The sequence below is a fragment of the Pipistrellus hanaki genome (assembly GCF_964339955.1).
Source record: "Pipistrellus hanaki genome assembly, chromosome: 13".
In the NCBI taxonomy this organism is placed as follows: domain Eukaryota; kingdom Metazoa; phylum Chordata; class Mammalia; order Chiroptera; family Vespertilionidae; genus Pipistrellus; species Pipistrellus hanaki.
Genome location: NC_140515.1, coordinates 55,589,342 through 55,644,446, shown reverse-complemented (window position 1 = coordinate 55,644,446; position 55,105 = coordinate 55,589,342). Strand labels below are relative to the sequence as shown.

Below are 55,105 nucleotides of genomic sequence, written 5' to 3'. Positions count from 1 at the left end.
TGAGTGTCTAGAGGACGAGGTCCAAGTCACTGATTTTGTTCACAAGCAGTTCTCGGTCATGGCCATGTACCAGCCTCAGTCAAGGGGTGCTAGAAACCAAATCAGTTTCAGCTGGGAAAGAGATGTTGACAGGAAGCCAGGAAGGCTGGTCAACAACCTCAATTGCTTTAACCTTTAGTTGAGATTATGTTAAGTTGAAGCAGCTGTTAAGCCTCAATAAAAGGGGATGGCAGGGCCAGAGCAGTTGTAGTTCTCCCACTAGAGTTGGACTACCGCCTGGCCCCCCAAATCGCCAAATTGAGTTTCTTCAAGTCTCTTTTCATTTGTGTGCGGCCCTTCTCCAGAACCTGAACCCTGAATTGGAACTCTTTCTACGCGGGCCGTGAAAGAGACTCCAATAAAGGGGCTTAACAGCAATGCAGATGTCCAGGCCTCTCCCTATTCCTGCTGAATCAGATTCCAGCAGCAAAGTGTGTGGCACATCTCGGGGAGAGTGAAGGACCAACCTCAGGTATTGGTGGGTTTATGTAGGAAAATGGGAGATAAGCCAGGAAATGAGAAGGTTGGCACCATGGCAGGATCTGGTCCAGAGGAGTGCCACATGAAATGCGCATTCTAAGAAGGCGAGGTTATATGAATTGGGAGGAGAAGAGGCTGTGGGCAGAGGGTTGAGTGAGGGTTGTAAGAGCTGTTTCATATTTGCATTGCTGGTGCCTACTGTGGTGCCTGGTACAAATAGATACTCCGTAAATGAATAAGTGCATCAACGAACTAGGTAGCAGAAATAGAGCGGAAAACTTTGTCCTGGATTTCAGCTGAACCGCAGACGGTGAGCTCAAGGATCAGTGCACAATTTTTCTTTGGCATCTTTTAGAATTTTAACGTGTGTTGTTTTGTTCCTAACATCTGAGACCGCACTCATTACACTCTGGCCCCGGGGCGCTGGCAGGAGCGGAACATGGACTAGTACACAGACATGCACACACCCTGAACAGTGATTGTAACTGAGCTCAGCAGATTGCTGCCCCACTTCCCTAGTTTCTCTGAGTCATGCCTTTTCCTGGACACACACAGATTTTCTGTAGGTCAGAGAGGACTTGGCGTTTCAAGGTTAGGGGTGTCGAAACCAGTGCTTCTCAATCTTCGATGTGCACACGAGTCCTCTGGAGACCTTGCTAGGATGTGGATTCTGCTTCCGCGGGCCTGGGGAGGGCCTGCGGTTGGCATTTATAAAAGCTCTTGGTTGATGCTGAAGCGGCCGGGCCCCAGACCACTGGGTGAGGATCAAGTTTCTGCACAGCATTCCCAGTGGTGTTGCCTCTGAATGAAAGGATCTCAGGTGGGCCAACAGGTTGAGCCCCCAACTGCCATGTTCTTGTTTAGGCCAATATACTGAATGTGGCATTATCTATGATGGTAGAACAGGAGAATGATTGAGACGTACTGCACAAAAGCATTGATTCTCTGGTCTGGGAAGTTATCAGAATCACCTAGGAAACTTAGTAAATCTACAAAGGGCCACACCCCATCCTACATCAAAAACCCCGGTCTTCCAGATGATTCTGATACATACCAAGGTTTGAAAACCACTGCACTAATAGATAACTTTAGATGCCCTAGGTAGTAAAGTCTAGGCTGCAGGAGAAGAGCAAAGCAACTGATCTACTGATCAGAAATAGGGAGAGTTGCTCTGCCCTCCCCCAGTTATATTGAGGTATGACTGACAAAAATTAGGGAGGCTCATTTTTATTCATACATTCACTTATGTATCCAGTCACTCAACAAATGTGTGGAGTTAGGCATGGTTTGAACGCAGGGATCGTGGGAGCTCAGAGATAAGTCAGACATGAATTCTGCCTTCAAGAAGTTTGCAGATTAGTGGGGAGACAGATGCTAAATAAGTCACTGGAATACAGCTATCAGTACCTGGAGTTCATACTCCAGAAGAAACAGAGTAAAACATGCATTCATGACCCATAAAACGGCTATTCTGGGCCAGTTGCTAGGTTACAAAGATAAATAAAACAGAGTTATGTCCACTAGAAACTCTTAGGCTAGCCACAAAGAAGGAATCTGAAAAGGTTAGTGTGTTGGGGTTCCTTGGAATCTTAGATAATAGAGAAGACAAGGCCTCTTCTGACTCACAGATTCCCAAAATTGATGCCTGGTGGGTCACCATGGAAATCGGGTGAGTTCTCTTTTGAGGAAGCTAGCGCTCACAAATATTTTTAAGTGCCTGATTGATAATATTTTCTTCTGCTCCATCCCAATTACGTTCCATCCGTGATTATAATCCATATCACAGGAAACTGGAGGAAGGTAGGGTTCTTGACATTTAATCTTTACAGGGTTCCATCCTTGTTTGACATTCCATGGCCAATGACACCACCATTGTTGTCTACAAACAGCTCCAATGCTTGATATTCGAAGCCCCATAGGAGACATACATAGGCTTTGCACACAAGAGAAGGGAGATGTGCCTCTTGCTTTTCCTCATTAGAAGCCTGCAACTCACTTCAATAGAAATGAGTCACTTCCTCTGGCCCCTCTCTGCTTTGATGTTAAGGTTCAGAACTACGTAGCTCAGGTCAGGATTGGGGGAAAGGTTCGGCTGGTAGGACTCGTGTGTCCACAGCTGCAATTGTTCTTGTAACAAGCTCAGTAGTAAGGTCACGGACCTGAAATAAAAGTTCACTATAAACTTTCAAACATTAACTATTATCACCATTTGACATTTTTAAGATGTATTTTTATGCATATAAAGATAAGACTATATTTATTTCTATTGGATTTTATCCTCTTAGTTTTAACTAGTTATTTTAGGCTGTCAAGATGATTTTTAAATCTGATTCTGTTACTAACCTTATTAGCTGTCATTCTCAATTTTTTGCCTGTTCACATAACAGTGAGGCATAGCTTTAGTCCTCATTTAAATTAGGGATAGAAAAGAGTTCAGCCAAAACCGGTTTGGCTCAGTGGTAGAGCGTCGGTCTGCGGACTGAAAGGTCCCAGGTTCGATTCCGGTCAAGGGCATGTACATTGGTTGCAGGCACATCCCCGGTAGGGGGTGTGCAAGAGGCAGCTGGTCGATGTTCTCTCTCATCGACGTTTCTAGCTCTCTATCTCTCTCCCTTCCTCTCTGTAAAAATCAATAAAATATATTTAAAAAAAAAAAAAAAGAAAGAAAGAAAAAAGTTCAATGTGGTACATGTTAGCTTTCTTCTAAAATGAACCCATGAATCAATTATTTTTAGTGCCATTGTTGAACCAGTCTTCATTCTCCTTTAACTATCATGCAATCCAATGCAACATGCTTATTTCTCATTATTTGAGTTCCAAATGCCAAGATATATACTAGTCAGCAGAGAGTCTTCCAATTTCTTGTTGTTAATGAGCTTCATCAGGCATTCCCGGATTTACCAATTGGGTAACTTTGTTAAAAAAAGGGGAAATGTGGTTGGTATGGTAGACATTGTCATGAGTGGATATATGTTGTCCGATAGTGGAAGAGTTAGGGGGAATTGGGTGGCACAAGGCCAAGGGATTAAGCAACAACAAAACCGGGGGTGGACAAGTGAGGTGGAACTAAGAAGTTGCTTAAGCAGCAGGAGAAGGGATAAACCAGAAGTTCCTAAGCGTAGTCAACTAATTGCAGAGAAATTTAGGTCAGAGATTGGGGGGAGGGGAGAATAAAAGAGTGATATTCAATAAGTTCATGAACTTTAGACATTGAATATACCAGGATGAATAAGCATTTGTTTCATAAATCCCCCTCCACTTTCTATCCCTACCCTCCAACCTTATCATGTCTGAGGCCCACCTTACTACTTGCCCCTGGGCAGGGCTGACCCTTTATGATTATGTCTTTTTAAACAATATATATAATTATTTCAGAGAAGAAGGGAGAGGGAGAAAGAGATAGAAACATCAATGAGAGAGAATCACTGATTAGCTGCCTCCTGCATGTCCCCCCATTAGGGATCAAGCCCAAAACCCGGGTATGTGCCCTGACTGGGAATTGAACCTTGACCTCCTGGTTCATAGGTTGATGTTCAACCACTGAGCCATGCTGGGTGAGCTATGATTATGTCTTTTAATATTCATAAGTTAGCATTTCATTATTCTGTCCAGCCTTTGTGAAAGCTCAGTGCCAATTTCTAGCATAAGTTAATATGCCAGAACTGAATAAAGGTATTTTTACCCAATTCCAGTCTTTTGCCTTCTCTCTTATTCTCCAAATATTATTGGCAACAATTTTCCAGTAATACCTGCAAATTCTTCTATAACTCTAATATGATTTATTTGAATAAAGCTCTTTTGGGCCCAAGCCAGTTTTGCTCAGTGGATAGAGCATAGGCCTGCAGATTGACAGTTTGGGGGTTCAATTCTAGTCAAGGGCACATGCCAAGTTGCAGGCTTGTTCTCCAGTAGGGCGTGCGCAGGAGGCAGCTGATCAATAATTATTAGTGTTTTAATCTCTCTCTCCCTCTCCCTCTCTGAAATCAATAAAAATATATTTAAATAAATAAATAATAATAATAAAGCGCATTTTGAGGGGAAAATGGGTGCTTTCAATATATTTCTATCTTGGGCTTTAATTTCTTCTATTAAAAAGTTTATTTCTTTCATTGTAAAGGTGATACATTTTGGAAAAATTGATTACCATCTATAGAGGAGAGTATATCTATAGTTCTACCATCAAAAGTCTATGTGCACCATAGAGATTTAGTTTTATTCCTTTTCAGTATTTTTTTTCTTCATGTGTTTATTACTGAATGCCTGCAATCACCTGGGCATTGGACTAGTTCCTGAAAGTGTTGTAATAAACAAATCAGTTATGGCTCTTATATTCTAGCTGTAAAAAAAAAGGGGGGGCATAAAAATAAACAAATAGAAACTTTCAGGAAGATGGAGTAAACGTAATGTTTTTTATTCCTCCCTCTGGCATGATTAAAACCCCTGGCCATCATATGTAAAACAAACAAAAAAATTACATATGCTGATGAAAGAAATCAAAGATCTTTGCAATTGAAGAGCTTATTGTGCTCATGGATTAGAAAGCTCAACATAGTAATGATATCATTTATCCCCCAACTGATATATAGGTCTAATTCAATTCCTTTAAAAAATCCCAGCAAGGGACTATATATATCAATAAACTTGTAGATATAAACAAGATTATTGTATAATTTCTATGAGAAGATAAAGAAACTAGATAGCTATAACAAATTTTGGAAATGAAGAATAAAGTGAGAGAAACTAGTCTACTCTATTTCAAGACTTATTATATAGCTATAGTAATTAATATTGTATGAAATTAGTGGAAATATACTCACATAGATAAATAGAACAGAACAGAGAATCCAGAAACAGACCCACACAAAGAGGGCCAACTGATTATTGACAAAGGCACAAAGCTATTCAATGGAGGAAGAATAAGCTTTTCAATAAATAGAAAGCAAAGCACTAACATGTTTGGCTCAGTGGATAGAGCATCAGCCTGCGGACTCAAGGGTCCCAGGTTTGATTCTGGTCAAGGGCGCGTATCTTGGTTGCAGGCACATCCCCAGTAGGGGTTGTGCAGGTGGCAGCTGATCGATGTTAATCTCTCATCAATGTTTCTAACTCTCTATCCCTCTCTCTTCCTCTCTGTAGAAAATCAATAACATCTATAAAAATTAAAAAAAAAAAAAAAGAGATGCCTCCTTGCTGGGTTTAGCTCATTAGTACAGACACAAGGGCTGGATGCAGATCGGGTGGTCGCTGCCTATGGGGGATACCAGGTGAGCTTCCTGAGTGAGGGGCCGCCCTCTAGGAGCAAAGTTGAGCTTGCTCATGAGAAGGCCCTGCCAGGCCCAGCTGACCTGAGGGCTGAACAAATCAACGTGTTCACCTAAGTGCACTGATGGCTCACCCGCCAACTGAGAAATTCTGAAACCAAAAATAGACAGAGACCTTTGATAAAAGCTGACTGTGTCCAAGTTCATCATAGAGTTATTAGCAAATATGAATGAAATGGTATCACCCAGACCACAGGCTTTGACCATCAGTTGTCAAATTAAAGATAATTTTTATTTCCATTAGAGAAAAAAAAGTGGTTTTGAGACTGAAAAGTAGATTTCTAAATGCCTTATGAGTTAAAGGGAAAGCAGAACAAACATCACAAAGCAATTGGAGCGAATGAAAGTGAAAACCGAGATCCATCACCATCATCCACAGTTCTGAAACCTCAAAGGCCCTGAAGACGGAAACCTTTGTCCATAAGGCCTTCGGTGGCAAAGCCTGCGGGGAGGCTGCGTATGGTCTTCATTATTCCCCCTCTAGCCAGACGGAGGCTCAGCAGAACCATTATGCCTTGTTGCAGTTTAGGTTCTTACAAGGGTATTTCTTGGATCACATGATCTCACACATCTAGAGGAAATAATGAACAACATAAACAGACCCAGAAAAAGAGAACCAGCAATCAGACTCTCAAACCTCAGAGGGAAAATAAGGGGAATGGGGGTAAGGGGAAGAGATCAACCAAAGGACTTGTGTGCATACATATGGGCCAAGCCAGTGGCCATGGACAACGGGGATTGGGGGGGGGCGGCATATCTAGGGAGGGGTTTGGGATGGGAATGGGGGAATAAGGACAATTATGTGAGACCATAATCAATAAAAATAAATAAATAAATAAAAAATTGCCAAGATCGGTTTGGCTCAATGGATAGAGCGTCGGCTTGGGGACTGAAGGGACCCGGGTTCGATTCCGGTCAAGGGCATGTACCTTGGTTGCGGGCATATCCCCAGTAGGGGGTGTGCAAGAGGCAGCTGATTGATGACTCTCTCTCATCAATGTTTCTAACTCTCTATCTTTCTCCTTTCCTCTCTGTACAAAATCAATAAAATATATTTAAAAATATATATATGTTTAAAAAAGAAATTAAAAAAGAAAAAGAGGAAAGGCACAAATTAGCACTACTAGCAAACCAGCTGTGTGACCCTGCCCTTGGCCTTGTGAGGGGAGGAGCAGGCCCACCTGGCTGGGCTGAGCAGGGCTGTGTGAGCTGCACCATGCGGATTGCAGTCATCAAAGGTCACCTGCCCCGTGGGTGACCTTTGTTCACCCACGTTCAGGGGCACGACCTGCATAACTGTCCTTGCCCACCTTCCTCCAATCCGCATGTTGGTAAAACCCAGCGCTAGGAGCAAAGATGGCTTTGTTTTGGTTCGCTCTGGTTCCTCTTTTTAAAATAAATCCATATTAACTTTTTTTTTTTTCTGTTCACCTCTTTTTGCATCCCCCACAGGCTGCATCCATCCACCCAGCCCAGCCTGGACTCGCCACTTCCTTTTCTTAAGGCTGACACATTAACCGCCATGAGCATCCTTCTTTTGGCAGTTCCACAAAGCTCAGGCTCTTAGCGTTCATGCTTTCCGTAATTCTCTGTGCAATGTTTTAGCCATCTCCCCTGTTGGACACTTCCCAGATCCATTTAAATATGAGAACTTACGGGCTGTGGCTCTATAAAATGTCCTGTCTTCTTCCTCTCCTCTTTCTCCTTCCCCTTTTTAGTAGACCCTATGAATATGCTAATTGTAAAGTAGCAGTAGTTTTAGGCCAGGGGTCGGCAAACTCATTAGTCCACAGAGCCAAACAGTACAACGATTGACATTTCTTTGGAGAGCCAAAAACAGACTTCTGCGCATGGGCCATGAAGTTTCAATCGCACTGTACGTGCGCGTCCGCACGTGGTGTTTTGTGGAAGAGCCACACTCAAGGGGCCAAAAAGCCGCATGTGGCTCGTGAGCCGTAGTTTGCCGACCACTGTTTTAGGCTTACCTGGTTTGGTGCACGTGAACAGCTCTTACTAACGATAATGGTGGGATGTCGGATTTGATGATTTGACTGGGGATTTAACAAAAAGGCATTGTCAATGCAACTCTTACGTTCCCTGACTCCACTGGCTGGTTCCGAGTTGGTCTTGATTACTCACACAGCTGTCACATGACTTCATTTTGCTGTACGTCCTCAGTTACTTTTCTCTTTGACCTACGAAAGTTCCACTTAAAAATATATGTTTTTATTGATTTTTTAAGAGAGAGGAAGGGAGAGGAAGAGAGATAGAAACATCGATCGGCTGCCTCTTGCATGCCCCCCGTGGGGGATTGAGCATGTGCCCTGAGTGGAAAGCTCATGGCCACACCAGCCAGGCGTAAGTTCCATTTTTATCATGATAGCTTGACACTGAGCGGCCTCAGCTTCAATCCTGACTCTTCTAACGAATGGGAGGCAATGGCCGTGGCTTGTTACCCTGCAGGGCCTCAGTTTCCCCAAAAGCGAAGAGGGAGGATCAGACTCTCTCCCAGCTCCAGCAGCCCATGGAATTGAGGAGTTGTCACTTGCTATGCACCCCGCGTTAAAGAAAGAAAAGCAGACAGGAGCCACCACCCTGCTGCTTTTTCTTCTGACGTCTCTTTTGCCTATTTCATTATGACTCGACGGAAGTGGAGTGAAAGACGGGCAGGGTTACAAAAATGATTGTCTCCCTCGTTAAATGGGGGGGGGGGGTTGCACTGCTTCTGAGCCCTCCCTAAGGGTGGTCCCCAACTGGTCCTGGCTGACGCCCAGATTGACAAGCCTACCGGGAGAGCTTCAGTAGGCCTGGGAGGGTGGGCCCCAAGATGGCATTTCTATTCACATGTCGCTGGTACTGCTGCTCTGGGCACCACACTTTGAGAACCAAGGCTCCATGGGACCAGGCTCAAAGCTTGTGACTCCTGAAGGTCAGAGTCTCACCATGACCTCTTTCCCATGTGCCTGACTGGCTTTCCCATTCAATCAGCACCTCACTTCCATCCACTTGGGATAGGGGAAGGGCACCTGTGATCGGACTGCGAGCCTCAGCCTCCAAAGCACAATTAGTGGGTGCAGGTGTGGGCGCCTGAAACTTAGCAGGGCCAATGAGCCTCTTCCAGGGGGACCTGGAATTGAAACTGGAGAGCTCAGCGTCTGGGTCTGGCAGCTCTCTGGGGCGGACACCCTCAGCCTGTGGAAGTGGGAACAAAGAAAGCTCCTTTGCAGCCCAGGAAGAGAAAGGCAGAGGTGAGAGAGGAGAGGTGAGTGAAGGAGCACGCACACTCCCATTTCCCCGGCGCCCATCTCTGTCGGCTGCCCATCTGCCAGGCCCTGCGGCACCTCTGTCTTTCAGATTCCCCGAAGAGCCTTGTGTCCTTGAAATAAAGTCCTCCCTCTCTTGGCTTCCACCGGCAGCTTCCCCGGGAGGGGTTTGTGAAAATACATGGCTGGGTGTCGTCAGAATTTCTGATTCGGCAGGTCTGCCTTTTTATCCAATTCCCAGTTAACTGGGTGCCGCCGGGAACCTAACTTTGAGAACCACTGGCTCACCCACGTCTCTGTTTGTGTGCTGACAGCTAGAGAGCATCAGTTTGGCCTCGTGCTCTTCCAAGTTTAACTGTCGTGGCCTACGGAGTTTAGCTCCTCAATCCCCACATGCCCCTTGGGGAGAGGGAGGTACAATGGCCAGTTTAAAGATGAGAAAGCCTTGGTTGTGGGACGTTACATGCCCGATGTCCCTCACAGGGGCCAGCGCTGGGGCGTTGAGCCAGGCCCGTCTGACTTGGAAGCACATGTTCTTAACTTGTACTTCAATTTCACTTCCCATTCTGGCCAAACTGGTCTGTTGCCACCTTCTGGGCATGGCCCACACCACAGACTTCTGTGCCTTTGCTTATGCCGGCCCTGTATGGTGTGCTTCTCTGCCACGGGCTCTGCTCCGTCATCCTCAGAGGCCATTTCAAAGGCTCCCTCTCCTGGGAAGCCCCTCTGGGTTTCCTGCTGTCTCCCTATGCCCAGTCCAGGCTGTTGATAACGCCTTCCTCCTTAGAGCGTTCTCTGCACTTTGTCTTGCATCTTAACCGCTTGTTTCCCCAGCTGCATTGCATGAGGCTGTGAGCTCCTGGAAGGCTGGGACTGGTGTTGGTTTGGGTTTGCATTCACTCACCCCTCCCCCCAGCACCTGCCCAGGGCTCAGGCACACAGGCATTCAGCAGAAGTCTGTTAGGTTAAACGTGGTGTGGGCTGTGCCCCTGAGAAAGGAATCTACCGTGACTATGGGGCGTGTTTAGGGAGAATGTCGGTGGGAAGGATGGACAGGAAGTAGGACCAGGAGGTGGGAGGAGCTGGGCAGCTTTGCAGTTTCAACAAAGCCCATGGGAAGCAATGGATGAAGGCTGTCCTGGAAAGCAGATGTGACTTGGGGCAAAGTGATTGTTTTTAGTCAAAGCGCTGCCAAAAATAAAGGCTGGCAGCTGAGGCTGTGTTGGCAGCACTCCCTGACCCAAGGGGAATGGACCCATCAGCTCTGAAGGAGACCTTGGGTGCAGTATAATGGCCACTGCACCCTCTGAGATGCCGCCGTCCTGGAGCTTCCCTTCCAGGCCCTGCTGCTTGCTTTCTGCATCTTGTACTCAACTCAGGCATTTGGGGTGGTCCTGCCTGGCAGATCACACCAGCCAGTCGCCCACACCCACACCCCTGCCTTTGTCATTAACTGTGATTATGTTGAGGACAGCCTCCCTTGCAGCTAGAGGTGGCCATGGGGCACCGTACTGGCCAATGAGACCGAAGTCAAAATGTACTGGAGATTCCTGGGAAATTTTTCTTTCCTCGTATTGTCACTGCTCCTTCCTTCTCCTCTTAGTTGATTTCTTCTTCTTCTTTTTTTTTTTCTTCCTTCTTAGAATGCAAATAAGAAGCTGGTGGTGGACCAGCCATCTGGAGCTCGTGTGGCAACCAGAGGGACGAAAGCCTTACTCGAGGATGGCAGAAAGAGAGCCGGATGAAGCAGCTGGGGCATCAGTGTGGGTAAGACAAGGCCATAATTAGTCAAGCCCCTCACCCCCTGGGGCTGAGTTTCCGTTGTGTGCAGGTGGGGGAGACTCAGCCAGAAGGCACTGGAGTGCCCACTCCTGGTACTATGGCTGCTGTCTGTGCTGACGCCTCAGTGCATTGTTTTGGTACATATGGTCATCTAGAAATACACGGGCTGGAGCTGGCTTTTTCTCTGCTGTGAAGCCTCCTCATTATGGCTTTCTGCCTGGTAAAGCAGAGCTGTGCCCTGGGTTGGATCATCCCAGGGGAGTTTGATGGACAGAGGGCAGGCGGGACGGCTGTGTGCTCCTGACTTCCTGTGTGTGAAGTATTTGAAATGAGCCCTGAGCACTTCGCCTGCTTTTCCACCCCCACACTCCTAAATCCACTCCTCATCCACAGTCAAGATTTCTCCAAGGCCCAGCTTGTCCATGAAGCTTCCAGTAGCCACCCCACTCCAGGCCGCGTCTCCCTTCTGCCCCATTGCCTTTACCAGTGTTCCTCAAACTGTCGTGTGCCTGCATGTTTTCTGGGGATCTTGCTGAAAGTGCAGGTTCTGATTCAGTCCGTCTGGGTGAGGCTTGATATCTGGCCTTTCTGATAAGTAACCAGATGATGTGGATGTTGCTGGTCCACCAACCTCACGTTGACCGAGGGGTCCACATCAGACCAGTGAATGCTGTGGCTTCATGTGGAGACTAGGTCTTAGATCCCCCCTGCACATCCCATAATGCTTTCTGTGCTCAGTGCGGCTTCCATGGCATTGCTTTCTAAGTGTTTGGTGGGCACCATGGGAACTATCAGAAAGACACACACACACACACACACACACACAAAAAAAAAAAAAAAAAAAAAAAAATCTCCCCAAACACAACCTAGTTCCTCAGACCTTCATGGATTGGAGTCAAGATCATGGAGAGAAGAAAATGTCTTCGCCCGTCTCGCAGCCTCCCTCCCCCACCTCAGTTCTGATTCCTGTGTTGAAATCCCCTCTCCTTACCTGTCCTTTTGCCTTTTCGTCTCAGCTTCCGCAGAAGGACCGAAACTAGCAACCTTTGGGTTTAAGTCCTCAGAGTAATCCCCTTCTTGCAGGTTTTGAATTATCGGCATGACTCATCTCTCCCCTGCTGTTTGACAGCCCGCATTTCCTGCCCCTTCTCACCCCCATGCCCACCCACTCCTGCGACCTGCCAGTTGCTTCATCCAGTTTCCCCGGGAGACTCCCCACCTTGCTCTATCACAGTGGCCTTCCCTCTGGGGCAGAGGGACTGGTTGATGCCTCCCCGGTGCGCACCTTCCTCGCTGCTTCTTGGTGTTTCACGCACAGCTGCAGCTGCCGCTCTTGTGCTTTCTGCAGGAGACCCACACATCCTCCAGGGGAAACGAATGGCTCACGGGTCATGGAGTCTACACACACACACACACACACACACACACACACACGGGCTGCAACCATGACGTAGCTCAGAAACTGGTCCAAGCCATTGTAAGGAACACATGCAGATCGGCTGGCAATGGAGAAACTGGGGACTGGCCTGGACTCAGGGAGGGCAGGAAAGTGGCTGGGCTGTAGGCTTGCACCTGGAGGAGTAGGTGCATATGGAGCATCTTACCCTGGGCCCAATGGGGTGTCCTGACCCAGGGTCCTGATTCCATTCGAACCACTCAGTCCATGGGGTGTAGCCTGGTGGTAAAAGGACAGATGTCATCTAGACCGGCATCCAAAACCCAGCTGGTCTGTCCTCCAGGGCCACACTGCAGATTGGGAAGGCTGAGGACAGCCAGGGCAGGGGGACAGCACCCTCCATAGCCCCTCAGGGATGAACTAGACTACGTAGGGGTTACTATCAAACCGGAGTTGGAAATCACTGTCCCAGAGCCTGAGAGGGGGCGGAGTTTCTCTTTCCTCCCCACGAAGGCAGCCTGGCACGAGGTACGAGCTAGACTCTGGGGGCATGCTGTTTTAGGTGGCATGTTTGAAAGGGGGTACACATGCTTTCACCTTTGTATGATTACATTTGAAGGTGTGCTGAAAGCAGCCTTGTAATCTGGTTGTTAATCTAGAATGGTTTGCTTTGCTAGAAGCAAGCATTTGGAGGGGAAACCTGCTCTCTGCGGTACGAAGTCGATTCCTTATCTCATCAAGGTGTGCCTTTCAGTGTGTTATATTGGGTTTATTTTTTGGTCTATTTTGTTCTGTAACATTTTGAAGAAGTTATATAAGCAGATATGTTTGTCTTTTCTACCCTCTGGATTCCTGTGTTGCTGTTGCTAGTCTAAGGAAAGCCATCGATATTTGTGTGTTCCAGAAGTTTCTTCCTCGGGGGGGTTTCAAGACGTAGGAACATGCAAAGTTGTAGCGATGTTTTCCTTGTTGTGCTCACTGTGGCTGTTAGACCCTCTCAGATAATATTAAGTTATAAAGGCGATGGCCGGCATCCATATATGGTTCCTGAAATGAATTGGCTTAGTTTTAATATTTTATCATTTGGGGTGATACTTTTAGGGGATTTTCGCAATTGATCTCATTACACATTGTTCTACAATTGTCTCTCTTTTAGAAATCATGGCTGCTATTTTATCAAATAATTTTTCAGTAGCTCTTAATGCAATTCCTTTGGCTTTTGTTCTTTAATCCATTAATCTAATACAGAGATTTTCAACCTTTTTCATCTCATGGCACACATAAACTAATTACTATAATTTTGTGGCATACCAAAAATATTATATTTTTTTGCCCATCTGACAAAAAATGGTATAATTTTGGTTCATTTACATCTTATGACTATTGTTGTGTTGGCTGTTGTCATTTTTTAAATTTGACAAACTAAGGGAAAAGAGGTCAGTGCCCCTGACTAAAGTCAGGGATTGCATATTTTAAAATATTCATGGTTGAAAATCAGTGGTCTAATGCATTAAGGGAACAGCGCTCCTAATTTGGGCTGCTTTTCGGGTTCAGATAACATGAATTGATCATAGAATAGTATTCTTTTGCTCTGCTGTTAGCTTTTATTCACTAATGCTTTGACTTTGACTTATGAACCCATAAGCAAATATATATATTTTTTATATTGATATATAGTTGAATCCTATCTGAATCCTATCTTTAAAATAGACTGGCCTCACAAAATAAGATGGGAAGTTTTCCATCTTTTTCTATGAGCTGCAACAACTTAAATATCATAGAAACTACCTATTCTTTAAACATAATGTGGAACTTAGCTGTGAAAATATTTGGTTCTGGTATCTTTTTTTTTTTTTTTAAGATAGAAACTAGTTCACCTTCCTAATTTTTCTATGTGAATTAATCTATTTGTAGTTTCACTTCTTCTTGGATGAATTTTGATCATTTAAATTTTCTAAGAGATCTTCCATTTCCTCAGGGTTTTCAAGTGTATCACATAGTGATGGATGTGGAATTCATCTATGCTTATTCACCCCTCCCACATTTGTGACTATGTCCCCTGTCTTATCCCTAATGAATGGGAAGTTCACAGAAGAACAAATCCAAATGGTTACAAAAGTGACACAAACGTGCGCCAGCACACAAAGTCCACTGACAGGGAACCGCACCTTGAGCACCTCACAGGAACCACCCTGGAGGAGTGGAACGCCTGGCATGATGAGTTGGTGCTCAGCAGGAGAAGCGAGAGCTTTCCTCAGACGCTGTATGTGAACAAGATGTGGTTGGTGTTGTTTCAGAAGCTAACCTGGCAGGGTCTTTCAGATGCAATGTACATGCCTTGCATCCCACCAATCCCACTCCTGGAAATCAATGCCATCGAAATAACAGTACCAGAGTGAGGGCCAGTTATGTAAGAAGTCCGGCTGCCCAGCTGGAGACACCATGTGGGGAGCCCTGTGATCACCTGGGGAGAGGAAGATTTGGCCTCTCAGCCATGCCTATGACGGGGCCAAAACTGTGAGTGGAGCTGTCTGCATTCTCTGTCTCAGCAGCCCGGGAAAACAACACACACACACACACACACACACACACACACACACCACACACACACACACACACACACACACACACATATACTCACTCTCTCTCACACACACACACACACACACACATATACTCACTCTCTCTCACACACACACACACACACCACACACACACACACACACATATACTCACTCTCACACATACACACACACACACACACACACACATATACTCACTCTCTCTCACACATACACACACACACACACACACCACACCACACACACACACACACACACACATATACTCACTCTCTCTCTCTCACACACACACACACACACACACACATATACTCACTCTCTCTCACACACACACACACACACACCACACACACACACACACATATATACTCACTCTCTCTCACACATACACACACACACACACACACACACACTCACTCTCTCTCTCACACACACACACACACACACATATACTCACTCTCTCTCACACACACACACACACACACACACACCCACACACACACACACACACCACTCAACACTTATTCCTTAGGAAGTTTTAAATCTTGAACCAACTCTTGTCTGTGCAGCATACTTGACCAAATCCTGGTTGCCTACCTCAGAATAGTTAACTAGCTTCTCTGAGTCTCCTTTCTCCAGTCCCATCCACAGTGTCCTGTGATACCAAATCAAACTCCCTAATGTAGCCCTACATTCATGTCTACATCATAAGTAACTTTTTGAAGTTAGTTTCTTCAAAAAGCTACTAAAACTGATGCTTAAGTTCTAAATGGATTTGCTGCAAGGATGCACAAGAAGCTTATGGAATGGAAGGATAACCAGGACCGTCTGGTGTCTGGAAGAACAGGGACTGGAAACTCGGGCACCTCAGCAGTGGGGCTCCCAGGACCTGCTCCCTGGAAACCTGCCTCAAGATAACTCAGTTCTGTTTACCTTTGGTTCCAGATCATTTTCATTGAGAGGGTCAAAACTATTCTATTGGAAATGTTTAAATCTGATCATGAAGTGTGGGTCATCCCCAAAGCCAGGCAGCAGAGTAGCTGAGCATGGCCACTGTGGGAATTTCTATAAGCTGATGGACAGCACTCTGGGTGTTTATCACAGTCCACCCCTTGGCTGCATGCAAACATATACTTGATCTTTTTTTCCTGGTTATTCAAAGGTGAATTAGGATACCAGGATAAATGTGAAAGCACTCAGACTCTCCATGGGGACCTGGAGGTGGGGGTGGTGGGTGGAGAACAACTCAAAGTCAACACACTCTGCTGCACCTAGAAATGAGTTCTCAAGTTCACTGTCATCCAAGTCCATGTGAGGTCAATGTCTATTGTACTTTCACTATGAGCTCCTATTGATCATTTGCAGCCTACGAACCCACGTTGAAGTTAACTGCAACCAGCATAACTTACACACAATAACAGGAGGAGTAAAGGAGAAAGAGAATTACAGACAGTAATAATCAGACTTATTTTGCAACCTGGATGGAAGACCCACCCTCCACTCCTGTTTCCTGTTTCCTTTCTTTTGGCCACCACCTCCATGGGTGGAGTCCTTTGACATCGCCCAATCTTTCATTCCTCAATCATCTGACACCTGCCTGCATAGGATGGTGGTAGTTTCTGTTAAACTCCTACTTTGGGGTAGAATAGTACAAGGAGATGCCTAAAATGTTTTCCTACATTTCAAGCATATGGTATATGCACTTCTGAAATATATATATATTTTTTCTTTTCTTCCCGCCCCCCTTTTTCTAATTGAGTAAGGAAATGGCAGTTGGTCAGGTGGCATTCTCAGTTTCCAATTGAGAACTTTTGGGGTACCTTGGGCACTAAAACTTTAAAACAGTGGAACTTATTGGTGTGAGGACAGGAAGTAATAATTAGGTAAGAACATGAGGTGTCACTACCTCCTGCTTCTCCCCGCATCTCCACATATGGCCCCTGGAACTGTGCACGCAGGCTGTAGTTCAGAGGCCAGGTCATCGCCATCGTTCAGAATGTCTCCGTTGGTAGCTTAGCTAAATGTTTACTAATTTAAAATACTGACTTTTCAGTCATTAAGAAGAAGAAAAGCATTCTACCAATACATCTTTAGGCTTCTTCTAAGGCTTCCTGAAACAGCTATAGTTCATGAAAAGACCACACTAATGTTGCTCTTTTCTTTTTTAACCTCCATGAGTCATGAGACTAACTAAATAGCACACGGATTTTGACAAGCACCCAGTAGAGATATAACTCATGTAAGAATTCGCTACTATACAAAGTGGGGGTTGAGGTAATAGAAGATAGGAAAAAAAAGATAATTAAAAGAATCTAATGTTGGCTTTAGCTTTGACCTTAGTCATCAGAAGGGCAAAAAAGCTAGATGCCTGCATCATCGTCATTTCGGGGATTTCTGAGCTTATGCATGATCAGTGGTCATGTGATCATGTAGGTTTTCATCATTTCAGTGCATGTAACACAAGCACACATTTATTGTAAATAACTGAATATTCAGTTCCAAACGTAACTAAGCATTTGGATGTAACTTAGAGTGAAAATCTTATGTGTTTTATATGTTGAAATTCTGTCAATCAATTGAAACACAAATGTACATTATACATTGAAAGATGCAAATTAATGCTGCAAAATTAATGACAAGATAAGCTGTCAATATTATGTGCAAAAATTAAGATGCTTCAAATGGTTAAATAAATTTTAAAAAGATAGAATGGAGTTAAAACAAGTAATAAGATGCCTGGTAGGTATGGCTCAGTGATTGAGTGTCGACCTGTGAGTCAGGAGGTCATGGTTCAATTCCTGGTCAGAGTACGTCCCTGGGTTGCAGGCTCGGTCCCCTGTGGGGGTTGTGCAGGAGGCAGCCAATCAATGGTTCTTTCTCATCATTGATGTGTTTCTATCTTGCTCTCCCTCTTCCTTCCTCTCAGAAATCTATAAAAATATATATATTTTTAAAAGATAATAAGAGACAGTACATGTTATCTGAATGCTATAGGAAGCATATTGTGTCAGTGTTAGGCTGAGAGATGTTTACAAACATAAATAACATTAAAGGGTAGGATAGAGATTATGGAGCTTCAATTATATAATTTTCGTACGTATTTGACTTGCTAGAATTATTCATAAAATTAAACAAAATGACCTTTAAGAACTGTAGTTAATTTTTAGGTTCGTCAATTCAATTTCAACCAGAATCTTTCCAGGAGATTTTCTAAGTGAGAATTCTTCTCATCTTAAAAAAAAAAAAAGCAGAATGACAAGAGTCCCACCTCAAAATTTCACAAAAGGACTCCAGAAGAATGTACAAAAATATCCATGATAAGCCTTCTTTGATCCAGGCATAAAGAGAATATAAAAGGCATCAAGAAGAAGGAAAAAATGTTGAGGAAAGAAATAAATCACAAAGCATATTTTATTTCACTAGTCAAACTTCGTAACAATCAACTTCACAAGAATGTTTTACCTTTAAAGACACGGCCTTCATCTTCAAAAGACAACTGAAAGCATGGAGGTTAAAATTTAAACAGAAACCTTATCCCAATGATTGCTAGAGATTGCCAACCCTTTTCAGAAACAAAGATTTTGAGATTTGTCCAGTCTGTGAATTCTAGATGCAAAGATCCTTCTAGAAGACATTTGACTGTTGCGGTTTCTGTGCACAAAAGGATTCCTGATAATGCTGACCATGCTGGTCCTACTGGGCTTGTGCCCTGTGCATCTGACACTGGGACATGCAGAGACAACCAGATATCTCTTTCTAAAAACATGTTTTATTGATTTTTAACGAGAGAGGAAGGAAGAGGGAGATGAGGGAGAGAGAGAGAAAGGGAAACATCGATGAGAGAGAAACATTGATTGACTGCCTCCTGCACTGGGGATTGAGCTGGCAACCCAGGCCCGTGTCCTGACTGGGAAGAGAACCAGTGTCCTCTGGGTGCATGGGATGAAGCTCACACCTGCGGGGCAGGTATCTCCTTTTGTAAAAGCTTGAGGTCACAGAGGAATCACACTGAAACACAATCGGCTTTTACTTATCTGCTTGTCAAGAGATGGCTGGGTCTCAAACAGATAGCAACACAGTGAATCTGAAAGAAAAAAAAGATGTATCGGATGGAAAATCAACAGAGTGAAAACGTTCTGCAGTTGTTATTGAAAATGGAAAATGATGGTGGAGCGATAAGTGGCTTGTGGATCACCAGCATGCGGTGTTTTGATGGCACCTTTCAGTGGGGCTTTCTGGAAGTCCCTGTAACAGCACATCAGCAGAAACGCTGGTCACGCACAGAAGGGATGGAAGGCCAGGTGTGGCACTCGGGCTTTAGCAGAAGGTAAGCCGTGCGACGCATTGAGGTAGTGAAACTGCCTCCACACACACTTAGCCCAGGGGCACAGCACCCACGCTGGTTGGAAAGGCTGTTTGGCGAAAAGAAGGTGTAATGCACGTTCCAGATGACAAGACTGGGGAGGAGAACTTGCTCGCAGCCAATAGGTGTGGGGAAAATAGCTGGTTTCTGGAACCCACTAAAGAAGTCATCTTGAAAGCAGTGCGCTGCTGACTCGGCACGGCTGAGAGGACCCTGCCATCCTTCCCCTCCAGAGGCAGGTGTGTGACAGCTGATCAGCAACCTGGGACTTTCATTAAAACACCGAATGCCTTTTACTCCCACCGACCCCCACCTTCCCTGGGGTTTGACGTTCTGATTGAGTCAGGGGGAGAGATCAACCAAGGGACTTGTGTGCATGGATATGAGCCTAATCAATGGACACAGAAAACGGGGGGTGGGGCATGAGTGGGGGTGGGGAGTAATGAGGGGATAAGGACAGATATGTAATGATAATAATAATAATAAATTAATTAATAATTTAAAAAACACAGAGTACCAGTTACATTGCTCCACGGCCTATTCTTAGATTTAAGGTTTAAGAACCAACTTTTCTCAGGTGCTTGTATGGAACCCCAAGTGCATGGAAAACTAGAAGAGACGGATAAAAGGAAAGTGAAGGCAGTAATCATGAGCTGTGTCTTTTTTGCTTGCGGTCCCCAGAAGGCAGAGTCCCAGGTCCAGGCTCAGGTGCTGGAGTTTCATCCGGGAATGTGATCATCCGGTATTGTGATCTCAGGCTGCAGAGGTGAGGGGCAGGGTAGAGAGCAGGGAAAGAGGAAGGACCAGGACCAGGAGGCCTGGCGGCCATCACCACGGGTGCTGGCAGCTGTGAGACGCTTCTCCAGACTGTCCATCTTGGGGATGGAGCTGGACACGTTTCCTCAGCAGCTCCAGTCTCTCACTCATCAAAGCTTTGTCCCAGTGGACGTCAAGTCCCCTGCACGTCCAGTTTGCACGTGTGGGTGCTGAGTGTCAATGGACGAGTCCTGGGACCATTGAGAGGGTGGCCCAGCCCGGACCAGGTGCCATCAGGCTGCACCTGTGCAAGGCAGCTGGAACCCACAGCAGAAAAGGTCACCGAGATGAGAAGCTCCCAGGAGTTGTCCATATAGTCAGCTTCTGAGAACACAGTCACAAGGTGTCTTCTTCAAGCAGCGCACAATAAAATCGCATTATCACCAGCGATGATATCTTTAACTCCAAGAGTTGGGGAGGAGACCAACTGTCATCTTAGTGGGTTACCAGGAGAGATAAAGAAAGGAAAGCCAACATGGCTGTGAGCACTTTCCCACACTGGCAGCGAAACACCAAACCGCTCCTCCACCAACCTCGGTTGGAAGCCAGGGACTATATTGTATCTCACAGGTGCTGGGTGGTGACCACAGGAGCCACTGAATGCTGATAATCCTGAGAAGCGATGTCACACTTTAAAATGACAGCACTCACTTTTAGTATGACATTGCAGTTATCATAGCATGCTCAAACGAGATCTCAGATCATTCTTAAATCCCAGCATTTTTTCCCCTGTGATGGTGACCAACAGTCTTAGCCTTAGTGTGGCCAGGTACTGAGTTTTAGCGAACGCTGGGCCACTCAGCATTTCCCTAAAACGTGCAGTCTGTTGGCCTCTAATTTAATATTGTTCTAACCATTGTTTAGTGACTGTATTAGACAGTGTTTGCTCTTTGTCTGAGTTACTAAGAAGTGCAGGGTCAAGTGCGTGTTTACTGCTTTCAATGGTCAGGGCCTTAGTGTATGCAATGGGAATTCATTCTGTTATGGCTTAATCTGACTCTACCGTTCCTGTATTCTATTTGCTCTTATTTCCTTATCTAATAACATCACATTTTTAAAGTTACTTTTTATGACAGTTATCATAGAGCATAACAAGCAATTAGAAATAGCATCTCCAGCTCCATCCCTGCCCACTCATCCAAGGCAACCACTTTCATTTCTTTTGGCCATTTCTCCTGGTGCTGACCGCCGTGCTATGCTTATATTGCAACCTCACAATGTATCAGTTTTTGACATTATTTGTTGATTTCCTGTTCTTGTTTTCCTACTCATTGTTCTCTTTCAAACCTTGTGTTAATTTTTCTTTTAAAATTTCTGATATTATATGTTTAATTTCCAAGAGTGTTTTCCTCTTTTCTGTTTGTTCCCATTGTGCCCTGACTGAATTCCTGACCCGGAAATTATATAGGACTGTAATGACTTGCTTCAGCAAGGGAACCAAATTTAGGAAAACACACATGATTGAATCACTCTCAGATTTAGTTGCAATACTCTCCTGTTATAACCCATTCGTTTTTTATGTCAGTCAATGGGAGAATTAAAAGGAGATATGGGCCCTACCCAGTGTGGCTCAGTTGGTTTAGTGTCATCCCACACACCAAGAGGGAGCCAGTTTGATTCCCATTGAGGGCACAAGATGGATTGTGGGCTGAATCTCCAGTAGGGGGCATACAGGAGGTTCTTTTCTCTCCTCTCTCTCTCTCTCTCTCTCTCTCTCTCTCTCTCTCTCTCTCTCTCTCTCATGTTTCTCTCTCTCTCTCTCCCTCTCTCTTCCTTCTCTCTAAAATCAATAGAAACATAGTTAAAAAGGAGGTTTGATAGGAGCTTCTAGGTGTACCTCTTTCTCATCTATGAGGGGACACTAGTATGCTATTTCCCCTGAGGAATAGTGTGTTTGTTTTGTTTGGCAGGACAGGAAGTCTCCAATGGCTTCTACATGGATGATCCTCTCAGAGTAACCTTTTTCTACTGTCTAAAAGCAAGTGTGAGAACCCCACCCTTTGCTGACCCTATTTATCCCTGAACTGCACTTGGGGACTAATGAAAAAAAAATCACAAAGTGGGTTCAGGGTCTATTCAGTCCATAATAATACAAGGTCGCATCAAAACTCTATCACCTGGCTCTCATGAGCACCTACTCTGTGCTGACCTCAACGATTTCCTGGGTTATTATTTGTTTATTTATTTTTAACACTATACTATTTGCAAAGATTCTCTCTCTCTCTCTCATTACTGTAATTTACAACTGGCATCCAATGATGCCTAACAAATTTGAGTATCACTTTTCCCAGTACATGTGATTCCAGCAAAGTGGCTGCAGGCCCACTTGGGAAAGGCTAGAGTGAGGGTTCTCACAAGTGGCGATAGCGTAAAACTTTTCCTCAAAGATGTGTGGTTTCCTTATCAGCAAGAAGGGTGGTTTGTGAAATGACCCACTTCTGAGAATTTGAAGAGAGGCCAAATTCTAAGAAGTTCTCTTTAAATCAACTCAAGACATGCCTGGTTTGGGCCAGACCTAACATTTTCAGAATTCTTGGGATTGCATGGTGAATGAACACGCTCAGGGGTTTCTGGATGCCAGTTGACTCCTTGTGCCCTGATCGCCACCCTTTCTCTGTTGGCTTTTATAACAGCCACACCTATGTTGTTTCTGGCAGGTCAAACATCCACACTTAGTGTATTCCCTAATGCACTAAGGTCAAGGACTTGAGGTCAAGGATTATATTTGAATTACAGCTCCTCCCACTGCCATTCCAGATGAACTTCCTCTCCAATCTTGTCTTCATGACAAAGTAGAGTAAGGTCTTCTCCACTAGACTGATCAGAACCCACATGATAGAGGTAACATAGTGTTCCAGTCTTCTAAGTTATTCCAAGGGATTCTGGCCTTTTGAGCTCACCTAACATGGACCAGTATTTGGTCCAAATCAGAAACCTCTTAGACTTTCCTTAGCCATTGAGTTCACTGTTTCTGGTGAGTGCACATACCAATAAATTCAGCCCAATCCAAAATTCTGTCCTGCCCTCTTTTATGAAGCACTCTCAAAGTCCAAACTCAGCCTTTTGATACGACGTAGGAAACAAGTCCTGTAATTCCTTAGGGAACGTCTTCCTTGCTCTGAATCTGCATGTTATCTTCTGGGCCATGTTGAATTGAACTTCGATTTCCTAAGTGAGCGTGAAGAGCGGTACGCGGGATGAGCTGTGAACTCTCTCATGCTCGGGCAAACGGCGTCGTTGGGAATGAGGGGGGTAGAAGACAGCGTGTCCGAGGGCACAGGAGGCTCAAGGCTCCCCACATCCTCTGCGTCCTTCCAGATATTACCAGCCCCATGGATTCTCCCTCTGTCTCAATGCTTCCCATTCATACATGGTTTTCTCTTGACTACGCAGGGCCTGCTGTGGCTCGGCATTAGCGAGGGCCCCCTAGTGTTCCCATTTCCCACTGCAATTGTAATTGCAGCTGGTTTTAGCAAGTAAAGGACCATTTGAGGCTAATTTGCCAGGAAAAACAGAGCCAAGAAGAACCTTGTCCTACCTGAAAATTGAGAGGCTTCCCTCAGTTCAGAAAGTCTAGACTGCATCTGTCTATCTCTCTCTCTCTGTATATTTGAAATAATTGCTTTCCCTCCTTTGCCTTATTTCTCAGCCAGGATCTGGGTCTCTCACAACTTTTTAAACCCTGCAGGCTTGTCCTGAAAATTCATGTGGGCTCCATGTACACACGAGAGGGCTGACATTTGGGGTTTTAAATTCGCCACCCGTATGTTGAACCAACAGGACCCACGTGGTATACACAGAAAGAATATTTATCACTGGGTCTCGTGTCCCTTTAAATTGAATTGGAGGGTGAAGTTCTAGCCTCAGGGAAAACTTGGGCAGCCCCATGACTTTTGTCATCACACTCAGATCCTAAAAGTCCCCTAACCACTTGAGGTCACAGAAGAACAGAGTTTTAATTCAGAAATAGAACTACCCAGGGGATCTAAGCAGCTTGTCTACAGACTTCACACCCTGACTTTCTCCCCCAACCTGGTTTCCCTGGTTAAGATGCAACTATCCGAGCCCCAGACCCTGCGGGAGGTGGGTTGTCAGGATTAAGAAACTTCTCTAAAGGACAAAAAAGTGAGTATTTTAGAACGTGTGGGCCATGCAATCTTTGTCGTAATGACTCAACTCTGTCATGGGACAAAAGCCACCCAGCCAATTGGTGAACAATTGAGCGTGGTCATGTTCCAGCGAATTCATGGTGCAGGCACGGGCCGGATGTGGGCTGTGGCTCACATTACACCCACCCCTCGATCAGATCGGTGCATAGAGAAAGAGAGTGGTGACCCTGCCTGGACTGGGGTTTTACCCAGGGGCAGAAGCGGAAGAAAACCCAGTGAAGTTATTGGTGGCCCACAAGCTAGGAAAGAGAGGAACCTGCTTTGTTCGGGAGATGTCACGACTAAAACTTTAGTTCTGGAATTTGAAGAAAACCCAGAAATTCAAACTGGGAAAGGATCATCTATTTTTTATTTTTATTCTTAAATAGCAGAGTATGATGCTCAACACAAAGGAGGAGGAACAGGAAGTCCACGCCGCAGTGTGTTCATGATCCCCTGCCGTTGTCAAGGTCAGACGGTCCCACCATCTGTGTAGTGCCTTTCGGGCCACTCTGCCTTCCAACCAGTGGACTCCCCTGCCTGGGCACCACCCTCACTTCCACCTTTTGCTTCATGAAAAAGTGGTTCACAAATGAGTTTGAATATGTTGTGGATGCTCCAGCTTCCCGGGAGCGTTTTCCCAAACTAGGAAGGCCCTGGGCCAGAGTGCTGGGAAATCAACATCCCCAGGAGCAGCCCCCCGGAGCGCAAAGTAAATACCCCACCCCCAGACCCCTGGAGTGGGATAACAGGTGTGACCCACACTGTTTCTCAGAGTTTCCTAGCAGTTTTGAGCTCCAGGTGCCCCCCGGGGAAGGAGCTTGGTGGTGTGCCCTTTGATGGCCTCTTCCTGTCCCTTCCCCACTCCCTGCTGGAGTTCCTTGTATTTACCATATAAACCCTTGGCTCCATACCCTTGCCCAGGCACTGTTCTCGGGGGACCCAATCTAAGCAGAATGTCACTCTCTCTGTGTCCATTGTGAAATGTCTTCATTCTGCTTTCTGCAACAGGGTCCCTGGGTCACCTGTCACATTTCATTTCGGTCACTTGAGTCAGATGGGTCTCTTTCACTGAACAATGAGTGAGTTTTCTAGAAACGGGCCTTGTTTGATTTTGTTTGCACCACCGGCATTTCCCCTGGCCTGTGGCACAGTGTTCAAGGCATGCGTGGGCTGACTACAGGAAGCTGGTTGCGTAGGTAGAGTAGAGGTGAGGGGGACGAGTTTGAAGGGAATAGCTGCACTACTTACCACATGGAGCAGCCACTAGCTTCACGTGACTATTAAAATGGAATAGAAACTGCCCTGGCTGGTGTGGCTCAGTTGGTCAGTTGGTCGGCATTGTCCTGTGCACCAAAAGGTTGCCAGTTCTATTTCTGGTCAAGGCACATGATTGGATTGTGGGCTCAATCCCCAGTGGGGGTGTGCTGGAGGCAACTGATTGATGTTTTGCTCTCACACTGATCTCTCTCTCCCTCCCCCCCCCCATTTCTCTGCCTAAAAAATCAATTAAAATAGAAAAAAATTAAAATTTCAGTTCCTCAGTCACACTAGCTATATTTCAAGTGCTCATAGCTGCATGTGCTGGTAATGAGTACACTGGAGGGTGCAGATGTGCTGGGTTGGGGAGCAGAATGGAGCACCCTGAGGTCATGATGTGATTGTGGGCAGTTTGTGCGGGTCACAAAGCTCCTAAAAGCCTTCAGAGACCAGGGGAGTATCTAAATAAGCACCTCTATCTGGCACTGTAATTCCCTAAGGGCAGACACTACTTCTCAATGAAAGTCAGTCTCTCTCTCTCTCTCTCTCTCTCTCTCTCTCTCTCTCTCTTTCTCTCTATATCTCTCCCTCTCTTATATACGGCCTTTTCAGTCAACCATATATCACTCCTGGTGCTTTGACGTCATGCTGTCTCTTGGCCAAGTTCTTCTCTGGGTGCTCCTGCCCCCCCCCCCCCTCTCTTCCCAGCTGTTGCTCTTTCGTTGCCTCCACCCTTGGACTTGTCCCCTAACTTATCTCCTGCATGGTTCTGGGACTTCCCCTCCATCCTTGGCGTGTGACCTAGTCTATCTTCCTAAGGCACTACGTTGATAATGTGCTCAGAACCCTTTACTAGCTCCCCTTGCCTTCCCAACAATTTCCTGCTTTGCCTGAAGTTCATGATCCTTCCCGGCCCACCGGGCCCACCCTTCCCTCCACACATATTTATGCTCTCCCCTCTCATCTTCGTACTGGGCATTTTTGGCTTAAGGTGCCTCTCAAATATTCTCCCTTGCCAAGCCTCTTCCTCCTTCATAAACCTGCTCAAAAGCCACTTCCTCCACGAAGTCTTCCTCTCTCAGACTCCCCCTTCCCGGCCCAGGCATAACACTGAGTGTGTTCCTCTTTGCGCTGGTGTTATTTGTTTCTGTCTTACACCCTTACTCAACGAAAGGTTTCCTGGAGGCAAGGATTGTGTTTGTCTTATATATTCTGCATGCTTCCCTTAGCTGAAAGCCATGGTTGTGCATCCTATCTACGTCACCTCACACACAGTTGTTGAATGAGTGGTGAGCCAGGCATTTGGGAGTACAGTGTCTGTACATTTCAGGGCTAAGAAGTGTCTATGAGCAGGCCTTTCTTCTCTTTACCGAAAATGCCAAATTGCTCTCCTGTTGAGTCACTCATGGGAAATGTCATTTGGTGTGAATAGAAAATCAACTCAGTATTAGAAATGATCAGAGCAGGTGTAGCATACCATTATGTTGCTTGAAAGTACATAGCCATAAAATGTAAAAAAAAAAAAAAAAAAAAAAAGCAAAACAAAACAAAAAAATAACACTCAACAAACAAGCCCCAGCTGGTCTGGCTTAGTGGATAGAGTGGTGGCCTGTGGACTGAAGGGTCCCAGGTTTGATTCCGGTCAAGGGCATGTACTTTAGTGTGGGCACAACCCCGGTAGGGGGTGTGCAGGAGGCAGCTGATCGATGTTTCTAACTCTCTATCCTTCTCCCTTCCTCTCTGTTAAAAATCAATAAAATATATTAAAAACAAACAGCCTTTTTATCAAGCAAGGAAAGAGCTGGGCACCTTTAGAAGTAACAAAATTGATTTATTGTATTTTGTGAAATACATTTCATTCATGTCAATAGCTCTCTGTATATACAAAGCTTTGCCTGTTTGTAGCTGCATATACTAACTCTAACAGGTGCGTTAAAATGTATGCCAACTCTTCACAAGCAAAGCTCTGCTTTTCAGGGTTGACAATACGTAAAATGGCCAGCCATTGGCCTCTGGTAATGACTCTGTGGTGCATAGCTATACCTCAACCGTTGTGCCTATATTTTTAATGTCCTCAAGAGCTTTTTCAGCGTTCAAAGCACGGATGCCATTGGCTCAACGCGTTTGCTTCATGTGCCCAGCACATTTTCTGCAGGCAGCTTCCTGCATCCGACCTAGAATACAGCAGAGATCTCATGCACCCCTGTCGACGGGGACACAGAGCTGGTTCTCTCCAGTTTCTCGCTGGGAAGGAGCAGATGGCATTTGCCCAGGCGCAGCACCACCTGCCTGTGGAAGAAGTGGCGCAGGTACTGCCGGAACCTCTCCCCCACGAAGGCGTAGATGATGGGGTTGACGCAGCAGTGTGTGTAGGAGATGACCTCGGTCACCTGCAGGGCCCTGTCCAGCTGGTTGCTCCGCGCACAGCTGATGTCAAAGAAGGCCTCTTGAAAAGTGGAGAGGAGGACCACCAGGTTGTAGGGTGCCCAGAAAATGAAAAAGACCACCATGATGACAAAAATGAGCCGGATGGCCTTGTGCTTTTTCCTGCTGGGGCATCGCATCAGCGTCTTGATGATCCCGGAGTAGCAGACAACCATAATGAGCAGGGGCAGAGCCAGACTCAAGAGGTTCATTCTCACAGCGTAAAACCGCCTCCATGTGTCCTCCTCGCCCTCGGGGTATAGGGAGCTACAGAACAGCTTTCCAGACTGCTCCTGGGTCTTCTGGAAGACGAATTCCGGGAGGGCCGCCAGCCCTGCCAGGACCCACGTGAAGACACTGCTTACGATGCCAATAGTGACGGTCCGGGTCCGCAGGGAAAACACGGCGTGGACGATGGCCAGGTACCGGTCTAAGGTCAGCAGGATGATGAAGAAGATCTCCCCGTACAAGCCAATGCTGTAAAGGCCCGAGAGCAACTTGCACATCCAGTGGCCGAACACCCACTCATTCCACTTCAGGAAGTGGATCCAGAAGGGCAGTGTGAAGAGGAAGAGCAAGTCACAGATGGCCAGGTTGAGCAGGTAGATGTTGGTCAGAATGCAGAGGCGCCTGTATTTGGTGAGGATCACCACCACCATCACGTTGCCCAGCAGCCCCACCCCGAACACCAGGGCGTAGAGAGGGGGCAGCAGCTGGGCCCCCAGCACTTGGACATCCACTTTGTCACATGGTGTGGAGAATTCATACTCGTAGGAGGTGGTCTTTTCCTCCATCTCAGGCAAGACTTCAATTGTGGTTTCCATGTCTCTGGTCCCTGCGGTGGAAGAAGCAGAAACAACCCCACAATTACTCAGAGGCACGGCCACTGTGTCTGAATCCTGGTTGGCTTGTTACTTACCCAACAAAACCTCTAAATCCCAGTTGGTTTGTTATTTATCCAACAAAACCACGTGTGATCAACAGCCCGTACGTGCCAAGGTTCTTCAGCGTGTCCATCAGAGCTGCTGGGAGGGAGGGGTCAGAAATGCCAGCTGGGAGATTGGAAAGTCAGCATGGCCACGATGAGAAAGGAGACAGGAGGGCTGTGAGTGGCAGTGAGGACGGGGGATGTTAATTTCTGAAAATATTTGAAAGAAGTACAAAACAGGAAAACACAGGCCGGACAGCAATGACAATGACAATAATATAATCGTTATTCCTGTCACTGTAACGTTTAAGATAGTTTGCATTTTATGTTTTTCGGTTTATATATGACGTTCAAAATCATCTTACCTGTTTAAAAACTAAATGTTTTTAATAGTAATAGTGATGGTTATTATTTCAAAAAATGACCTCTCTCCCTGGCCTCATGATAATGTGCTATTCACCAGAGCTCATGGGGAAATTGAACCTTGAAGAAATTTAGTCATTTATCTCTCTGACAAGTGAATACAAAGTTCAGGTTAGCTCTGCCTGGTGTGGCTCAGTTGGTTGGAATGTCATCTCATTCAGGTTATGGGTCCGATTCCCGGACAAGGCACATACCCAGCTTTCCTCCTGTTGGGGTGCATATAGGAGGAAACCAATTGATGTTTCTCTCTCACTTGGATGTTTCACGCCCCCTTCCCCTCTCTCTAAAATCCAATGAAAGTGTGTCCTAGAGTGAGGATTAAAAAAATTTTTTTTTGCCCAGCCAGTGTTGCTCAGTGGTTGAGCATTCACCTATGAGCCAGGAAGTCACAGTTCAATTCCCAGTCTAGGCACAATTCCCAGCAGGGGGTGTGCAGAAAGCAGCCAATCAATGACTCTCATTATTGATGTGTCTTTTTCTCTCTCCCTCTCTCTTCCTCTCTGAAATCTATAAAAATCTATTTTAAAATATATATACAAATATTTTTAAGTTCAGGCTAGATCTTCAGTATCTATGACCAATTTTCTCATCACTAGAATCAAATGCAGTGATTTTTAAAAATATATATGTTATTGATTTTTCACAGAGAGGAAGAGAGAGAGAGGGACAGAGAGTCAGAAATATTGATGAGAGAGAAACGTCGACTCAGCTGCCTCCTGCACACCCCACACTGGGGATGTGCCCGCAACCAATGCGCATGCCCTTGACCAGAATCGAACCCGAGACCCTCCAGTACGCAAGCCAAAACTTTATCCACTGAGCCAAACCGGTTTCGGCTGCAGTGATGTTTTTAAGTTTAACTTTTGATGATGTAGATATTAGATTTATTACTATTCTAACAATTACAGTTATAAGCAGTATTAATCTAGGTTAATCCCCTTTCTGCTCTTCATAATATTGAGACGAGCCTGCCATGTAGGCCAATGAAATGGATTCCTTATCAGATTTGATATTTTTAAGATCAGGATCCCCAGGGTCAGTGCCTGCTTTTCTTACAATTACACACTTCTCCGGAGAAAAAGGAAAACTAGGCAAGAAGGGAGTCCTAGGAAGGACAGTCAGTCCCTGCACTACTGCCCTGGAATAAATTCTGCTGACTTAATCCTCTCCATGCAGAGGGTGGGAAAGGACATGGATGTTTAAGTCAATGCGTGTTTCTCAAGGCAAGTCCTAGAAAACAATAACTGGAGCCAATGGCCAGCACTTGTCTTTGCTCCCTAACAGAGCTCTGAGCCCCCAGAGATCTGCCCTGCCAGGGTTCTGTGTGGGTGGGAGCTACCACAGCCGGTACTGGCCCTTCCTCTCTCCAGCTGCAGGCCTGGGACAGCCCTCACCTCGGAGCCTCATTAGCTCATCTCGAAAATAAGGATCATGATACTGCTTGAGGTTGTGGTAAGGACCAGATGAGACAGTGCCCATGAGACCACATGTGAAACTCAGAACAGCTGTGACATGGGGAAGAAGCAGAAGTGAAAGAAAGGCAACGAGAAGCCATGGCAGATGAAATGAGGAAAACGGGGCCTCTGTGGATCTGTTTTCAGGGCTCTGTCCCAGTACCTCAGTGACACAGGCAGCTTTTCCAGGTGGAACACGGAGGAATGGATGGTGGATTGATCTTATCAACATTATTATTCTTAATGGCATTTTCCACAGCATAATGCACAGTTTTTTCTTTCGAGAAAAAACCCACATCGCTCTATGTGTTATGCATTTACAAGCACAGACAGCGCCCTTCTCTCTTTAATGTCAAAGGGGTGGAGCTGCCTGCTCCAGGCAGCAAAGGTGAAAGGTGTAGTAGCCTCTATTCAGCGTTAATCCTTTGTCTTTTCTTTCCTTCTCTCCCTGACCCATCTAAAAACAAGTCCACTTAAAAAATTTTCTCAAAGTTTTGTTCAACTTGACGACTACTGTGCCTTTAAATCATGTGTCACTTCCATAAAACCAGCATGAACACTGGACAACCTTTAGGGGGCACTAGAGTGCAACGCATGGGAGAGCGCTGCACACGCAGATTCTAGAGTCAAGAGCCAAGGCCAGGATTACTAGTCACAGGGGGTCAGAAATATGAAAACTGGCCTCTTGTAGTTAGATGTGCTTTTCATCTGTGTACACAGTCCTAAAGAAGATGAATACTTAAATCTGAAATAGTTAGAAGGTTTGGATTAGGCTTTTAAAAATGGCTTTTAACAGTTTGGAAAAATAAGACAATAATAGTAAAGAAACAAAGAACAATAAAGAAAAGCAAAAAAACGAAAGTTGAAAATCTTGCCATGCTGAGTTTAGCACTAATATTAAAAGTTCTCCTTACGATGTGTACACATGGGTATACACTATACAGAGGAGGAGGAAGAGGAGGAGGAGGAGGAGGAGGAGGAGGAGGAGGAGGAGGAGGAGGAGGAGGAGGAGGAGGAGGAGAGATGATACTCCTTTAACTGGTTTGCTAAAATTGCTGATCACACAGCTCCACATGCAAATGGAGCCTTTTTAGTGTCCAAAACTATTTGGATCTCTGTTACCAGCTTTGCACCCACTGCGGAGCCAAAAAAAAGAATTCACAAATTTGAGTCAAAGTGACTTAAACAGCCTGGCAACATATAGAGAAATTAGTAAACCTAAAGTTGTTGCCAGCCCATAATTTCAGGTTCTCGTCTTCTCTCGTGGATCCTTTCTAAAATAACAGTGGAGCCCGGCTGACATGTGGATGAGCATTGAACTATGACCCAGGAGGTCCCATTTCATTTCCCAGTCAGGGCACATGCCTGGTTTGCAGGCTCGATCCCCAGTGTGGGGTGTGCTGGAAGTAGCCGATCAATGATTCTCTCTCATCATCGATGTTCCTATCTCTCTCTCCTTCTCCCTTCCTTTCTGAAATCAATACAAAAATATATTTTTTTTAAATATAGGGTTGAGGCGACCTAGTTCCAACCTTTTGTAGCTAATGACATCATGATCCATGGATTTTTGGTCTTCCCTGGGCACTGTGGCCTCTCCCAGGTAAAAGTGTTCCCTTAGCTCTGGCTGGAAGAGACCTCATTAGAGTATTGATTATGTTGCGGTAGAAAATGATGTTGGCTGTGCAGTTAACATATTGCGGATGGATCACGAGAATTCTCTTGTCTCTGTTCTAAGGCTTGTGGCCAATCATCCTTTAAAAAGATATTAGCTTATAAGAACATGTATCAATAATAAATAACTTCAAAATGCTCCGGGTATTTAATTTTAAAGCATGCCTTTAACAGTTATGTAAAATGTTTTTTGAACTCATTCAATAGAAACTTATCTGGCCACTGGGTAAAGCTAGTAATAAAACTAGTCTGCTGTGTGCCAAGATCCCGTAAGAGGCAACCCAGAGGGGTGCTGGTTCATCACAATGAGCTGGTGTGGTGGAGAAGGGGATAAGTGAATAAGAAGCTTATCCCGGAGGTGAGAAGTCTAAAGGGAAGGCGTCCCAACCAGAGAGAAGAGGAAGGTGACTGCTAGGTTAGGGAGTCCCACTAACACAGGGTAGCCAGGGACCTGGCCCTGGGAGAGTGGACCCTCCTGCCTCACATTCGCGGACTTTGGTGAGGCAAAAGCTGGCAAATCAGAGGGTCGGGGGAAGGGATGCTTATCAGAAATTTGAGTGGACGGTGTGGTCTGGAGAAGCCTGAAGCCAGGAGTGTGGGTTCCCACAGGCCCGTGGTTTGGGCACCAAAATGTTAGGTCTGCAGGGACAGGAGCCAAGTAAGGGAAGTTGTGAGAGTATTATTGCACTCTCTCACAATAAACAATTGTGTGTGGGTGTCAGCCCCAAGGGGGTGGTAAGGTTCTCTTTTCTAGGGTAGAAGTATGCAATATAGGGTCAGGGTGTCAAGCAGAGGGAACGGAGGGGAGAGGAGGACAGGAGTCATACTGGGAGGCAAGGGAGGAGAGTGCCCAGGTCAGTCAGGCGGAGAGGACGGAGGATGTCTGCCCATCTGCCCCAAGCTACGGAAAAAGGCTTATAACAACGTATATTTCAGAAACATGTCTGAGCAGAAGAGACTAGGGGTAGTTCATCCTAACAATATACAGGCAACCTCCCTTGTTAGTGCGGAGTATTTAGCAAATACCTCTCCATATTGACAAGCATCGTCTTGTATTCATGGGTTTACATTTTAATGAATTTTGCAAAGCTGAATGGAGTATAATCATCTAGGATTTGGAGACACTTCTTTAGAAAACAAATTTAGGTTTAGAGTGCCATTTTAGTGATCACAAAAAGCAAATTTTAACGATGACACTCAGTGCTGGTGAGGCTGCTCCCCGGAACCTGGAGCACCGAGCCGTTGTTTAATAAGTTTCAGAAATCTTCTAGATAACAAAAACCATCAAGAGACAATGGGCTTTCTTCGATTGAGTAGTTCATCTCCTCGAATTTACCCTAAAGGGGAAACCACAATTGTGCACAAAGGTGTCCATCGTGGCATCATTTTCATTATAGAAAGAGACAAAGAAATGGAAGCGGTCTAACTGTTGGGCCCATGAAGGATATTCTGAACAAACTCTAGTCCATTTACACAATAGAGTATTGATTATGCAGTCATTGCAGGCAGTTCTGGAGACCAGGTAGACACACACAGACAAATGTCCATGGAAAATGGACAGAAAGGATGGTGCCTAAATTGAGATCACAACATGAAACTGTATGTACATATAAAAGGCAAGGGACAAAAAGTAAAAATAAAAATCATGGTGGCAGGGAAGTGGATTATCATTTTTAAAGTTGTAAAATTTGAGCCGAAACCGGTTTGGCTCAATGGATAGAGCGTCGGCCTGCAGACTGAAAGGTCCTGAGTTCGATTCCAGTTCAAAGGGCATGTACCTTGGTTGCGGGCACATCCCCAGTAGGGGGTGTGCAAGAGGCAGCTGATCTATGATTCTCATCGATGTTTCTAACACTCTATCCCTCTCTCTTCCTCTCTAAAAAATCAATAAAATATATTTTAAAAAATAAAAATAAATAAATAAATAAAGTTGTAAAATTGGAAATTTTCTGTATTTCTTTACAATGAAATTGTACAGAAGGCAAGTGATTAGAAGCAGTGACCACTGGAAGATTTGGCCAATACATAAAGGTAATTGGGCTGAAAACCAAAGCAAATGACCAAAGGGCTTACTCATCAGAACCAAAAACCACAGCAGACACCTAAGAAACCTGAGGTGGATGCCATGCGAGGCGAAGCATTTGGTTTTTGCTCAGAAATGTTAGCGGCTTTGCTTCTCCTTCTTGTTCTTGGGGGGAGCTGATGTACAACCACCCCGACTGGGGACTTACTTTTGACCAATTTTGGAGGCTGTGTAAATGGTCACTTTCCATGATTTGCATACAACACCTCTGTTAATGTGATCTAAGTTCACATGCAGGGAGTTTTTTTTCAAAAAACCTCATCACAAACTAACCTTAGGGTCACCTAGAATTACAGATTAGCATGTGATGGGGTTTTATAAGTGGTCCAAGACTGTATCCAGAGCACTGTGGTAGGTCCCAGGCAAGACATTTGACGCAAACATTGTCCAACTGAAACGTAGTCAAGAGGAAACCCTACCCAGTGAAGATGTGCAAAGGAGCCACGGGCATCCACCTGCAGAAATGACACTTGGGGAGGAGAGGGAACAAGGTGCGGGCTATGGCTGGGGGTGTTCAGCATGATCACAGGGTTCAGCTTCCTGGCCCCTGGCCCTCCCACCCCCACCTGTGCCACGGAGAGAGAACCACTGTCTCTTTTCTAGGTAACATGTGTATTATCATTGATATCACCCTTGTGAAGTATTTTATATTCTGATAGTTTAAATTTTATATCCTGGACCTAATCCCATGTGGTTAAAAATGATCAGAAAATATAATCTGTAATGATTCCAACATATTGTATAGATATTGGTGATTATTTAATCACTGTCTTATTGATGAATAATTGTTTCCAATTTGCACTTTTATAAATAATGCCGCAATAAACATATTTGTCTGCATTTTTTGTTATTTCCTTATTTCCAAATACACATGACTAATAATTACAGTGAAAAAGAAATTAAATAAATGTTAGTTACAACAATAATGACATCCCTTTGGCCATATAATTGGCAAAATAATAACGTTCTTTTAAAGCTTCTCTGTGTTGATGGATGCTTGCTGAGAAGGGTATCATCACGTACTGGTGCCAAGAGTAAATATATGGTTACACACTTCCTGGGAGCAATTTGGCAAAATGCACCAAGAGCCTTAGCAATATGACTGCAAGTAGAAATGGTGCTTTGGGAAATCTACTTTAAGGAAATAAGCAGAAGTAACAGCCTGCATGGTTCAATGTTATCATCACCACCTTCTGACAAGAGCTGCAAATGTGTTCCAATTCCTATTGCTTCCATATGCTGAAGACCCCATATCCCCATCTTCCTCCCCCACAATGCTCATCAAATAACACCTCATTTCCATCTCCCACCAATCCAAGGTTTTCTAGACGAGAAAAGATTTCTATCCCTACCTACCCTCTAACACTGAGCAAGGCAAAGCAGTCAACCTTGCAGAGCCAGGCAAAAAGATACAAAATCGGTCCACTGATTCATCTAAGAGTCTGACTCAGAAAACAAGTTTTCTTACAAGTCAGTATCAATAGACAAACACAAAACTACTGTTACCCTCGTGGAGTGGTCATGTTCTCAATTAGTTGAGAATTTATGAAAGCCTTAGGGAAGGCAAGATGGGCACGGTTATGGGCTATTGACCGACTAGGCATAAAAGGCTGAGTTAGTATGAGTGGAAGAGGCAAACGTATCGTGGTATGAGTGGGAGAAAGACCGGGAAATGGGAGAAAGCAAGAAGGCAGTAGACGTATTATACAACACACTCTTCCACTCGGGCCCCCTGCTCCTTATTAATTGGGGTGGATCTCCCTCCCCTCTGCCTCCTTCATTCAAGAGCACTTCTGGGAGGCACTGCTTCTGCCCACCCAAGCCCCTTGCCTTATCTCCTCTTTCCTTGAACCCTGACATTCTACCTGGAAGTCTCTTCTAAATAAACAGCTTCTTTTGCATTTAGTAAATCCTCCTCCAGTTGAGAATCAAAAGAAGACAAAGGGGGTACCTGCTAATTTAGCAAAGTCCTCTGGGTGTCCAGCGACAGCTTAGGTCTCTCCGCTGACGAAGCGGAGGCACCATCTATTTTGAGACATTGGAAAGGTAAGAAACCAACTGGCTTCCTCTTCTGACCAGGCTACTGTCTCAAGTTTTGCAAGTTTTCAGAACGATATAAAGTGTAGTGCAGTTCTTGTTTTTGGTGATCAATATCACACATTCCGTTGAGTAACCCTTGACAACGCTGCTGATGTTGAGCAGTTCCCAAGGTTCTTAGGGGTTCTGCATTTGCTTGGCATTGCTCATTTTTGAGAAAGAGGAGATAATTCTTTTTAAAATAAATAAATAAATATATATATATATATATATATATATATATATATATATATTAATTTCAGAGAGGAAGGGAGGTGGGGGGGAGAGAGAGAGAAACATCAATGATAACAGAATCAGTGGGGATCAAGCCTGCAACCCAGACATGTGCCCTAACCAGGAACCGAACCATGACCTCCTGGTTTATAAGGTTGATGCTCAACCACTGAGCCATGCCGGCTAAGCAGGGGTGATGATTCTTAAATAATTATTGCTTTAACCCATGGAGAAGCAGGATAATGAAACAAGAATTTTCCGGTGCAGGGAGGATGTTGACTAGAGGATAACTTAATTGTTCCGCAGAGGTCAATAGGATCTTGCAATGAGGAGGTTGTAGCCCAAGTTTACACAACCCAAGAAAACTGGAGCTCGAGTTTCAGTTGTAGTACCTACAACTGATGACCTTGGGTTAATCATATAGTCCGCCAGGACCTCAGCTGTCTTGCCTATAAATTGGGAATAACATCATAGGGGTGCTATGGAACCAACTGGATACACGTGCAAAAGGGCTAAGCAAACATGATGTGTGTAGAGTAACATATGGCATAAGCTTCACAGGGCAATGCCAAGTGCCTGCTGCTGTGCTGATGTGTGCAGAGGGCTTAGCATGGTGCTGGGCACAGAGCAGGTGCTCACCCTACATTTGTGGAAAGAGCTCTGACCATGTTTGGTGCCATCTTTGATGAAATGGCTAAGTGAACAAATCAATGAAATTCACCACGTGTTTATGAACATCTGCTATGTATGTAGGACTGTGCTATATGCTTCAAATGATGCAGAAATGATAGGAAGAAAGGACAGACATTCTACCAGGAGGGCATCTGGGCATCCTGGGGCCACAGCTAGAGGGAGGTTAACAGCCAGCACTCAGCCAGTGGGGTCAGAGGAACCCCTGTCAGAGAAGAGGTAGAGGAACTGGAAGCTTCTGGTCTGAAAAAGAGAAGCTAAGAAGTTCTTGGTTGTTTTATGTTATTAGAAAATTGGCCTTTGCCATGGGTTATGTGAGGCATCTCTGGGTGGAGAGGCTACAGGGTCTGACTTCTAGCCCCTTGAACAAGATCAGTGTTAGGAGGGTCTCCCAGAAGGGGAAGGGGGAGGGCATCCTGGGAGCCCACTTCATCCAGAAATTCAGCTTTAGAAAAAGTTAAAATGAGAATAAACACAACCACATACGATTCCTGATAGAAATATGACTCAGGAGTCTATAGACTCTGGCAGGCCATGAGGTGACTCTGGGGATCTCGCTCAGGTTCTCCCCATGTGGCCCGCAGCTCTCTCCTGGGCCATTTTTTGTATCAAGAGCCTCCATGTCTTTCAGGTAGTGGCTCCTCTTCGGCTATCACTGGTTAAACTAACCTATCCTATGTATTTGATGTCTCTTATGATCCAAGCGTTAACACGATAACTGTCAAGATGATGCCTATGTCCTCTGCTGAGAGACCGTTGTGTTCTCTAGTCTGCCTTTGCTCAAAAGGGTGTAGTGTGGAACCTCCCGGTTTTCTACATAATGCTTCTCTCATACACTGTTTGGAAAACACTCACGGGGATTCAGAGTACACGCAAGTCTCTGAGAAGGCCTGCAGTGAGGAACCGATTTATATTCTGCTAACTCAGAACTTCCCAAACCTATTCTTAACATTGAAAAGAGTTCTTTTCCAAATAACACCCGTTAACGTCCCTCAGAACTAGGGTTCCTTAGGAGAGCTCTGGGGGATGCTGGCCTCATGCGTGGCCATCACGACACAGTTGCCAACTGCTCTCTGGCCCATTCTCTCATTTTGACAGAGGTCTCCACAGCAGCCCCGGGAGGTGGGCAGGGGTGCTCCTGCTAGCTTGTGTTATAGATGAGGAAAGGGAGATTCAGCCAGGACTTGGCAAAAGCCACTGAGAGAGTGACTGGCAGAGCTGGGCCGACCTCTCAGGTGCTCTTCTCCACCTGCATCGTACTGCCACCAGATGGACAGCTGCCTGCTGTCCCTCAGCTGAAGGTGAGGATGACATTGTGACCAAACGTGAAGGCAGGACCCATCATGGTTTCCCTGAGGTCTCCAGGGGCTTGTTCTGTCCTGGCCCCTCCCAAGATGGGCAAGATATTGTTGGTACTTCTTTCAGGCTACTCATGGTCCTCAGCTCACAGGTCTACTAAGTTATATGTAGCAACCTGACCCCAAAACTATTACCCTCCGATCTTCCAGATTCTCATTGTACATCAACTAAAGCAGAAATCTTTCAGGAGAAAACAACCAAAACAACAGCCACAACAAAGCAAGCGGCAGGTCGGATTAGGACACAGGAGCATGTGAAAAACAAACAAAGAACTGGCAGAAGTTGTGAAAGGGCCAGAAGTTTCTTGCAGAAGAGCTCAGGTCAACCCCGGCCTTGAGTGTGTGGAAGGAAGTAATTGCCAGAGCAGCAGGGAGGAACGCACAGCTTCCTTTCATTAGACCCATCCTGTCCCAGCTCCTGGGGCAGTCTGGGGGCCAACCTGGGACAGGCAGGTTGGACTCAAGCCAACACCTCCTTTCTCTAATCTTCCTCTCAGGAAGTTAATGAAAGGATCTTTGTAGCCAGCAGGGCCGGCCTCTCACCCATTGGCGGAGTGTCTGGGTAGGTAAAGGCATGTGTATCACTTGACCTACCGCTAGACAGTTTGCCAAGTGGTTGTACCAATTTATACTTCCGCCAGCAGCATATGCGCATTCCAGTTGATCTTTGTTAACTTGGCTCCACAGAAGAGGAATGAGACACTTAGGAGCTTAATTAATGTGCCCACAGGCAGTAAAAGGTAGGCCGAGGACATTGGTTGGCAAACTATGGTTCTGTTGACTAATGAGTTTGCCAACCACTGCTAGACTAAATGTTACCTCATAGAAGCTGTGAGGATTAGGTAATTGTGGTATATTGTGTGCAAAGAGGTAAAAGAGTATATGACAGTGGTCGGCAAACTCACTGGTCAACAGAGCGGCAAAACGACCATGGGCCTAGGATGTAAACAAAGGACTGTCTGATTTCAGAGGCTCTTCACTGGCCTGCACCCCTTCACATACACCCCGCTCTCTGCACAAAGGTGGCAAGTTCCAGGCCGATGGCCATTGTTGTCAATCTGTTACCTTTTTACCTCTATCTTCCACCATCTCTCTGTGGACAGGCTGTCAAAGAGGGGAGACCCAACCCAGCAGTCACATGGGATGTTCATAGGAAGGGGGCACTGGGGCACCTCGTCTGAAGTCTTCATTTTTACAGATGAGGAAACTGAGCCTTGAAAAACAGCATTTTCAAAGCGCGTTCAAGTTTATGATTTCTGCATGGCACTTTGCGGCAGACTGTGAGAAAGGTTAGCAGAGCCCCTGTTTTACAGGAAAGCAGATGGAAACTGAGATAGACTCAAGCACTGAGCAGGTGTTGGTAGTTGTGAGGAAAATCGTAATAAGCATCACTTATCAGACATTTTCCCTTGTGACAGATTCTCATGACATTTTTTCACACAAGAAGACCTCATGCATCCTCCTATGAGCCTAAGCATTCAATATTCTCGTTTGATGGAGAGGGAACCAAGACTTAGGAAGGCTAGTGATCCGCTCATGTCTCAAGCGGAGAGCTGGGATTTGAACTTGGCCTGTGTTGAACCATTGCATTAAATAGGAGCCCAGTCTCAGAAGAGGTGGCCATACTCTATCCTACAGACGTGTATTCACTTCAGGCTGGAGGCTCCTCTAGGTAAAATCAACTCTGGGGGGTTTGGGGTTTGGGGGGTAAGATGGGGAAGGGGGCAAACTGGGGAGAAGAGAGGGACAGTGAGCTGTCAGAAGTGAAGAATGTAGGGGGCGCCAAAGAGAAGCTGCTGCTCTAGTTTATCAGCCAGATCATTTTGAGGAACAAAGGACTTGTTGTTCCGGTTTAAATTCTCCCATTTGCAGTCTTTATTTTTTTAAAAAAATAAAAAAAGCTACTCACTGACCACAACAACTCCACACCCTGCATCTGCCTATTCTTCCATTTCCAGCCCTCAGTACTTCACAAGTTCTGGGAACACCTCATTGCCACCTCCCTCGCCCAACTCAACTCCACCCCACCCCACCCTACCCAATCCCCTTAAAGGCAGAGTTTCCAGGGCGAAGTGCAGTCAAGTGACCAAAGAAAATCCTTCGAGTGAACTCAGCTCCAGGAACTGGCCACCGGTGGACATTGTGGCCATTCATGGACACCCAACTCGACAAAAAGAAGAATTTTTTCCCTTTCTTATTCTGAACACCTGAGAACCCCCCAGAGTCCTATCTCCATCATTACACAGGAAGCTGAGGACTTAACGACTCTATCAAGATCTTGAACCTTGCAGAGACTCTGAAAACTCTAGAAACAAAGACTTCGTGGACAAAATCCCCTGACACCAGAGTAAGTGGCCCCTGTCTTTTCTGTCTTGTCAGTTTCTGTGTAGGGCAATCTGGGTTGAATACATGCAGGTACTGTGGTCCTGCTCACGTTGCAGGGGATCATTGCTTTATCTATCTCCTCAAACGGAAAGGTGGGGGAGAGAGGTTGGGGGAGGGATCCTCCATGGACCAGGCAGATGTCTGAGTAGCCTGTTGATGCACTTGTAAGGCAGTGAACCGTGTAGCCATACCGAGAGTGGGTGGATTAATAAGACTGGCTACTCATGCATAAAATAAGTTTTCATTTTTTGCTAAGTAAGGGAAGCTTTCTTGAATGATAGGTTGTTGGTTACTGAAAAAGTCAGCCCAGTATGAAGGGACAAGAGGCACTTTCTGTGAAAGGCTATTCAAGGGGAAATCACTTGCCAAGTTTCCCTGTGTACATGAAAGTCATGTGTGTTGTATGAAGTCATATGAGCAAGAGGGAGGTCGGAATTAGAAAAGTCCCTGCAGGTGCAAGGATGCTCTGGTACTGAACCAACTTCTTAAGACTAGAACCAGGGAGACGGTGGGCTAAGGCAGATGGTGGGCTGAGTTCGAAGGAGGTAGAATTTCACTCCCCTGAAGGCAGGGAGTTGGCCAGGTGACTTCTTGGGATGCATCTATTCTGTTTTACTAACAAAGAGGCAGCAGAATTTTGCTCCGAAGATAGAGGGGCACGGAGGCTGCTTGGAGGTATCTACTTCAACCGTTGTTCCTCCGTATCTGGAGGGTCTCAGATTTCCAGAGCTAGAAGTTCCCAGAAGTTTGCAAAACCTGCCACCAGGCTGGGTGCCACTCATTGACTTGTTAGTCCCCGCTCTGACTAGCAGGGCAGCTCTTAGGCTATTGAGACTGCGGCTGGGGAGTGGGGGAGGCACTGATGTGCTGCTAAATATTTCATAATGGGTTCCCCTCATTGCTAGTCGTGCCAATTTCCGCGTGTAAATATTCCCACTGTGGTTGATTTCAAGCTACCAAATGCTGAATGTGGAGTTGGGAGGACATGCAAACAGTTGGTTCTTATGAGCCAGGGTAAGCCAGCTGCACACCTTCAGGCCCCGTGTCTTTACCCTCGCAGACTGCCTTTTCTCTGCTCAGAGATGCATCAATTCCCACGCGGGAGGATAATGACATTGAAAGGTTCCTGGCTCCAGGGCCAGAACTGACCACTGTGTAATGACCTGGGGGCAGACTTTTGCAGCTAAGACTACAGCATGACTGGCAGGTTGGATGACAACAGGGTCTTTGGTTTCTCCTCCAAGTCCTCCTCCCCCCACCAGCCCATCTCTCTTTGGGAGTGAAAGGTTGAGTGGGTCGGGATGGAGCACCTATGACATGAAGCCATAATGTATCAGCAGCGCTTTTACTTCAGACGTCTGGGTGCAAGTGGGCTGAATCCAAAAAAAGGAGTCAGCCTCGACTAAAGGGAGGGAAGGCTTTTGTCAGCCATTGCTGGTCGCAGGCAGTTTCTGCTGGTGTCAGAGTCCGGTCCTTCTGTCTCCCATCACCAGGTGTCCTCAGGTTATCTAAGCTATGCCGTACTCCAGGTTGCAAGCTTTCTGCAAGATATCTGCTAAGCACAATGAGTTTTCTCTGCCGTTTTATTCTCTTTAACCCTTTCAGGAAGCAGTGTGTCCTGGAGTTACTCCATGGTGCCCAACAAGTTGGGAAAACAGGGACTAGAGTTGGAGGTCGGGGATATGGAGATGACTCTGTTTAAATGGCATCTGACAATGCTGGCTCAGTGTGCCTTGACCTTGGCCAAAATTCCCCCCAAACTGGGCTCATGGGGTCAGTCTTACACTAGTTTCTCTTTGTGCTTCCAAAGTGCTTGTTACTTCCACTATAAACCCACTGGGCCCCGAAATGCTGACTGTGGAGCCGATCTGCCAGCACTGGCAGTGGCAGTAGAAATCAGAGGTTGTCGACACAGCTTTGGTAGTGACTGCCAGCCTGGGTTTCTTCAGAAAGAGGGCTACTTATTCAATCAAAGGGCAAGTCCAAAGGTGGAGGAATTAGCCAGAGGAATGGATTTGGCAGGAAATAACAGCCCTCCAGCTGGGGTACCCAACACCTGCCATGTGCATTAATTTCCAATGGCCACTGCAGAAGTGTAAATGTCTAAGCAGGAAGCATTCATTAAGCAGTGTAGAAGGAAGAGCACTAGAGACTCCAGATTGAAGATGGGGATTCTGATATTGCTAGACTCACCAAAGGAGGAACGCATGAGGCCAAGAGTGGTAAAGAATTGTAAATGTATTAATGGTCAGCTGGAAACCAGGTGGGCTGAGCCCCCAAATGGCATCCTGACCCAGAGACAGGGAATCAGAGATTTTAAAGGATTCTAGATGGTTTTTTTCAGTGTGGAATTCTCTGGGTGGGTCAGGATCCTGGGCAAGTCTGGAGGGGAAAGTAACCGGTCTTAGCAAATAGAATGTTTTGAGTAGAACTCTGTTTTGAGTAGATCTGTCTCCGGTCTAAGTGAAAGGGAATGTCGGTTTCGAAATGATCTAAAGGTCGGTTTCGAAATGATCTAAAGGACAGGAGTATCAATTTGATTATTTGATCAGGCCTAACATTCCAGCCTCTTTGTTCTATGGAATAGGGACGGAGGCCATTTCTTCCATAGTTATTTCCTGCTGAGAGGGGACATGGAGATCAAAAGGGGATGGGAGTTGTAGTTGTCTAGAACACTGTATAGATGCCTCCTGGGTGGAGCAAGGGGTTGCAGCAGCATAATTTCCCCGAGAGACTGGTTGGCGAAGGCACAAAGGGGGTCCTAAAGGAAAAAGGAAAAATGGTGCAGAATACAGGGGTCAAAAATAATGACGCGGAATAGGAATGTCAATGGTCCTCTGAAGGGAAGTAGCCAGGTAGACCAATTTATATTGTTTAGCCAGTAGTCCCATGAAGTTGATTGACCTCTAATCTTTGTGGCCCTTTCTGTTAATTTTTGGATGGCATCCCTGACTCACCCTCAGGTGACTGGGGTCCCTCAGCCAGAAACTGGACTTATACGGGCTTCCCACCGTTCTTACTAAGTTTGACCGAGCATAAACTAAAGACAAGAGACAAACATTTAAGATACACGAATCACACGGTTTATTTACCAGAGTCCTGGTGGTTTCCAGAAGCCTAGGCAGGTCACCTGGAGATCCGCACCGACAGACACACACACTGGACAGGAACACGCCGCTGGAGCACTTCGATCACGGCCGGTCACGATCTTCGGCTCACGGGCAGAGTGACAGCGTACTCCGGCAGAGCTTCACGCAGAGAGCACGTCAGGTGGAGGAGCCTTTCGTGGTCTCTGACCCGTGCCTCTAGGTCCCTTCTTTTATGGCCAGTTCTGGGTGGTCCCTTGTTCCTTCTGGGTATAACCAATGGGTCTTCAGTGTGGCTTATCGGGGGTCTCACAGGCAGCAATTCCCTGACACATTGCTACTTGTTTACAACTTTAGAGATTAACACATGGTAGGGCGTTCACATGTGGGGTCAGCATGTTACAACTTTAAAGATTAGCACCTGCTAGGGCGTTCACACACACTCAGGGTTACAACTTCAAAACTACTTCAAAATATGCACTCTAGGTCAGTCATGCTATGCTTAATTCACACAAAATGAACACTTTCACTCAAGTTTAAATCGTTACACAGTGGTAAGTTCTGGCCCTGGAGCCAGGAACCTTTCAATGTCATTATCCTCTTTGCCCAGTGAACCTAAGAAAAGAGAGTATTTCTTTTCCAGAGTAGGGGACAGTTATGGAGGAGATAAGGCATTTATGGTCTATGGTCTAAGTGTTTCCCAAACTTTTGACATATGTGTACCCCTTCTATAATTTTTGTCACGCTGAGTACCCCTTGTACTCATGAGAACGTAGAAGTAGGCACAGTAAGCACGGTGCAGTGCATATCCCCACCAAACTCCGGTGCAACGCGTACCCCCACCAAACTTCCCGTACCCCTGGGGGTACGCGTACCACACTTTGGGAAACACTGGTCTAAGGTAATGGTTGGCTTTATGGAGTGAGAGTGAAACCGAGGTAGGTGATTGTGAGGGGATGCAGTGGCCCAGTTGGGCACTGAGGTAGGAAAAGAGTAGATAAAGGGCGTGTCTAGTAAGATGATGTAAGGTGGCTAATGGCTGTGAGACTAATCCATCAACTCCCATAACAGAGACTAAGGAGGGGATGAGGGTCCTGTTGAACTTGAGGAAGGCAAAATAAGTGGCCCCAGTATCAATTAAAAAGGAGATGGGCTTACCTGCCACCATAATTGTTCCCTGAGACTCTGTCCTGGTGATGTAAGTCTGTAGGCCCTGTCAGGGCCTGGGCAGCTTCAGTCTTCTGTGGCCAGTCCCAGGAGGCTGGGAGCTCCACACCAGGTCCAGAGGGCAGTCATGCTGGACTGGCTGAGGTCTGACCTGTAGGGGCCAGACTACAGTCTGATTTCCAGTGGCCTTCCCTTCCGCACCTTGGGCAGAGCTCGGGAGGGGTCTCAGGTTTGGGCAGGACTTGGCTCAGTGTCCTTCCTTGTTGCATTTGAAGCAGAGGCTCAGGGGAGGCTTAGCCCCTGACTTACCCTTTTTGGAGGACCGGCACTTCATTTGGGGTATGTGAGAGCGGTGGCTAGGAGCTGGAAGACATCCTTCTGGGCCTCAGCTTGGCCTGATCTTGCCTTTGTTTTTTGTTTTGGGTCTTATTGTCTCTATTATTAAAGACCTTAAAGGCCAGGTTGACAGGGTCTTTTTGAGAGGTTTGTGGGCCTGTGTGTATTTTTTGAAGTTTGCGGTGTATGTTGGGGGCTGATTGGGCTATAACGTGGGTGTTCAGAAGAAGGGGTCCCTCACGGAAGGTGGGGTCCAAGGTGGTAAATTTCTGTTAGGCCTCCGTGAGGCAGGAGAGGAAGGGAGCTGGGTTTTCGCCAGGACCCTGAGTGATTTCATTAAGTTTGTCATCGCTGACCACCTTATAGACAGCCTTTTGAGTCTGGCAATAGGACAGGTGATTATATGGCTATGGAGCCGGCGCCCTGGAGGACTAACCTGATTGTCCCATCTCGGGTCCGTTTGGGGACCATGCCAGAACCAACCAGGTTGGCCGTTGTGTCCTGTCTATGGAGGGCATGGGCATGGTGCTGAGCTGCCAGCCATACACGCTCCTTCTTCTCAGGATGACATAGATGTCATGCCAGGTCAGTCATAGGACTGGGTCAGGTACTCAAATTCCTTAGTAAAAATGGTCGGGTTGGTGGAAAAATAACTTCATCTTTTTCCAATCTGGGAAAGGTCAGACATAGAGAATGGGATGTGGACCCGGACTATCCCCTTGGTTCCTGCTCCTTCCCTCAGGGCTAGAATGGGCTCAGGAATAGAAGTGGCTGTTGAGGAAGGCAGTCTTTGGTGGCCTAAGAGTGAGGGTTAGGTGGGGAAAGGCTGTATTGAATCGAGTTCTTAGGATTTGGGCCCTTAGGGGCCTGGAGAAAAGGGGGTTGCTGGTTAGGGGGGCCTAGGTTTGGGGAATCTACTGCAGGTGAGAGAGGGGCACCGAAGGGGGTGGGGGTCACTGGTCTGTTGGGTCAAAAGTAGATTCAGAATCAGAAGTGTTAGGGGTTCGATGTTTTGTGTGAAGAAGAAGGATCTGATAAAGGGTAAAAAAAGGCCTGGACAATAGGGAATCTCTTTTCCATCGCAGTGACAGCAATTATCTAAATCGCACCATGTGTTAAAATCAACAGTGCCCTTTTCAGGCCCATTGAGACCCATTGCCTAGTTTATATTGCGGGCAAACAGTTACAAACGAAAATGAGGCTCTTGGACCGGATCTCCTCCATGAGTTTAAAGTGGTCAAGGTTTTTAAGGAGATAGCCAAGAGGGGTTGTTTTAGGGGGTGCGGAGGGAGTGTTCCCCACAATAAGGAGAGGGATAGAGAGTTAGAAACATCGATGAGAGAGAATCATCAATCAGCTGCCTCTTGCACACCCCCTACTGGGGATGTGCCCACAACCAAGGTACGTGCCCTTGACCGAAATTGAACCCGGGACCTTTCAATCCGCAGGCTGATGCTCTATCCACTGAGCCAAACCCGTTTCCAGATGGACTGAGCCCCCAAATGGCATCAGCATCTAGGGATGGGGAGTCAGAGGTCTTAAAGGACTCTAGGCGGGCTTTATTTGTCGGGGAATTTTCTGTGCAGATCGGGATCCTGGGCAAGTCCAGAGGGGAAAGTTACTGGCCTTAACAAATGGAATGTGGTCTAAGTGAAAGGAATATCAGTTTTGAAATGATCTAAAGGTCAGTATCCCAGGGAGGGGATACTGATTCGATTATTCGATCAGACCTAAAAAATATAGGTGCCACCTACTTTATTGACTGGTGTTTAAGTCAAAGCAATTCAGACTGACAGCAACATATTGAAAATCTCAAAGTACAGTTCACATGGGAGGGGCTGTTGTGTTCAGCATTGTCAGGCAGAATTCACTTTCTAGATCTACTATATAGAGATGGCGAGGAGGGGTGCGGGAATTTGGAGGGCATCAGCCAGAATAGGATTGCAGCCTGGAACACTTCTGGTGGCAACAGGCCTCAGGGAAGGAAGCCCCCTAATACTTACTAAGGTCCTGATCCTTTTCTCATATTTTACCTTACAGTAGCCCTTCAAGGTAACTGTTACTTTCCCACACTACAGATAAGGAACTGAGGCTCAGAGAGGTAGATTAACCTCTTCAAGGTCACAGAGCTGGTCGGTTACACCAAAGCCCGTGCTTCCCTTGGGGAGGTGTCTTCAATAAGTGGTCAGAAGGAATTGAAAAGGAGGGTTAAAAATCCGGGGTGGAGGAGTCCTGTAATAGCAGTCTATCATTTTGTTTGTGTTTGTTTTTGCTTGTCTCGAGGCAACCTTGGGTAGAAATATTTAAAAGCTTCTTTCAGCAGAATTTCAGCGTCCTTCTGGTTGTTTCGTAACACCTCATGGCTTGAGGCTGTTCTGAGCTCTTCCTCCTCAGAAGCTCCTCTTCTTCTCACCAGGTTACCCCACTCCACCCAGCCTGAGTTTTCCTCTGAATCCTTACAGCTCTCACCGGAGGCCTACAGTTACTGTAGACCTGCCTCTGCCCCGTCAGGGCCATGTAATGTAGGCCAGGCTGAGCTCACCTTGGTGTCCCTGAAGCCTTCTATGAAGAGACGGGTTGGCCTTCTAGAATTTCACTATGGCAGCACTACTAGGGTTTGGGTGGGATAATTTCTGCCCTGTAGCATATCCCTGGCCATGCCTAACAAATGATAGGAGCATCCCTAGTCTTTGTGACAATCAAAAAAAAAAAAAAAATCAAAAGTCTACACATTTTCACATGCCCCCCACACCCTGTGTCAATCCAGCTGAGAAACTTTTTAGTCCCAAAAGCCATGAAGACCCATTGGTTAGTTTTTGTCTCTCATCCAGGACTGTCTTCCTTCCCAAGTCCTTCTCTGGACTCCAAAGTGCAAGGCCATTGCTCTGTGACTGGAGACAGTGGTTTCGGGGATGGGTACCGGGTTGGAGCTCCAGCTCTCATTCTCACCAGATATGTGCCCTAACCACTCGGAACTTCTGCGTCATCGCCTCTAAAATGGGGGACAATATTGGTGCCCCTCCAGGCTTGTTTAACACCAAGTCCAATGCCAAGTCCATAGGACACAGGAGGGAAGCATTGGTGATGAAGAATGTGGGAAGGTCTCCCTTTGTCTGAGTTCTCCATCCATCGGACTTTTCCTTCACAATACTCATCACCAAAGTAATTGAATTAATGACTTGTTCACTCAGTTATTTACTTTCCCTGTTCCCGCCATTAAACTCTAGTTTCCATGAGGGTAGAGAGGACCTGGGTCCCCCTCGCTCAATGTTGGGCCCCAGGGTAGAGTGCACAGGAGGCACTCAGCAAACAGCTGTCAAGTGGATGAGGACATATAATCACTGCTTTGTCTTTGTTGTCCATAGACCACTGCCTCTGACAGCAAAGTCATACAGAAACCATCTTCCTGGCCCATGGGAGAAGCCAGCATGGAACCATCAACCACTGCAAACGTCCATGAAGTGACCACAGAGTATTACGATGATGACTCAACCCCATGCCATAAAGGAGATGTGAGGGCTTTCGGGTCTCAGCTGCTGCCCCCTTTGTACTCCCTGGTATTTATCATTGGCCTGGTTGGCAACGTCCTGGTGGTCCTTGTCCTCCTGCAATATAAGAGGCTCAAGAGCATGACCAGCATCTACCTCCTCAACCTGGCTGTGTCTGACCTGCTCTTCCTCTTCACGCTGCCCTTCTGGGTTGACTACGATCTGAAGGATAACTGGAGGTTCAGCGAAGGCATGTGTAAGTTTCTGTCGGGGCTTTACTTCATAGGCCTGTACAGTGAGATCTTTTTCATGATCCTGCTGACCATCGACAGGTACCTGGCCATTGTCCATGCCGTGTTCGCTCTGCGGGCCAGGACTATCATCTTTGGTATCATCTCCAGCTTCATCGCCTGGATTCTGGCCATCCTGGCTGCCATCCCGGGCTTTTACTTTTCTAAGATCCAGTGGGAGTCCAGTCATTTCACCTGCAGCCTTCATTTCCCTCACCAACACCAAAAACAATGGCAACAGTTCCAGGCTCTGAAAATGAACATCTTGGGGCTGATTCTGCCCCTGGTGATCATGATCATCTGCTACACAGGAATTATAAAGATTCTGCTCAGACGCCCCAATGAGAAGAAGGCCAGAGCCGTCCGCCTGATTTTTGTCATCATGATCCTCTTCTTTCTCTTTTGGACCCCCTACAACCTGACTTTGTTTATTTCTGCTTTTCAAAATGAAATCTTGGCTAATGACTGTGAGCAGAGCAAACAGGTGGACCTGGCCATCCAGGTGACGGAGGTGATCGCCTACACGCACTGCTGCATCAACCCCATCGTCTACGTCTTTGTGGGCGAGAGGTTCCGCAAGTACCTGCGCCAGCTGTTCCACAGGCTCCTGGTCGTGCGCCTGGCCAAATGGCTCCCCTTCCTCCGCACCGAGAGGCTGGAGAGGACCAGCTCCACGTCCCCCTCCACCGCCGAGCAAGAGCTCTCTAATGGGTTCTGACTAAAACCACTGCAAGAGTGGCCTGGCAGGCCAGCTGGAGGGGAGGAGGCAGCTGGGCTGTCCCCCGCAGACCCGGACCATAGACACAGCGTGGAAAGACGGACACCCTCTAGGGCTGAGGAGTTCTTAGACTAAATCACCTCTGAGACTTGAGTCTTCTCCATGAACTTCTCCCCGGAAATGAATGAGTGAACTGGAGAAGATTCCAGAAGACCAGACAAAGGGTGCCAGTGAAGGGCTTGGCCCCAAAAAGGGTTTCCGGTTTGTGAACATTCACATTTGTAAACAAAGCCACTGAGCATCCCCTCTTCTCTATCCCCACCACCAGTGAACTTGCAAAGAGTGATTTCCCACCCGTGACTTAGCTCAGAGCCTGGAGCCAATCAGGAGCCAGCAGCTGCCTCCCCTGCAACTCCCACCCCACTGCAGGGTTTGGGCTCCTGGAAACCCTGAGAAACACAGAACTCCTGATGGAAGAACTTGAGTCCTAACGGGAAATAGGATCAGGAAGCTGCTGTTGGCAGTGGGACTTCCCTTCAGGAGGATTTTTGTGTCCACAAATAACAAGCAGTTGAGGCAGTGGTCTCCACACAGACCACGTGGGTCACGTGTGTCCTTGTGGAAACAGCCATAGAAGGGACGGGAGTCATTATTCCCATGACCATTCCTTTCTTCCTGAATATTTCTGGAATCTCCCTTCCCTGTGAGTCAGGTGCTGGGGCAGGAGATTCTGATGGCTTTATGGCAGAAATTACTAACAGGCTAAAGGAGGCTGGCTTGCTTTTCTTCCTCTGGATCTCTGGCTCCCACCTTGCGCCCATCACTAGAAAAACGACCAGTGATGGTGTTGAGGCTGGAAGACAGGAGACTGTCTACAGGCAGCATGGGGTGGGGACTCTGTCTTGATGTAGGGGGTTGAGAGGGATCTTAATTCAAAGTTATTTACCCTAAATGTCTCTAACACTTCACCACTCACCAGGCACCTCCCATTTATCATGCTCTGTTCCCTTGTTCCTGAGATTTGTAATTCCTTAAAAACCATTTTCCAGCAACAGAAATTGTTTCTAAAAAATGCTTTAAAACACAAAGGGGAAAAAACTCGGACATCGAAATCACCCACAAATCCCACTGCCTAAGGCAACCGCTGTACATTTTTTGTATACTTTCTTTTCATTTGTTTTTTCTCTGGTGCATGTTTATGATTATAACCAAGATAGACTTTGATACTCACCCTTCTGCTCTTGTTGTTCTTAAGTAGTAGTGTGTTCAATTGCTCTTCCAGGTCAATAAATTATTCCAAAGCTTTGTTTTGGTGCCTGCACTGAATTCTATGGAACAGATACACTTGAACTTGCCTGTTTTCCTTTCTTTTTGCTTACACAAATCAATTCAATCCCACACGGCAACTGAGGACCTGTTCCAGTCAGAACAAACCTTGGGAAGCACAGGTACAGGATGGAGGTCTCCTGTCGAAGAGCCCTCTGCTCAGTGAGGTGGACAGACACAGGGACACCAACAGAGCCCACTTGGGATAGGTGGGGCAGCCATGGAGCCCATGGTGCCAGGACAGCCGAGGGAAGAAAGGAATGCACCCTAAGAGCCTGGGCACCCCACCTACAGCACAGTGACACCACTGGGCTGGCCTCTCTCTTTTTTAGACATGCTCTTACCAAGCCACCCTTCCATTCAGGTGCAGACCTACTATGTGTTTTCTTAAATATTTCTATGGATTTCAGAGAGAGGAAGGGAAAGAAAGCGAGGGATATAAATGTCAATGATGAGAGAGAATCATTGATCGGCTGCCTTCTGCATGCCCCACACTGAGAATCGAGCCAGCAACCTAGGCACTGATTGGGAACTGAACCATGACCTTCTGGTTCAAGGGTTGATGCTCAATCGCTGAGCCACACTGGCTGAGCAGGGGACCTGCTATGTTTGAAGATTATCTTTTTGCAAAGAAACTGGTACCTTGAAGGGTTAGCAAACTTTAGACTGAGGAGAAGGAGGTCACACTGCCCTAGGTTTTCTTGACCCAGCAATCCCACTTCTGGATATATATCAAACAGAAATCCGTGTACCTTTGTTTATTACCGAATTATCCACAATAGCCAAGGGCTGAAAAGAACCTGTTAGCAGATGAATGGGGGAAATGGAATGACCCAAAGCAAAAGTCCCATTCTGAGGTTTTTAATGTGTGTCATTTTCCTTTATTTTTTCTGTGCTTATTTTTTTGTGGTAAGATACACATAAAATATACCATCTTAACAGCTTTTAAATGCACAGTTAAATGGTAGTAAATACATTTATAATGTGCAACCATCACCACCATCCAACTCCAGAATTCATTTCTTTTTTTAAATATATTTTATTGTTTTTTTTTTACAGAGAGAAAGATAGAGGGATAGAGAGTTAGAAACATCTATAAGAGAGAAACATCAATCAGCTGCCTCCTGCACACCTCCTACTGGGGATGTGCCCACAACCAAGGTACATGACCTTGACCAGAATCGAACCTGGGACCTTTCAGTCAGCAAGCCAACGCTCTATCCACTGAGCCAAACCAGTTTCAGCTCCAGAATTCTTTTCATCTTGTAAAACTGAGAGTCCATACCATTAAAAAATAACTTACCCACCCCATCCCCAGGCCCTCATAGAATCGTGGGACCACACAGTATTTGTCCTTTTGTGAATGGCTGTTTCACTCAAGGTTCATCCATGTTGTAGTCTACATCAGAATCACCTTCTTTTTTAAAGATGAATAATATTCCATGGTACGTTTATACTACATTTTGCTTATCCATTTATTCATTGATGGATACTTGACTTGCTTTCATATTTTAGCTATTGTGAATAACACTGCTATGAATATGAAGTACAAATATGTCTTTGAGATCCAGGTCTTAGACATCCCAGGAACTACGAGCTTGAGGTAGCTTACAGTTTCAATATTAGACTGTAGTACATTCCTTTCCAAGTCACTATATCTTTGCAGAGCAGTTTCCAGTGGTTTGAGAAAAGGGGAGCAGGAACTGAGGGTGACAGTATCCAGGGGATTCCAAGATTTGAGAATGGAGCTGTGCCCAACAGGTGCACATATCCCATTGATACCAATTATTTAAAAATAAAATATTATGTTTTCTTCCAATTTGTGTGTATTTTCAAATAGCTATACACAGAAGCACTTAGGTTGTTTGGATCTAACCACTTAATGTGGAGCGGTTTGCTGTTTCTTTTGGCCTCAGGGCCCTGAGGAGAAAGGACGGAGATGGAAGGGACTCTGAGAACTAAGAACGTTGGCGCTCCTCTGGACTAAGGACTTGCTTAGAAGCCGGAGTGTATGTGATTGTGGGAGCTGGCAAGAGTCTGTGCAGGCTACTGCCTGGCATCCAAGACTGGGAGGGAATCTCTGTGGGTCAGCCACACAGGCAGTCAGGGAGAAAAGCTAGGTGTGGACCACAGCGGGGACAAAGTGGAACCTGGCAGGACTAACCGCAATGCCCATGGACAATTAGGCCTCATGAGGACAAAGCGTGTGCGTAGTGACCTGCGGGGAAAGCTGCCCTTACCCATGCTGACGCCAGGCACCCAGCCCAGGACTCAGGAGCAGCAGCGAAGCAGTGGGACCTGAGTGGCAAGAGCAGACAGCAGGTGGACTACAGTGGGTGGAAGCCACCATGGGCCCGGCGCCTGCTTGCATCTTCAGAGCATGACATGGCTGCTTCACTCTTACAAATGGCTCGCTAATCACCTCTCCTGGAGGACACTCACATGGACCCTTATAGGCCAGGGCTTCTGGGAAATGTCGGTCCAGCTTAACTAGACTGACACTGGGCAAAGCCACCAGAAAGAGTGATGTCCATGTACCTTCTTTCAGGCTATCTTTAATAATAAACACACACACACACACACACACACACACACACACACACACACACGCACACACACACACACATCATAAGAAAATCTATTCTTTGTGAAGAAAAAAAAGAAGTGAAGAAAGAGAGGGGTGAGGGGAGGGAAGAGCAAGGGGAAAGTTGAGGAATGAGTGACAGAGAAAAGAAGATGAGAAGCTGTTTCTGAAAAGAACAAGTTTGGGATGAGCATGTCAGAATGAGGGTGTGGTGTCGGTGGAGACCCTGAAACATGACACCTCTGGAAACCAAAATGTTGGGTAGGATTTCCACAGTGTGCATGAGAGCCACCCAGCACCCAGGGTGGGAGGGATGAGCTGGCAGATGGTCAAGAGCGAAAAGCCACCAACAAATATTGAAGTTGAGCCTGGCTGGCGTGGCTCAGTGGTTGAGCAATCACCTCATCTATGAAGCAGGAGGTTGTGGTTCGATTCCTGGTCAGGGCGTATGCCCTGGTTGGGAGCTCCATCTCTAGTGTTGGGTGTGCAAGAGGCAGCTTATCCATGATTCTCTCTCATCCTTGATGTGTCTATCTCTCTTCCTCTCTCTAAAATCAATAAAAATATATTTTTTAAAAATATATTGAGTTTGAGTTTACTATCAGGAGGTGACACACACTTTGACCACAAGTTTTCTAAGATGGTATTTATATGCCAGGAGACCCTGGGTAACGTGCCTCTGAACTTCACTCTTCATATTAATAGAAAAGTATAGCTAAAATAGTGGGAGTTGCCGAAACCGGTTTGGCTCAGTGGATAGAGCATCAGCCTGTGGACTGAAAGGTCCCAGGTTCGATTCTGGTCAAGGGCATGTACCTTGGTTGCAGGCATATCCCCAATAGGGGGTGTGCAGGGGGCAGCTGATTGATGTTTCTCTGTCATCAATGTTTCTAACTCTCTATTCCTTTATCTTCCTCTCTGTAAAAAAATCAAT

At 46.1% G+C, this 55,105-nt stretch overlaps 2 protein-coding genes across 4 annotated transcripts; one reads left to right on the top strand and one right to left on the bottom strand.

The window, feature by feature from the left end:
- Positions 1-26,292: 26,292 nt before the first annotated feature.
- On the bottom strand, positions 26,293-44,509 carry LOC311631678 (C-C chemokine receptor type 3-like). Of its 3 annotated transcripts, none has more exons than XM_084902056.1 (2): positions 44,269-44,509; positions 26,293-28,709 (listed from the first exon to the last, which is right to left on the bottom strand). In XM_084902056.1, the coding sequence occupies exon 2, from the start codon at positions 28,696-28,698 to the stop codon at positions 27,625-27,627; it is 1,074 nt and encodes a 357-aa protein (XP_084758182.1). In that variant the 5' UTR covers positions 28,699-28,709; positions 44,269-44,509; the 3' UTR covers positions 26,293-27,624. The 3 variants fall into 3 exon arrangements, 2 of the variants coding, with proteins under 2 accessions (XP_084758182.1, XP_084758183.1); XM_084902057.1 differs by lacking the exon at positions 44,269-44,509 and adding an exon at positions 36,385-36,523; XR_014796620.1 differs by lacking the exon at positions 26,293-28,709 and adding an exon at positions 42,880-43,937.
- CCR1 (C-C motif chemokine receptor 1) lies at positions 39,701-51,717 on the top strand. The gene is made up of 2 exons (XM_084902058.1): positions 39,701-41,138; positions 49,131-51,717. Exon 2 carries the CDS (start codon positions 49,179-49,181, stop codon positions 50,259-50,261), a length of 1,083 nt encoding a protein of 360 aa, XP_084758184.1. The 5' UTR covers positions 39,701-41,138; positions 49,131-49,178; the 3' UTR covers positions 50,262-51,717.
- The last annotated feature ends 3,388 nt before the right edge of the window (positions 51,718-55,105 follow it).

What these genes read in the sequence shown, in the direction of transcription:
- LOC311631678 (XM_084902056.1), bottom strand. Translation starts at nt 28,698, where the DNA reads ATGGAAACCACAATTGAAGTCTTGCCTGAGATGGAGGAAAAGACCACC.
- CCR1 (XM_084902058.1), top strand. Translation starts at nt 49,179, where the DNA reads ATGGGAGAAGCCAGCATGGAACCATCAACCACTGCAAACGTCCATGAA.